Here is a 61,724-nt window from a genome sequence, read left to right as displayed (position 1 = left end):
ATCTTGCCGTGCGTGGTGCTGTGCGGATCTCAAAGTGGGCTAGCGCGCTCTGGTGCTTTTAGAATATTTGATGCACAAGCAGTTCATGCATTAGCGTTACCCTTCTCATTTAAATAAGGTTGCACATTAGCATTGCCTTGCTCTAGAATAAAGGAAAATTTTATGTTTCAGGTTAAAAGGAAACGGCCGCCGCCAAAGTTCCGAGCCCCTCCATGCAATGAAGTTACCAAAGCACCAGCAATACCTGATGACAATGCAGATAATAATAAATACTTGTGTTTGTTGCATGTACTGCTACCTCTCATGCTACATATTTAGTTTTGAATTGCTTTTTATTGTGACAGCTTTCATGATTGATCAATTTCTACACTGAAGGTGAATAAGCACTATATTGCGCAGACTTTTTCTACTTTGAGGTAACTGCATATTGATGCTGATAAAATGGAAAAATGCCTCAGCACTCGAATATCTGCGATTGGGAGACCTCCAGTATATGGCTTGGCTTGCCTCATAGCCCACAGTGTTGCATTAGAACTTGAAGATTCATTAAGCAATTAAATACCGCTGGAAAAGTCAGCGAATGGCGCTGCAAAGCTCTTGGAAGGCTGCTTCTTGCCCCCTGCAAGATGGCCGCCGCCGGCTTGACCCTCGGTGTAGGCGACTTCCACACCAGCAGTTTCCCTTTAGGTAGTGACTACAGTGACGGGGCCCGGCACTTTAACATCTGTACTACAGTGACGGGGCCCGGCACTTTAACATCTGTACTACAGTGACGGGGCCCGGTACTTGAACATATACACTACAGTGACGGGGCCCGGCGCTTTAACCTCTGCCCTGCAGTGACGGGGCCCGTCTCCTTAACCATAGACGGGACCGGCACTTTACGTCAACACTGTATAGCGACGTCAATGACCGCACTTCTTTCAAACATTCTATGCAAACAACTTCGAGCACTTCACGGCAGGCAGTGAACTTTATTAAGGTCCTGAAGAGCGACTCCGAAACCCTCTTATGAGGGAGGGGGCCGCCGCGAGCCGTTCCGACGTTGGGACGGGCAGGCCGTGCCTGACCGCCTCCTCCCACTCTTCTTCCGTGGTGAGATGACCGTGGTCCCGTAACGAGGGACACCGCCAGAGCATGTGTTCTAGAGTGCAGACGGGATTCCGCAATCCAGAAACCTGCCCCGCACGGACGCGGCGTTAGGTTGCCCCTGTGATCTACCACGGCCGCCGCGAACCGGTCGGACGAACCGTATTGGGCGACGTCGACGAACGCGACCGATCGTGGGTCGTCGGCGACGGGTCCGAGAAGTGCGGCCGCTCGGGCCCGGCGTGTGCCTACATTGCGTTGCGGGTGCACGTTGCGCGGGAACGGCGAGACCGTGACGGCCTCCCGCGACCACACGTCGAGCACGCACCGCCTTTCCCTGACTGGTTAAAGTCCAGCGCCTCCAGGATCCGTCTCCCCGCAGGCGAGAAAACGAGCCTGACAACCTGGACTAATTGTGTGACCCAACCTCATCGAAGGTGTTGTGGACCCCCAGCTGCATGAGCTTCTCGGTGCTGGCGCCTATGGGGATGCCGAGCACTTCACGGACCGCGGTATTTTATTCCAGTACTGTCCACAACACCACGTGAATTTCACGATGTCAGCAACTTCCGTGCAGTAACAGAATACATTGATTGCACACATACGGATCGAACGACCACAATGGGTACTTGTCCACGAATGTACAATCTTTTGCGTATGCACTGTAACACCTATGATGATTATAATAAAGAAAGAAAGTTCACTTTAATGGAAGGGGAACGGTAAAAACACATTAAAAAAGGCACGGCACATGTCCCTGCTTGTGTAGCACCAGACTATGAATATTCTACTGAATTAAGAAAAAGAAGCAGCGGGTAATTGCTCGCTTAGAAGACCGATAAACATGCAGTTCGATGAAATTTGAGAAATAATGATATTGAAGCTTCCAAGACTTTAGAAGAAAATAAAAAGAAAATTAAGACTGAATCATCGCGACGGAACATCACAAGTCGCTGTAGGCGTCGAAGACCCTAGCTATAACGAAATTATTTTTGAACAGCTCCGATAGTGTCCATGCAACAATGGTTTCTTGCGTACTGTCAAATGCTCATATGCTGCGGCATAAAGCTCACGGCACGGTGCGAAAACGTGCTCGGAGCGAAAGCGAAACATTGCGCGAGGACATGCATGCAAATGCGAAGTCGGTCACCGCGAACCCTGCGATCGCTGCATTGGGCGCTTCCGACAGATGGCGACTCCGTAAGTCGTCCTCGCCCCCAATACCGACATTGTTATAGTGACGGCCCCGTCGGTGTAGTGTTGTTGTTAAAGCGACGGGCCCCGTCACCGTAGTGTGGATGTTAAAGTACCGGGCCCCGTCACTGTAGTGCAGATGTTAAAGTGCCGGGCCCCGTCACTGTAGTCACTGCCTTCTCTTTAACCTCCTTGGTTTCGACATGTACGAGTTGTGCTGCACCGTCTGCGCATGCGCTGGCGTGCGTCCGCAAGCGTGCGTATTGTCTGGGCGTTGTGTGTAGACCGGGTTCCTATCTTGCACTTCATTTTGGACATGCTGCGCTATCTTATGGCACTGCCGAGAAGTCTACGTGTGGCCTCTGAGACGAGAAGAAAGAGAGTGTGTGATCGTGAAGCGGAAGCATGGCGGCGCTGGTGCCAGTGAACGCTGACAATCGTTCCCTCGCTTGGCGGACACTCACTCGCACATACCCCATGCATACCCCGTGATCCAAGTTGGCGATAGGTTCATTGAAGAGTGACACGTACTCAGTGTATTCGTGGCGCAGCCTGTTAAGGCGTCGAGCTGCTGTCCTAGAGGAACCCCTGTGACGTGGGTTCCGTTCCACTCGACATTGGATAAATGTAAGGGATTCTTTTCATCTTTCCCAGTGACACATACCTGGTTACGTAAGTTGGCGTCAAAGAGGTTCATTGAAGACCAACACAGACCTAGTGTCGCATACCCTGTGCTCCCATTCGGCGTCAAAGTGTGTCCTTGAACAGGGGCGCTTACCCAGTTCCGCACCTACAGTGATCGACTCATATCGGCGTGAAAGAGCTTCGTTGAAGAGCGGCACATATATGTTCACGTTGCCAAATATTCGATGACCCAAGTTGGTGCGATGGTTGCTTTCAAAGCCTGTTCCCTCATCACAGTAGTCCGATGCCCTACGCATTCGACCACGGACTACCCTAACCCAGATTGGTGGGAGAACGGTTAGATTGAAACATACATAGATACGAACATAGCTCCGGAAAGTGCATGGAGCACCCTGAGAAGGCTAAGACAAAAAAAAAGCCCCAAAGCAGAAGAACGCCTCTTAACCACCTGCTGATACATGCTTAACATGTTCAGCGCCACGCTAAATGTTCTCTTTATACGAATACGTGACAGCACAGATGAACTAAATTGCCAGGGACACACGTGGGTTTTTGACTTTCTCTATTTGAAGATTCACACTTATATAAGTGAGAAGGTGGGACATTATTTATTCTTTTGCAAGAGACCTCATTCTATCCAGAAATGAAGTCCGCAAAATATGCCAAAATTGCCAAAGTGTATTTTTCTTCACGGGGTAGTTTCTTCAAGGCGCAGCTCTGAAACGGAAAAAGAAAGCCATTAAGTACATCAATACTGAAATGAAAACTCAATATGTGATACTAAGCAGAGGCATGAGCGATGGATAATGAGTATCAGTCACCGTGTATTTTATTTCAAACTTTTATTTTATTTCAAACTTGACCCGACGAGTATAAACCCTTGTTAAACTTATAGGTCGTTATCCACCTTGTAGGACAAGACCCGATCCTTATGAGCCCTCATCAGTTGTTATCAGCCTTATCGGACTCAATCAGACTTATCAATCTTTATCACTCGTTATGAATTTTATCGCAATTGATCCAATCCTTCTCAACCCTTATCTGTCCTTAACCTTATCAGACGTACATTATCAAGGGTTGGTAATATCGATGAAGGATTAATCGACTAAATGTATCTAGGGAAACGATTAATCTCCATCGATGTCCACATTTCATTTAATCGACTTAATCGATTAGATCTGTTCGATTAATTGTTTTCGAGAGTTCGATAGGAGTGGCACGAAAATTTTGAAATCGCACCGGAACGGGAGCGCACGAGCAGTGACTGTGTGGCTCTGGTAGAGCGACTGATGACGGTTTTTCCAGAGTGATACCGAGCCGAGCGCTTCTCCTACCTTCCCCCACACCCCACACGCCACCCGAAGCCGGAGGCTTTAAATGCGCTCGCAATTGAAGGCATACTATAGCAACGCATTCGTTGATCGTCATGCCACTTCCAGTCCACTAAAGACGTGGCAACAACATGCGCGCAGGTTTGGAGCCTGTATTTGACATAGCAATGGAGTTCTTGTCGATTCCAGCAAATCTCTAGCGTCGGAGCATCTATTCTCGCATGCTCGTTGTTGCTGGTAGTGTGGCCATTCAAAGAAGGTGTCGGTTTCATCCAAGCATCTCAGCTAATTGACATTCCTTCGCCTTGTAGAAAAGTGCATATGGTTTAAAATCCTAAACCAGTAATTTCCTTTTCCCCAGAGCATATTGTAATTTCTTGCATATTTCAGTTGGAATTCAACTTTCACTTTTGCCATTTTCCTTTTTTTTTCTTGTTTAACTGTACTGTGCAGGGTTTCACTAGTGCCATATATTTTATGTAATTCTGCACGAAGTTCCATTTTATAACATGTATTGTTTATCTCTTCAAAGTCCACCAGTGCCAACTATATTTAGTTTTTAACAAGTTAAAGATTATCAATTATCAAATGTTTACACACTTTTCATTCTAACTTGGTTCTACCTCTCGAACATTAAAATAGGGTCCCACAAAAGTAATGACTGTGTTTCAGCCTTTTTAGAAGTATCCAGCAAAAATTTTGATTAATCAGTTAATGGAGGAAAAACCCTGCATCGAAAGCGATTAATCGATTAAAAGCTAAAATTATTAATGAATAATCGTTAATTAATAAAAACAATATTCGACAATTTCTATCATGATCCGATCATATAAACTCTTATCGGTCCTTATCAACCTTATCGAGCTCGATCCGACCATTCGCAACCCTTATCGGTCCTTATCAACTTTATCACAATTGCTCCGGCCATTATAAGCCCTTATCGCTTTTTAGCACCTTATCCATCCGCGTCGAACCATTATAAACCGTGTTGAGTCCCATATAACCCCTCCTAACTCTTTATCGTCCCTATCAGAGGTGGTCCCGCCTGCGGTTTGTAACCGTGGGACCTCCTTCTGCATATTTACCTGTATTGTATACTCTTATTTTTAGAACTAATAAAGACTGGTTGATTGATCAACTCATTGACTGCTTATGTGTCGGTGTTGTACGTCACGAAGCGTGTGAGCCTCAGATATCGGTGGCATTTCGGTCGTTGAAGGATCACCCCAACGGAAGTTGCGCGACCACCGAAAGACATCGGGAATGTGGCATGCTTGGCATTAAATTTCCGCAAAGTCAGAATTTTTCTGATGTCTACATTGCTCAAGGTCGGCTCTAAATGTGGTCCTAGAGATGTCTTTTATTTCTCCATGACCAAATCTTTCAACGAAGCCTTCATAGAAACTGTTCTCCTTTGACATTTGTTTTGTACCACCTTTACAACACATTCATATGGTTCACATATATTCATGTTCTGCAAGAGTGGATGTTAAGCCCAGTGGGTAAGACACTCGGCTTCCGAGCGTGGGCTCGTAGGTTCAAAACTCGCCAACCTCAACGTTTTGATGCGAAAGCAACAAATCGCACATTGGGCGAAAAAGCCGGTGGCCGTAAGCAGCGAAACGCTACTTAATTCCCATTCGCTTCGACGCCGCTTCACGAGCGCGCCTCAACGCTGCAGAGCGGGCGAAAGGGTACACCTAAAACCCCTTATACTTCGTAAAGTAGCGACACTCTCTTCCTCTGCCTTCACTCCTCGTTTCTCCTCTCTTTCATGCTCCCTCCTCGACCGTGGCACCGCCTACATTGCTCGAGCGTAGCAACGGCGCCCATATGCGCTCCTCGCCACTCCGTTGACGCTTCTCGAGCAAAAATGGCGCTGATGCATGGCACGAGGGCCCACGTGATGCTAATAGGCCAATAGCGACGCGGCGTCGGTCTCGGCCAGAGCGCACGTGGAGGAGGCGGCTTCTCCAAAGTGTGGCACTACTTTACGAAGTTTAAGGGGCTTTAGGTACACCTGCTGTCACGCTGGTGTGCCAGTTCTGGCGTGAGGGGAGAGGGCATCGCCTCGAAGCCATGTCACGCTTGCTCTCAATCTCGGAAGCCGGCACGCGGATCCGTATCTTTATCCTCACTGCTGCGTATGCCTGCGGGCCTTGGTGGTCGCTGCTGCTTCCTCGTTCTCTCGTCACGCACGACATCGGTGGCATGCGGCGTTGGCACCGTAGGTTGCTGCTGCTGCTTGCTGGCTCGGGCAGCTCGTACCGCTATGGTACATTACTCGCAGCGCAAAATTCGAAGGACAGCTAAGTGGTGTTCAGTTGGACGTCTTAAGCCTGTTTCACATGATGCGATTTTCGTCGCACCGGAAGTGCGATTTCCGTCGTTTGCGATGAAAATCGCAGTCGCAGTGCCGACCCCCCGATTTTCGGCTGCGACCAACCGGTTGGTCGCACAGTCGCACCGATCGCTGCGATTTTCCGTCGAAATTGCGCGGAGAGCTGTCAACGGAGCTATTTCGCCGGTTTGTTTTGATGGCGTCTCGCACGAGCAGTGCAATCGCGGAGACGTGGATCGTCGAATTAGGTACGTGCGCGAATTAAGGGAGAATAAAAAACTTGTACAGATTGCATTCTCCTATTGCTATGCGTTTGTTGACACGCTACACAGCAAATGAAGTGCATTTTCACCTTTGCTTCGTGCGCCTTTGCGAGTTGTCAGTCCTAGGAGGTGTTCGATCCCCAGCAGACGACGAGGTCGTCACAATTTTCTTTTGTTGAGTAGCATGCAAAAATCGCGCTTACGGAGCAGCTTGAATTATTTCAACCTCGGCAAGGGCAAATGACAAGACAGCAAAGTACCCGAAGTTTCTACGTTGCGCTGAACGCGGTACCGTTCAGTTGCATTTTCTTGTCGGTTTTCAAGCATGAATTTCCCGATTCATCTTGAAAGCTTATCTTGCCTCTTATTAAATTTGACAGAGCAAAAGTGTAGGCTATCGTAATGAATTTGCTACGGTAGTATTAAATCCGTGGCTTGAATAAAATATTACATGCACGCTAAGTTGCACCTCTTCTCTGGAGATTTTTTTTTTTTCTTGCACAGAAACCAATAAACATAGGCTATGTTGCGGACTTTGTATCCTTACTGCATCTGTATGAACACTTGCTCTGCAAGGTAATCAACTGTACAGCTAGCAGATTAATTAAATTGCTTGCTATAGAGGCAAAGACAACGTACCCTCCAGCACAATTATGTAGAACTCGTGCAACAATGCGAAAAGCAGGCAAACGGCCTGTTCTTGTGGGGATAAAACAGTATAAAACGACACGCTGAAGAAAAGTAAATCAAAACTGTGCAGTGAAGTCAGCCAGTACAAGCAGTTCTTGCACATTCACAGCGGATCAAGTGTGCAGAAACATGCCTTCCATGTTTCTAGTAAGTTTCTAATAAGTTTGTGATCACATATATTAGTGTGTAAATCCATATAACGATATCCGCTGCGATTATTATTTTTATAAGTAATGAAATACCATGCTACTTGCAAGAACATATATCACCCAAGGATTTCAGAACAAATTTCTGCATTTCAACTATACACAATATGTGGCTTATTCAATAAAAGACCATAAACTGGGCTTTTTTGCCATGACAAATTTATTCCAAACTTTACTTACATACAGGCAAGAAAAAAAATTATAGACAGAAATATTGTTCTTCAATTTGTTCACCTGCCACTGTGGCTATAGCATTCTGCTGCCAACACAAGGCGAGGGGTTGATTTGCCAGCCATGGAAGTCGCATTTCGATGGGAGTTGTAGGTGAGAAAAAAAGCTCTTGCACTTAGATTTAGTTCATCACCTTTTATTGAACCCTTACACTTCAAAATACTATTACATAGGGGGGCATGCTTATGCAAAATCTAACACCAATAGAAAGCAAAGGGCAGAATTGTAAACCAACCATCTTTCGTGATAATTCGAGTGTGTAAATATTCATTGCATCGATATGTATTGTTCAACAGCACTGCACAAATAAGCATGAGCAGGTGTAGCAAGTACTCTGTCAGGAAGCTGGTTCTACAGATGTATAAAAGGCATGAATGCTCATACTACGTCGCACACATAGCACAAAGAAAACCTTTTTCGAGAGTTGTCCCTTCTGGCAGATATGAGTGGGACATAAGCAGCAGAAACTTTATTGCAGGACATTGTGTAATACTGCTTATGAAAGAGTGAAGAGAGTGAAAAGGCTTTTAACAGCAGTACCTCATGCTGCTCTAATAAGAGGAACGATAAGCAAAAACATTTCTGGTAGAGCACTTAAACAGCAACTTTCTGAAAGACAGAAAATTTCAGGTGAGAGTTGTAGGTACATTTGGCGCACACACACCAACAACACGGGCATACTACAAGAAACACTACAGCCTATGGTGTATTACAGTCCATGGGAAAGCTATCTTATACAGAAATCAAGAATGATGCAACAAGCCCTCGACAACACTGCAGACTTTCTTGGCCAGTCTGGCCTCTCGCTTTCTGATAAGTCAGCTCATATGGACATCGGAAAAAAAAGAAAGACTAGAATCAAGAACTACCCAAGATTGCACATTGTGATCCACATAGCTGGACAAATATGCCCGCAAGTCAACATCCACAAATCCTCAGCTAGTGTAAGCCCGTGACGGCAGAGCCAGCACGTGGGTGAAACAATTATGCAATGCCTGGACGCAACTTCCACACCTGGTGAACAGAATAATCTCGAAATAATGGGGGTGGACTAGTGCATACTATAGAAAATCGCAGATGCTGTGCTTGTGTCCAAGGTATGGCACGGTATGAATTACCAGCAGCACACAAAAAAGACAACTCATCGAATACAGGCATCGGGTAGTAATAACAGGTCTTTCCAACTGTACCATGCTTGATGACCTCTATGAAAAAGAGCTGACGAACAAGCTCCTAGACGGAGTAGAGTTGCAGCCTGCAGCACAAATTCTTTGTCTCAAGAGCTCAGAACCTCGTCCCAAGATACTATGCCAGCTAGCATACGAGATGCAAAGATGACTACCCCTCCCTTCAGAAACACAACCTCGGGAGTACCTGAACTTGAAACACAACAGGCCCATACCGTGGAATATGGGGGCAAACAATTAGGGCAGGAGACTATATGCAAATGCCAAACACACAGAGGAGGTTGCTAATCATGAAAATGCAAGCAAACATAAGGCACATATAGTACACTCATCTGGCAATACCAGTGTAACAGTAGTATGACACTACATAAAACTAAACGCCATATAAGTGAGTACCGTTCCAGGTCATCCTACACCTAGAAAAGCTGAACTGAAGGCAATCAAAGCAGCACTTGTAGTGCAGATTACACCCTGCATGGATTCACCAGAAACTGTCTGGGCCTGCACATCACACAAGATTGTCGGGAAAATCAGGAGATTGACACGCGACTTGCAAGCACATAGCCAGAAATTAAATTACAGAATACATAGCCATGCAGATATTTCAGGAAACAAGCGGGCTTATAAGCCTGACATAATAACTGAGAACTAGATGAGTTTGTGTATATTCATTATTAACTAAAGTGCTACAGATAGACAACAGACAAGAAAGAAGTACTCGGTGTGTTCACTTCGTTCCTGTCCATCGAATTTCTGTTGCAGTATAGTTAATGAATTCATAAGGCTGCACAGGAGAAGAATGATACCTCTGCCCAAGGGCCCGATCTCACATCCAAATCCACGCGTGTGCACACACACACAGAGTGGATAGCATGAAGCAGTATCAACAGGATGACACTAGATATGGATGAGGACGAACTTTCAACTGAGGTTCATTTGTAAAAATGTGGCGAGTTATATAAATTAGCACAAAAAAAAGGACGATGAGCAAAACGAGAACAAGGTGAAAGCAGGAGCCAACGTTTCGACAAGTGGACTTGTCTTCTTCAAGGTCCACGTGTGAAAACGTTGGCTCCTACTTTCACCTTGTTCTCATGTTGCTCATCGTCTTGAATTTCCATCTCCTGCCTTCCCCGAGTTTTCCCCAGAAAAAGAAAGACATCTTTGAAGGATAGATAAAAATTGGTGCTTGATAGAGGCAAACATAAATAAAGATGCTACAGAAAGAAAATATAGAAAAATTCCAAGTGCAAGAAAAAAAAAATCATTACAATTGCCAATCCTGCATGCCAGCACCTTTCAAGAAACTTTGTTGTTATTCCAATAGACGGACTGACAGCTTGTTTATGCAAGCACATACTTCCAGTTCCATGCCACTGGGAAAAAAATGAGTTTCCTGGAAGGTAGCCACATGCACACTTGATGATCACAATGTTTTTTTTTCCCTGGACTTGTATATCTATATGTATTATCTCCCTTTCCTGCTTTTATGTTTGGTTTCATCAAGCACTAGTCTTTATCAGGTTTTATTGCTGTACTACTTTGTGGTAACCTTTATAGATCACTGCATTTTCACAATAAACCTTTTAATCAGAAGTTAGCATACCCTGTTCTTACTGCTTCACACTGTACATTCTTGCTACATTGGCCAAATAAAAGATTTTATAAGGTATCATGAGGGCCATTAAAGTGACTTGTTGCAGTCTAAAAAAAAAAAAACGAATAGCCTGGCTGCAGATGGCACCAGAGAACACATAGGACAAACAAGAAAACCGAGATGATCTAACAACCAAAAGTTTAATGTACACACCGAGTAAATGCTCGCTGACAAGCAATAGACTGAACATGCACAAAAAGGAGAATCAAAAATTCATGTGTGTTTCCCGAGAGGAAATGCATCCATTTCTAACGGAGGCCGTACTGAGAAGATTAACCCAGCATTTTTAGATCTACAGCTTCCGTAATTTCTCTAGGCAGCTGATCTGCACAGAATGCTAGCTTCTTCCTCTACAATGCACGCTCAGATGTGGAGAGTGCATTGTAGAGGAAGAAGCTAGCATTCTGTGGAGATCGGCTGCCTAGAGAAATTATGGATGTTGTAGATGCAAACACACTGGGAGAATCTTGTGTCAGCATGGCCACTGTTACACTTTCAGAGATGGATGCGTTTCCTGTTGGAATCTGTATGGACACACATCAGATCTTGCTTCTGCTTTTTGTGTAAATTCGGTTTATTGCTTGTCGAACAGCATTTACTCGGCATGTTCAATAAACTTTCATATATTAATACACCTCATGATTGCCTTGGTTTCTAGCAGAAAGGTGTTCATTCTTTTTACAGTGAAGCTGTATATGCCTAGGCGAAACACTCATGGTCCGATCCCAAAAACCCTAGTGTAGGGGTATGAGCCATTGTTTAAGGGGGTGTGAGCCATTGCATTCGTCTTGCATGATGGACGGCGACATTTCTTTTTGGGTAGACAGAAATGCTTATGCATTTCAAACATACATTTATCTGCGTATTATTGCAGGGAAGGGACACAGAGGGGGACGGGGTTAAGACAAGATCATGATGTCATTATTATCTCACAGCAAAGGTGTGGTGGGCCATTGGCTAGACCGATAGTGACGTCGTTTCTCTCTAGCAGCAGAGCACGCGTGCAGCAGTCTCTCTCCGACTTCCCAATAGGTTCGAAAATGTGTCCCTGTATTTAATTAAATGAAATGTGCAGCCCCGGTGTGTCACTTCGTAACTGCAGTGCATAACTGAGTCATAAACATTATGATTAATGCATTAAAAAACACAAGTGTGTAACATAATTCAGAAAGACTTTGATGGACCCGCTGGAATACCACAATGAACCACTCATTGCACTTTCCATGATAGTGATCTTGCAAAGTGCAATGTGTGGCATTCCAAATAAACAATGTGATAAACCCAAGCCAAACATGTGCATAACCTCATTAAGAAACACAGACATAACCAATAATATAGAAAGACTTGAATAAACCATTGAAATTAACCCAGTGATAAACACCGGGGCTGCACATTTCAGCTTTGCTGGTTTACTGTCTGTACAGGGTGCACGGGCAGTAACTTTTTCTGTTATTGTTTGTTAAGTATTGTATAATGTTGTGCCAGTAAAACACGGACTAGTTGGTGCAATGTATTGGCACTGCTTTTTTTGATGTTTTTTTTATGTTGTGCCCTTCTTCCTTCTGTAGCTACTTTTCTATTCCCCCTCGCATAATACTCCAACCTTGCAGCCTGCGAGGTATATAAATAAATATGTATATAAGCACATGTCATTCATTTATCTGCATATACCTCGCATCATTTCTTGCTCAACAAACGTCACTGCATTGATGTCTCGCAGCGTGCATCTACATTAACTGCCATTTGCGTTTCGGTATGGTTTGTGAACAGTGTAATGCATAAAAATTACATTACATTAAGGTTGTGACCTATGCGGTGCATAAGCAAACCTTGCAAAAGATGACATGTTGGATTGTTGAAAATAAGACAAATTGTATATATCGCAGTTACTTTAACAGTATTTAATTGACCACTTGACAAAAACTTCACTTCGCATAGATTCCAACACGTACACTGAATCTGCAGTTTTCTTCTTTGCTTATTAATGCAGTCGTTACTGCATGGCCACATTGTAGATTTGAAAACAAAGTGAAATAAATTTGTTTGTTGCAATATAACAATATGTGTAGATCACTGCGATTGTAACACAAAAACTTGATACATACATGCACACTATAGGATGCAGATAAATGCTCAGGACAAACTCCAGAATGTTTGCATCCGGATACTTATGAAAGTGAACAGTTTCACTCCATGGCTGTCAATGAGAGGGAGAGAGAAAACTTAATTGTGTTCGCAGAACAAAAATGCATTGATAAGCTTAGACATATAGTCATTGCTTAACACTTTCGAAATGAATAATTATAGCTTGCTATCGACATTGAAGCAGCCTTTCGACAGCAAGAAAAGGAATAAGTTTCTCCAGCTCTGAACATTGAATTGCAGGAAATGCAAGCAGGCATAAAATTCTGCCAATACAATCTGTTTAGGAATACCAAATTGGAATAAACACTGAGGCTTGCATTTGTTCTTTCTCTGGCTGAGCAATCTAGTTTTAAATGACTCCCGTAAACACGTCGTAACAATGTTGATCTAATACAGGTTAAATGCATGACTAGCTTAAGAAATCCGGATGATTGCTATAAATTACAGTGAAGAAGCTATAATATCTAATAACATTAATAACATAATAATAATATTTATTTCCACAAAACAGGCTAACCTTGAGAGGCGTGCGAGGCTGAGCAGAAAGCTGAAAAATTCTACGGCAAGTCCGCCTGCCGTGGGCCTACGATCCTGCGTTATGAATAGCGCGTATTGATATGGTCTTCTTGTTAGAAGTTCCTAGTATACTACCAGCGCGAGACACGGGACAACAAAGTGGACGAGAAGCGTGTCTTTTAGAATGCTATGTTACAACGTACAGGTTTTTACAAAAGTGACGGTAACTGCTCGAAACATTTGATGCGTCGGCTTTTGCGCCTTTAGAAATATTTAGAGAGGGCTCCCATATATACATTCGCAGCGCGAGCGCGGCGATGGACGAACCAGGCTAGCGCTAAGGTTGAATTTCACAACACAATTTTCATTCCACGTCGTAATCACACAGATCGTTTGAGGCTTCGTTCAGGGGCACACGCGGGCGTTCGGGTTGGTGCTTCTTGTTGCGTTTGGCGTAAGAATATGGCTAGGAGCAGGCACCACATATGCGCAATGACGGGCAATATACACGCATCATTTCTCCAGAAGCTGACGCCGAGCACGGGTAGCGCGAGGATCTTGTTGGGCTGACACGACAACTTCGTGGCAGCCGAATTCCGAATACTGCATATACGGTGAGGGTAGCTATATGAACTTGTCGATAGGTCATCTTGTATATTGTTGTAGCGCAGGCAGAACGAAACGGTCATAGAAGGTAGATAAAATAACACACAGCGCTGAACCATAGAATAAAGAATCGCTGAACCACCTGCGAACAGCTGTTTACCATTGTTTACGTGCGCGATGTCGCACTGAACTACAGAAACCGCCGTCGCGCACTCCGAAACAAATGTTAACTTCAACACGTTTTTAAATTACAAAACAAGCATATTATTTGCTCCTAATAAAGAAAAGTCAACAATATTATAAGTTAAACGTTTTATTCATTACAATAAAATAATTGTGCAACGTGTGCCATGAAACCTGGCAGTAAGCAACCCTGGGAATCGCACCAGTCGCATTGTTAAAATCGCAATCATGTGAAATGGGCCCTCTAAAAATCGCTCTGCGACGCGTGCGACAGCACCGATTTTCGTCGTTCCAGTCGCAGCATGTGAAACAGGCATTATGCCTTCGCATTCACAACTAATAAGTGCTTAGGTTACTCGGAGATGGCGACAGATTAGCACGCGTCGTTTAGGAGGTCTGTCGGCGGCGGCTACTATGAATCGCGACCACGCGTCACCCACGCATTGGTTACAGTGTACTGTATGCTGGTTTTGGCGATCTCCCGATTAGCGAGGCCGTCGCGCTACACATTGCTCCGTGTAAAACGTGGCGCACGAGACAGATTGTCCGCGCCAGCCCATATATCTCGAAACGAAGACAACTATAGAGCTGCGCTCAAATTTTGCATCAAGAGGTATCGTAATCGTCGGCGAATTTCTTTTTTTCGAAGCTTACTCGTTATTTTGTAAGTTTATGTCCGTTTCTTTAAATTTTTGTAAAGTGTAAAGAGTGCAATTAGGAAAGGTCGTAGAGCATTGTGAGGAAATGCATAGTTGTTATTATTTCAAGCAATTTGGTAATGTACTGTTCACACTATTCCTTTTCCCCATCATCTCCTTCCTCTACTAGAGTCTCCTAGTTCAGTCTAGCTACTTTAGTTCTGGCCTTAGCCATTTGAAATCCGCTGCTCTTCACTTCGCACGGCGCACACATGGAAATGCAGCAACATAGCCCTGTGCCGTGCCCTTGTTCCCGATGGTTGCCAGTCGCGAATCTGCAAGTGTTTCCTGACGGATGCATTTCCTTATTGCAGAGGCACACTGTTTAATTCTACGTCAAGCGGGAAACAAGAGACAATGCACTCGGTACAGCAGCATAAACAACCGCCTCGCTCAGTTGCCTATTGGCGGCGAGGAGTTACGGAGTCGCCATCTATCGGAAGCGCCTCGCTGGCGTAGTATGAGGGATCACGTGGCGCGCTCCTCATAGGTTTTGTTGTCAGCGCTCACTGAAAACACCACGCGCGAGCTCTCCCGGACATTTCTGTAAGTACTTTATAGACGAGAGAAGTTTCTTACTGTCTAAATAATAATCTTGGGCAAACTGAAAGCACACAATCGTTTACAGACGCTATCTCTTCACCGAATACGTACAGTGAACGCCACTGCGCGCGGTCGCCGCGTTGGAGTCTCCCGAACCGGCTTCTTGCGTGAAAGGTAGGTAAACGCTGAGAGCAAACTATCTGAAATATGTTCTTATAGTGTTTGTATAACTAAATGGAGCGTAATAGAATGAAGCCTCAATGCAGCGATCGCGCAGATTCGCAGCGACCGACTGCGCGTCTGCATGCTTGTCCGCGCACTGTTTCGCTTTCCCCGCGCGCGCGTTTTCGCACCGTGCCATGAGCTTTAGGCCGCAGAATATGAGCATTTGACAGTATACAAGCAACCATTGTTGCGTGGGCGCTATCAGAGCTGTTCAAAAATAATTTCATTGTAGAGACTTCGACGCCTACGGGGACTGTGATGTGCCGTCGCGACGATTCAATCTTTTTTTTTCTTCTAAATTCTTTGACCTTTCAATATTATTTCTCGATTTGCGTCGCACTGTATGTTTATCGGTGTTCTCAGCGTGCAATTTCCCTCTGCTCCTTTTTTGTAATCCGGTGCATTAATTCATAACACAAACATGACCATATGCCATGATCTTTAAAAATGTGCTTCTTACCGCTGCCTTTTCACTCCACTGAACTTGCCAGTATCTATAGCATCGACAAGTTCATAGACCAAACCGTCATGACATTAGTCGGGCAGCGGACTCGGGCGAGCGTCTCAGTGCGCGTTTTCAGAACATCGTAGACCGGGCGCCGTAGCAGAAATCTTCCTCGCGTCTGTGCTTGCTGCATATACCCGAGTTGTAGCCGATGACTGTTTGCCCGTTTTATGTTTCGCGAGCCAAGCTTCACACAGCTTCTTGTCCTGCGGCTACGTGTGAATAAGGCTGACACCGTGCTCCGTTGCGTGCGTCCGGCATTGCGGCACCGAGCAGTAGCCTACCATGTTGTGCGCCTTCAAAGGCAGCCACTACCTATTGTAGTCATTTCAAGGGTTGTAAAGGAGACACTAGAAGCGGGAAAATCTCGCCACTAAATGAGGACCGCAGCGTACGAGGGAATTTAAACTATCGTTTTCAGCTCGCTTCGGCGCGCCCGAAGCAGCCGACGCGGTCGCTATGTCCACGTGATCCCTCCTAGCACGTCACGCCGACGGTGGCGCCAGCTTTTCCAGTGGTGAAGCTCGAGGCCAATATAGCCCAAACCCCATGAGAGTGATTTTGTGCGCGACGGCGACGAGTGACTGCTTCGAGCGATTTTACTTCTTATTGTATTAATCAGATAATAATACGTAAACACAGAGATACCATAGAGCACATAGGCAAAATTACTTGTACTTACTAATTGAAATAAATAAATGATCAATTAATGGAATTGAAAATAGAAGAAAGAACAACTGGCCGCAGGGGGGACACAAGTCCACCTCTTGGCTTTACGCGAGCGATGCTCTTACTAGTTGAGCTACCGCAGCGCCGTTTTCCCGTCCAGATTATGGGGTATTTACGTTTTACTACTAGAACTACCCTTGGGAGTCTGAGCCAGCGCCACCACTCACAAACCCTGGCGGCGGATGTGGAACGCTGTTTCTGCCGCAGGCGTTACGAGTTAGTGATCTTTTTTGGGTGAAGACAATTGTTCAATAAACCCACACATGCTATCTGAAGGCATCAACGTTGCCGGGTTCGGGACCCTCGTTATGTAATGAACGAGAAGAGAAGGAACCGTGGGGCCGTATTTTTATTATCATGTCATAAGAAGCCAACAAATAAAGGCACCAAGGACAACATGGAGGAAATGACTTGTACTTACTAATTGAATTAAAGAAATGATAAATTAGTGCAAATGAAAATTGATGACGAAACAACTAGCGCACTATACTACGTGCCACAATGGTCCGGTCGCAAAAGACGGCGACACGACCTGCACGCTGACGGTGCGCGACCAGTGGAATCCGCGGAACTAGGCTTCCACCTGATTGAGCGGTCTCGGCTAAAAATATAATTTGTGGCCACCAGGCACCAGCGTCTGTATGGTTTTCCTTCACCCACAAGTTGGTGACTCCGGACTTCGCGTCATCGCTCTCAGCTCCGGGTGCCTCGGCCGCTTCGCTGGCCCTACCGCCGCAATGAGCTCGAGCCCCACTGTCTTCGCAGTCCGCCTTATATCCAGTCAGCCATGGCCTCGGATTCTCCCGATCAGGTACTGCCGTCAGCGCCAACTATTACCACCGCTTCATTCCTCGCGGTGCCAATATACTGCAGCCTCTACACGACTTTCTCTAGGGTCTCAAGACACCGAATACTCCTGTGGCCCGGAACGACACCGCTGACCGCCCGTTTAGAGGCATCAAGGAAGCCATTGCCGGCCCGGCGCTCCTCGTCCACCTCAAATGCGACGCCCCAACGACTGTCATGGTTGACGCATCGGACACCGCTATCAGTGCAGTCTTGCAGCAGCAGCTCGTTGCTGGTGCTTGGCAGCCCATCACTTTCTTTTCCAAGAAGCTTGCGCCCCCTTTGCGCGGCTACAGCACGTTCGGCTGGGAGCTGCTCGCCATCTATTTGACTGTGACGCACTTTCGATATCCTTCTCGAGGGACGCTCCTTCCGTTTCCTTTCCGACCCTAAACCGCTGACTTCCGCCATAGCGTCCAGCAGCAGCTCTTACGCTCCCCGCGAAATCAGACAGCTCGCTGTACGTTTCTGAATTCACCAGCCACATTCGTCACGTCAGCGGAAAATCCAACGCCGTTGCCGACGCACATTCTCGCGCCGCCATCCATGCAGCGGGCCATGACCAACCGATCATCGACTTCACGGCCATGGCTACCGCCCTGAGTGTCAACGGCGAGCTCCAGCTGCTTCACACGAGCGGTACCTCTCTGGTGTTTGAAGATATCTTGCTTCCTCATTGCGACGTGTCCCTCGTTTGTGATACGTCGACGGGACGTCCTCGTCCTTACGTGCTTCGCCCACACCGCCGGGCCGTCTTTTATGCCCTCCATTCTTTGGCTCATTCTGGCATTCGCACAACACAGCGACTCATCACTTCGCGGTATATACGTGTGGCCCAGTGTCAACGTAGACGTTCGTCGCTGGTCACGCGCATGCCTCAGCTGCCTACAACCTAAACTGCATAGCCACATTGCGATTCTTGGCACATTCCCGTCGCCGGACGCCCGCTTCAGCCATCTGCACGTCTAGGTTGTTGGCTCCCTCCTTGCGGGAACCATCGCTACTTGGTAACCTGCATTAAGAGGTTCACCAGATGGCCTGGATCGATGCCCCTCCTGGACATAACGGAGGAGTCGATAGCTCGAGCACCTATTACCCCCCGATATCGAATGACAACATAGAACGTTTTCACCGCCAACGGAAGGCTTCACTCATGACTTCGGCTTTTCCTTCATCATGGATCGAGCGCCTTCCTTTCGTTATGCTTGGCACCCGCACCACTCTTCCCAGTGACTTCCACCAGCGCCACCGAGCTTACCCCGAAAACCTCAACTACTTCCTCTAATTGAGTGGAACTGTAGAGGCTTCAAGGGTAGGGCCGAACGGGCCAATTTCCGCCTCTATCTTGAAACCTTCGAACACCTGTGCGCCGTCGTTGCCCTACAGTCGCCCAGCAACGCCTTGCACCTCGCAGGTTATAACACGTTTTCAGCGGGACACATTCACCTGACTTCTTGAACATAAAACCTGAACTGCACAAGATGTCGACCTAGACCTCTCAATACCCTACTCGGGCACCATGGTCACGGTTCTTCCCCTGCTCAAAAGCGACCACCCGGTGCACTTCCTTAACATTTACTACCAACCTAAACGCAAACACATCAATTTCGCTGACATCTTCAGCAGGTCGATGAGTATTCACGATGAGTATTTTACTGTTATTGAGTATGTTACTGTTATTTTGCTTTGTTCTATTCCTGTACATAATGCAAATAAACATTCCGTTCTCATAGTCCACCTCTACGTTGGCCAAATCCCGCACTCAGCGGCAAGATGAAATAACGGATATGTGCTCTCATGCTTGCACATAAGCACGCGCTCACGAGTGGGCTTGCACACATTATTTCGTCTGCCTTGATTCTAATTGTTGCGGACCACGTTGGTTACTTAATGCGCACACTATAGCTACGGTACACGAGATTTTTTCGTCAGTCCAGGAGTTCAGCGGCCTCAGATGTCCTGGATGAGAATGCGACCGCCGCGGCTTGAAATCAAGCCCGCATCCGTGGCCTGCGGCAGCACGTCATCAACACCGAGCTACCATGACGGATTATAAGTTTCGTATTCAACGTCTATAATGACTAAAGGCGCTCACAATCGGACTGAGGTGTATTCAGTGCGATGGGTCATGGTTGACGCCATGCTTCAATATAAAAGTCGCGTGGCCCATAACCTATACATGTTCAACAGTCCCATGTGATCACAGGGGAGCCCATATATGAAAAGCCCGAACTACAATCATTGCCAGCTGTATAAAATACTGCACCATGTGTTTTACAAATACTTTGCCCGTGCTCGAGAGTGGCTGACGCTGGTTACTTCAGTGGCGTGCATTGTAGAACAAACATTCTGCTACGGTGCTGCTTTCGGCGCATTGCTTGACGGCATATGGGCATCTTGCGCTGGAGTTTGACGTATAGTAGCGGTGCCTGGTGGCGGCGCGCGAAACGTTATCTGAGTAGTACCGGCTTGGGTAGTATTGAGCCCCGGCTGTGGCGAAGCACGTTTCTAGCCCGAGTTTTACGTCGATTCGCACTTTCTTCTGCCCTGTTGCGAGTGCGAAAAGGCTCGTCACTTCTCACAGACCACGCCGACCACGCTGCGAGCTAGCCACAGGCTATAGTTTAACGAAAACAGACTCTCCGTGAGACGTAAGGCTGGAAGCTGAAGGAATCGGCGACGCCCATCCGGAGAGACCTAGCTCAGCCTCGAAAAAGCGTCACCGTCGTTACTTCTGCGTCGTGGGCTGCCATGAACAAGAAGGCCTGAATCCCAACATCAGATTCTACCGTTTTCCTTCAAGGCCTCACGTAGCGGAGCGTCGGGCGCACTGGATAGCTGCAGTTCGTCGCGCTGGGTAAGCGAAACTTCGCGCCATGCTGACTGCTTCGCCTGTCTTGAAGCTTCCTTGATTATCTGCGTTCTAAAATTCGGTCTTTTGCACCTACAGTCCCGACGGCAGACCGACATAGCAGCAGGCATGGATGGTGATTCTCGATTCGAGACCCGGCCACAGCGACAATTAACAATTCGACTGGTGCGAACTGGTGAAATGACCAGGTGTGTGCAAGTGACCAAAAATGGTCGGGCTGATTCGGTGAAAATTCACTACCCCACTACGAGCAGCACATGTTAGAGAGTTAAATGTGCTCATCTTTGACCTCAAGCCAGCACGTTGAGGCAGCGCAGCAAGGTAATATTGATTGCAGGACATCGGTGTTCGAGCGCTGTCATTAAAAGCTACATCAAGCGAGCAGCGCACGAGCTCGCGCTGCAGTGCGATTCGCACGTACGTTACTGCGAGCTCATATGCATTGCACCAATTATTTATGAGTTGCTAAAGGGACAGATGGCCGCTACTACAGTGCAGGCATAACTACTTGTCTAGCGGCATGCAGTCAACAAAGATTGCAGGAGGCCCGCCGTCTCCCGGCATGTCGAAAGACCGCTGCCGTCGCGGCGCTGTCAGGATTGGGGGCTCAATCCTATCGCTCGTAACCCGTTGTCAAGATTGGAGTCCGGCATGAATTAGAAGGTAGCTGGCCCATGCCGTCGTCCAACTTATCCACGCTGAGGATGTTGATGAAGGGAAGGACTCCTTCTCATCGAGAACGAGGAATAGGGGTTTATTTACAGTATTTACATCAGTCTAGCATGACTGCGAAAGAAAGTACATCATTCTAACACGACTGCTTGAGAGAGTGTGTCCAGCATCCGCACAACAGCGATTTTTAAACAATCGGTTCTCCCCTGATACAAGGTGACGCGAACGTTCGTTAGGCATCGTAAACTAGCCGCCTCTCCGCGGGACGGTTTACACACACACACGCACACACACACAGGTTCACGGTCCGAAACCGACAACACACGAATTTCGTAGAACTCGGAGCGGACCCTCGCAGCGCGCCCAGGTAGTCCTGCGTCTTGGTCGGCGCGTGGGAAGGGGGCCCCGACGAGGTTCCCGCGGCAACTGCCCCGCTCGCGGCAGATCAGGTTCGCGTTGGTGGGTTCGGTAACAATAGTTGGCCCGCCGAACGCATTCAGTCACAATGGCGATTTAGTGACGCCGTGGCTAGAGGTTTGCGGTGGCACTCTAGGAAACGTTGACGCCCGTTGTCGTAACTGGCTGGCAACACTTGCACCTCAGCTGGGCCGTTCTTAACAGCGCGTACCGTCGTGTGCTCGAGCAGTTCCGTACACACGATGTCTGCTTATCGCGGCTGGGAATTCATTTATCGCAAGCATTTCCTCGCGTTTGTGCTCCTGAATCTAGCAGCGTGCAAACCTTACCTGAAGTTCAACTTCGTACGTGCCTCGCTTCACTTGCGATTGACACCGCGCTAAAACTTTGCGGCTTATTTCTTGAACGGCGTACACGTATTCGGCGTTGCATAATTTATTGACTTTACGCAGCGTGCCACCCCTGAAAAAAATATTCGGCGCCCGATATTCACTGCAAGCCGTGTTACAACAAAACCGAAAGTGGCGGGTCCATATTGTAAACGTGCTTTCCGAAGCAGACGACCAAGCTTGGTACTATCCAGTTCAGGACAGAGGGCGCTTTTTAGCGCCATTCTCGCAGCGCCCCCTGGGCAATGCAAGAACCCCATGACTTGAATAAGTGGAATAAGAGCACTTATGTGCTGTTGGTACTGCAGTGGTTGAGGACTCAAAAGACTTTAAAGACCTTAAACAGTATCGCAGCAGGCATGCGCACTGCGAAGAGACAAACACGCTGCGTAGATCACGAGTTGACGATTGTGGATCCACAAAGTATTGCACTGATGTATGCCGCAACATGGCAGAAAATAGGAGGATTTATCAGTTTTTAAGAGGATCTATACTCTCTCCACCAGCAATTACATGCGTAAGACGCAATTGCCTCCTAGAGACTGGGCTTATGACGCAGGCGTTCACTGGACATTCGCTACCGATATGGAATGGAGGAATGTCGTTTCTGCGCTTTGGCGGAGGCAATGAGAGAGAGAGAGAGAGAGAGAGATTCACTGCTGAGCATTGGGTATCGTCGTAGTCTCACCAAATTTCTTCACAACACTTCCATCCGCTTCTACCTCCGCTCTCTTTAAAAATGCTTGCAGTATAGCAGGGCCATATACGACTTCTGACGTATGACCGAAATTTCCAACGTATCTAAAGGGCCCCTTCAAAAACACGCTGATTTACGTGCTTCAAACACATGCTCGTTCATTCTCTCTATGCACATCATTATCTCTCGCCGTTCTTTTCCGTCCTCTGTGCGGCTTCAATAGCGCAGATCAACATGCATGCTTCCTCGGCGGGACATCACACTGTCTTTATATATCTCAGCATAAAACGCATAAGGTCTCATGTGGGGTAACTGAATAAGCAAGTTATGGGCCCTATGCTTTGACCAAGCAAGTAATTAAGGACATCCAGCGGAGAGCAAGGCCTCAGCCTTAATTGATAGGTGAAGTACGTGCTTGCAGTTCGAAGCGCTCTTTTCGTACACAATAATTCCATCCATCAAGCCTTCGTAGGTAGAGAATTCCATTGCTCACATTCATAGCATCCAACACGCTGGTCACATTCAGCCGTATTTCTTCCATCAGTACCTTAGCGGAGAAAAGAAAAAAATTCAATGCATTAAGAGGTTTAAATATAACTCTGCTTATTAATATAATACCATCGTGTACCTCGTAAGCCCAACTTATCGTTTTCATCTTTCTGCAGTTTGACGAGGTAACGAGATTATCGGCACAGATATGTTAAGAACTCCATGTTTTTTTGTTGCTTAGGTGTATAAGCCGATACAAATTCGGGAAGTGTGCTGCATGGGTGAACTGATTTTTTTTCATTACTCCCACAGATCACTTTCAGTGCACTTTCTAGCTCCGCGTTACAAATATCACCGTACACTCAATGAGATTTTTTCGCACGTCATTAAGGAGTTGACATTATAGGTGCTTTGCAACGTAATATGAACCTTTTCTACGTCTGAGAATCGGAGCATCATGATATTGTCGCGGTAGCTACGTGTGAGCACCACGACTATGACGACACTCGTCAATGTGACGAATATGACCACGGAGCAGGGTCTTCAGGCTACACTAGCTATCCGGCTTTTTGGCTTGTCCGCGATACTTTAAATATATGCTCATTTATCTTTCTCTGTCTGTGACAATATTTTTCGCCTGAACAAAATTAATGTGTTGATGGTTCCTGAAAGAGTAATTTGACAAACTCTCCACATAAAGTTGGGCCATACTCAAAGCACGCGATGATATTTAGGGCATCCTCGCGTACGTACCGGATTGATGACGTGCGCAATGTGCAACATTCTCTCTATACACAGCATCAAGGCCCTTTGAAATTCAGTTGCAGTCTGAAAAGCATCGTATAGTGTCAGAAGGTGTGCTTCGAGGCGAGTGTAAACTAAAGCAGGGCTCCCGACTTACATTGTCGCTGTACGTGGTGAAGGCGTAGCACATCCGGACGATGATGCATAGACGCCGATGTTCCTGCATTAACGATGCTAGAGATGCGGTTTAACTAATGTTCTAGAGTATTTGCAGAGGGCAGTACACCTTAAAACAGACAGCGATTCCTTGGCAGGGTTTACGTCTGTGTGCCACTTAAAGCAGCGAAAGTACCGGTTCGAGTTCCAAGACGGCGCAAAACGATGAAAATAGCGTTTCAGCTCCGGTTTGTGTTTATTTCCGATTTGGTTCGACACACTGGCTGTACAAATTGAGCACTTTGCACCAGCCTACCATCCCGAAGCCAATGGTCTACTTGAAAGGTCAAAGTTGAAGCCAGACAATCCAAGCTCGGTTGTCTCCGTGTTGTAAAGATAAGGCAGATCCCACGCTCTGTGGGAATCGATGTAAGCCAAGCTTTTCGTGATGGATGCTTTGATTGACGATAATTAGCGGTGATGTTGACGGCTAAAGCTTAATTTCTTCAACGTTTAGGCTAACACGAGAGTGGTGAGTTCATGTTAAACGTTGCCTTGCGTGTACCACTGCCGTTTGTCTGCGTAGTACACAGAAGACACAGGGAGAGGTGTTAGTTTGAGGCGTTGTTGTTCGCCATATATTATAACCTCTCAGACGGTTGAGCATTGCCATTTCCTCACACGGCACATCGCATTGTGGCAGAAGTATTAAACTGGAATTGGATTATGGGGCTGTACGTGCCAAAACCACACTCAGATTATGAGGCAAGCCGTAGTGACGGACTCCGAATTAATTTTGATACTGTTATATTCGTTAACGTGTCCCAAAATCAAAGATCACGTGCATAATTTCTATTTCGACCTCGTCGAAATGCGGCTGCCACGATTGGGATCAAATCCGTGACCTCTAGCAATACCATAGCTGTAAAGCCAACGTGGCAGGCACAGAAGTGTTGATTTGATGGTCGACCGCTTCCGTAGTGTCTCCGGGACTCTGCGCTGTGCTTTAATCAATTCGGCTCTGCTTCTGCACGCCCTGCGTAAGTTTCCTGCTTCACATATTTGCATGGCGTTTATTTTTCAGAAATAGCCGCAACCTACTGTACCGTACCTTGAATTTAAGGTTATCCTGTTTCTCCGCAACCGCTGTCGTATGATCCGCTGTCCTTGCCTTCTCACGTCACCTGCCCCCCTCTCCTATATGGGAACTGCCTCTTCTCCCCTCTCTCGTTCTCCTCTTCTCCTCTCTACAGTTCTATCTGCGTCCCCTGTGGCCTCGCACGTTAGCAGAAAGGGAAGCACTGCAGTTTCTGCAATGCTTCTGAGGGAAGTCACGGATAATTACAGCTGTCAAGCGGCTAATATGGCAACGGCCAGGGAGCTCCAGAGGGCATTGTGCACACTCGACGCGGTGGGATGAAAACGAGTTTCTCCCGTCGCCTTTCCTCTCTTATTTGTCATGTGTATACACGCTCTGCATCACCCCCGGAGGAGGTGTGTGCGAGAGCAGCCCACAGCAGCAGCAGCAGTGGGAAAGTCGAAGAGGCAAAGAAAGCTTCGCTTCAAAAACAGTGAACAGCACGAGGCATGGGACCAGCATCTACAAACACCCCGCGTACGCCGTCGACACCTTGTTTCAGAATGCTGTTGGGATGAAGCCATACAAATGTGTGTCTTAACATTAAAGTCCCTCTATTATAAAGGGGCTTTGCTAAACATGGACACCCCGTAAATGCTGGCTGCTACGTGGCACGAGAAATGCTTCTGAGCAACATCCTATAGCCGCGGCCCACGAAAGAGCTTCCTGCACCGGCGTCATCGTCCAGCGCCGACGGAGGAAGTCGGGAGACGTGGCATGGGTAAAGTGGGAAACCCCAACGAGTTACCAGAAACTACGTGCCAAATATGAAGGCTTCCTGGGACTGGCTAAAGAATTTCTTCTTCTTCTTCTTCTTATTATTATTATTGCTGTTGTTGATCGTAAATATCCGTGCAATCATCATCATCAATCACCATTTAAAAGTCGACCGCCCCTCCCTCCCAAAAAACCTGGATTCGCGCCTGCTTGTTTCGCTTGAGTTGAACGAACGCACTGTGCCGAGTATGACAGATCTGAATAAGGAAAGCCTATAAAGAAAAGAAAGAATATATATATACACATATATATATATATATATATATATATATATATATATATATATATATATATATATATATATATATATATATATATATATATATATATATATATATAACTCGAGAACTAGTTGGTACGTCACTGCGCTCGAAATACTTACCTTGATGACCAGGGGACTGATGTTCACCAACATGATTTGATTCTTGCACGCCAGCATCAAATCAGTCGCTGCCCGCATGGCACGAGCGAAGTCTCTCGGATCTGAGTGGGAAGCCGAGGCCACGCAAGAAGAATGATTTTGCGCTTGCCTCACAACTTCATTACATTTACCCTTAGTCTTTGCCAAACGGCACAGAGATAGCGCCGGCCTATACACTTCAAACCACAAAGACAAACCTGTAGGCCTACATGCGTAAAAAACATTCGGTGAAGGCTGTAAAAGTGAAAGATAATGCTTAGCGTGTTCTTTCTCGTTTCATTGCATGCTTACCGAATTCCGGAGTTTTACGTGCCAAAAGCGCAGTCTGTTTATGTGCCGCTTGCTTAGTAATGGAGTTGGAACAGAACAGAGTGGTGGGCGAGTTGGCAATGCATGACTCGAGGCAAAGCGCAGAACAGCGCTCAGCAGGACTTCTCGTTATTACTGTTGTGTATTATACTGCATTTCATTGTGTATTATGTGGATTTACTTCATTGTGCGTGTGCATTGTGTATTAGGTTTGATTTTCAATGATTTTCACTCCGTGAAAAGAACTACATATTTCACTGTATTTCACTGTATTTCACTGTGTTTGCCTTGATGTATGGTATCTGGGTCGGCATATATGATGTGTAATCATCTGTAAATTGGATTTACTGCCTACGCTGTCAGGGTGGCACAGCCTACTTAAGCTCTTTCCGGGCTTTTTGCTGTGACTCCTGAGCCAATTTTTACCAAATTGTCGCAAATAAAAGCGAAAAGAAAGAAAGTAGCCCCGTGACTTCGTCTACTCTGTCGTCCTGCGCCGCTCTTTTGCGCTTTACCTCAAGTTAGTAATGGAAACGTGGTTCGCTTGCGGGACGGTCCCAAACGGGTGGCCATTCTCAATTCCTTCGTCCAGTGCTTGCTGCTTTCTCCTTTCCCAACGAAATACCAGACTAGCCTGCGTGGTAAAGTGCCGCTTGCAAATGGGTACCTTTAGCTACGACTATCCCTGTGCCTTCGCTACCACCTCTAGCGTTTGTCTTACCGCTCCGCGTTAAACCGGCCTTACTGGAGCGTGTTCTTGGAGTCAAAGGAGCTTGAACCGTGCCAACTTGCGTCGCTAATGAATCAAGCAATTCGACTGCCGCCGGACTTCAAGTAACGTTCCATGGGCTTTAGTGGCCTCGTATAGCTGCCTTACTGATTAGCTTGCTTAGACAAAAATATCGGCTGCATGGCATCACCCGTCATCAAGCGAGAAAGAAGAAAAAATTATGGGGTTTTGTGTGCCAAAACCACGATATGATTATGAGGCACACCGTAGTGGGGGACTACGGACTAACTTGCACCACCTGCGGATCTTTAACGTGCATGCAAGGCACGGTGCACGGGCGTTTTTGCACTTCACCTCCATCGAAATGCGGCCGCCGCGGCCGGTAATTGATGCCGCGCCCTCGGGCTGAGCATCGCAACGCCAAAGCCACCACGGCGGGTGACTTCCATTCGCCTATCGCCACAGCCTGTGTTTCTAGAAGGCTGGCGATCCGCATGATCAACCTCCCTGTTTTTTGTCTTCGCGGCGTTTAGAGAGGGTAACGTCAGCATCATCGGCCGAGCTGTACGTGATTGAAACAGGCCTTGGAATACATACGCCTATTACGGCAACGTCAACAACAAGTCACAATTCTCGTACGCTCAAAATCAGTGTAGCAAAACCTTTGAACAAAAAAACTTAACGCCAAGCAGTCACATTCTTGTCTATGACAGAACACGCCTAAACGACTTGACATCGTATGGTGAACATGTGGTAGCACTTGGATGTGGCTTCCAGGGCAATGGAAGCCACATCCAGGACTACCACATGTTCCAGGACTCGTATTGCAGGTGAGGAAAAACACGGATGAGGTACGTAGCTCGTGAGGGCGACAACCACTTTGGTACTCGTATTGCAGTTAAGGAAAACGCGGATGAGGTAGCTCAGTTCACTTTAGATTTATATAATTGTTCTTTGTTACTAAATGTGAGGCTTAAATCGTGGTTCTGTGTGCTGACTGAACGGAACAGAAGCTGGTCTCACCTTCAAACAACTAAAAGTTTTCTACAACATTGGTTCTGAACTGCAATTAAAGCTACCACTATATCTACTGCGGCATCTAAAAAACCTCCATCACCGGCGTCTTCTTCGTATGAGCAACTAAACGTTGCTCATACGAACAGCCTTATTTTTCTCAATGGCCTGACTGCAGGTCTATGTTGGGACAACTGCGGCGCCGTGGAGTCTCTCAGCACATCTTGCTTGGGAGCCCAACTGAGACGAGCGACAAAGATATCAGGTGAACTCGGAAAAGTTTAAGCAGAGCTCCTTGATTTGGGCAGAAATGCCGAGTCCCTCACCCCTTGCTTATCGACAGAGCCCAAAGCCCATAACCTATTGTTTTTATATATTGATTCCATATGTTTGATTCCAAAAATATATTTTTTTTTGTTGTAATAACTGTCAAGAATTACCTCGATTATCGGCCTATATCGCCTGGGACACTTACCCTGCTGCCGATAATAAAAGACCTTTACATTTTCTGTATGTTTAATATTTTTCTGCCTACCTCCTTCTAGGTAATTTTTTTCCCTCCTCCCGTTCCCTGCAGAGTAGCATGTAGATGAATATGCGCGGACTAACCACTCTGTTATAAATAAACAGTTTTCTGTCTTCCCTGGAAGTTTATAAATGGAAATTAACTACCATTCATACAGTATGTCGCATATGTGGTGAGAGAAAGCATGTAAATAAGTAAGGACAACTCGTTTCCAGCAGAACATACGCGGACAGAAAGGAACGATGACACACGCTTTACTAGCAACTGAATGCTTATTATTGATTTGAAACCTTGAAGAAAACTTTTAAGGCCTTGAAGAAAAACTTCGTCTCTGTAGAAAATCGACGTCTAACTGAGGCAAGAAAGAATGTAATGCATATTCTAAGCCATGCGAACGTGGGCCACCTATGAACATGTCAAGAACTCGAGGGGTACTACCCTTTCTGCGTTTTTTATAGCGAAGACCCACAAAGAAAACATTCCCTTTAGGGTCATCGTGTCGGAGTGGAACAGGTGGCAGGCACAAGTTTCAACGTATCTGGCAATGCAGTTGTCACGGTTTGACGTCGATGACTCATACAGGATCGAAAACTCGGAAGCTTCTATACACTACCTTTATTCTCACGGTTCGAGGGCCTTGGGAATATTTTCTGTCGATATTCTAGACATGTATTACTCCCCCCCCCCCCCTTCTTTAGGTACGAGGGCAAATGAGAAAGTCTTTACCCCTATTTTTTAGCCAATAAATTGCGGCTGTAAATGCCAAGTCAACATACCCGTTCCAAGCGGTGGACCTTTATTGGACTAGCTCGGCCTTATCTGTCGGTAGCTCAGCGGCACGGCGCTGCTCTCAATTGTTGAAGATGGTGGTTGTGCTTCACACATCCACGGCGTACGAGCAACGAGGTGTGATTCGTTTTCTATGGAGCAAGGGGGTGAACGCCCACCGAAATCCACAGGAAAATGCAGCCCAAGTATGGGGAAATGTGTCTCGCTTTGCGAATGGTGAGGTGGTGGTGTTGTGAATTCGCAAAGGGCCCGGAATACTTGCGCTGCTATGAGCATTCGGGGAGGCTGCGTGCGTCGCTAGCTGACATTTCCCACGTGGATACAATGGTGAAAGCGGATCGGCGTGTGCCTCTCAAGGACACTTTCCGGGAGCTTGGAACTTCGTATGGGAGTGTTTACGATGTCGTTCACGGGTCCTTAGGGTTCGTATTCGTGGGTGCCTAGGCAGTTAGATGACATGATGAAAGGCAAGGGAATGATTGCTTCACTGGATCATCTGCAACGGTGTGCCGAGGAGGGTAAAAGTTTCGTGGACCACATTGTTACTGATGATGAATGGTGGATACTGCATTTTGCACCGTAATCAAAGCAGCAGGGCATGGTGGGGAAGTATCCGGGTTCACCTGTGGCAAAAAAATGCCGTTCAGTACCATCTGTTGCGAAAATGATGTTAACGGTATTCTGGGATCGCTTAGGACTGCTTCTGCTGGATTTCATGCCACAAGGTGCAACCATCAATGCCCACAGTTATTGTTCCACACTCTCACGTCTTCTCGCTGCCATCAGGCGAGAACGCCGAGAGATTCTCATGTACACAACGCGGTTATCCTCCACGACAGTGCGAGGCCACATGTGGCAATAAGAACCGCCCACAAGCTCCGGTCATTTCACTTGCAGAGTCTGGAACACCAACCATACAGTCCGGACCTTGCCCCTAGTGATTTCCACGTTGTTGCTCCGCTGAAGAAGTTCCTGGCAGTACAGCGATTCACGTGCAACGATGAAGCCAAGACAGCAGTATAACGGTGGTTCCACAGTCAGCCGGACGAATTCCATTAAAGGGGCATCTCAAGTTTAATGCTGCGATGGGACAAATGCCTGAACCGGTGTGGGAACTATGTGGAAAAATAGTGTAAGGTACGGAGAATAATACGTATATTTTATTTGTAATTACCTCTATGTACTTTATTTTGGCTAATAAAAAATAGGGGCAGAGACTTTCTGATACACCCTCATATCTTGGCGGTGCTACGGGCAACAATCGAGGGAAAAGGCGTTGTACTATTCTAGAATAAGGCTGACGTTTCCTTGGACACCTTCCTCGAGCTTCTATACTGCTATCTTAATGCAACTGTCATTTATTTTGGGGACCAACGTTACATTCAGAGAAGCGGAGTGTGCATGGGCTCACGAGTCGCACCGTACTTGTGTGACCTTTCCCTCGCAGCACTAGGCAGAATAATTGAGGATGACTTAAAAGACAACCACGTTCTAGCAATATTTTGTTACGTGGATGATTTTCTCGTGTTGTACAATAGAGCAGATGAGCCAGAACTAACCAAATGTAGGGGAGATGTCCTTGCCACTTTCCATGTAGCATGTCCGGATTTAAACTTCACCTTTGAAATTATAGAAAGGAAATGAATTAGGCTTCTTCATTTGGCCACCACCTTCAAAAAGCAGCAAAGATGCTGGAAGTACGAAACCCACTCTTGCAGTGTGTTCCTGCCGTGCGTTTTCGACCATCCCAATAACGTAAAACGAGCCACCGTGACCACGGTGCTACAGGTCGCCCTAAAGAAGTCGCGTCATCACGTAATGGAAGAGAGCTTCATGCACCAGGTAATCAGGCTGAACAATGCTGGTTATCCCGAAGGCCTGCTTACAGGGGTCGCTGAAGGGTTGCTAAAGAAGACGAGACTCCTCAACAGCAAGGTTCAACAAGAATAAAACATTCCACAGAAAAGGAAGAAGGTCGCCGTTGTGCATTATGTACGCGGCCTAACCCACAAGCTAAAGAAGATAGCCGGAAAGAAAGGGGTCACGGTTGTAAGTTCAGCACCAAACAAGGCGCATTCATTGTGTGCACGAGTCAGTGACCAGAAAAGTAAGAAATGCACAATGCGCCACAAGAAGAAACACCCTACCTGCAAGACAGGGGTGATATGTGATATACATTTATTATGTGGCGGACGATATATAGGAGGAACAGGCAGGTGTATCAATGACAGGACAAGCGAACATGCAGCGTCTCTGGAAAGAAGCTCCGCTGAGCATCTCGCTTTTCATCATCGCCAGCACCATTGCACCGTTCAATTTCACGACATCAAGGTTCTAGGAAAAAGCCAGGACAAGCTGACGCAGGAAATTTTAGAAGCCATGGCCACTGACAGAATCGGGCAATCATGCAGCAAACCATTGGTACCACTAACAGAAAAAGAAAAGGGCTACTTGCACAAAGACGATATTTCATGCTGAGAGACGGAAAATTGGCCTGACAACAGAAAACAAGCAATAAAGGAGAATTGATTGTTTTGTGTTATAAAAGTGTTGGAAATCAGTAATAAACATTCAGTCCAGCGTGTGTCTTCGTCCCTTTCTGCCCGCGTCAGTACGTTCCGCTGGAAACCAATTATGCTATGTGCAACCGGCGAGCTCAGGCAAACACTATTCTGGAATAAATAAGGAGCGTTGCTTAGTTTTGAGCTACGAGTGGTGAGCTTGTCTTTCGTACCGTGTTGTCGAACTACAAACATATTCAACAAACTGCAGCAGATACAGTTTCTCGCACTTTAGTACATCGAGCTCGGCGCGCTTACGTGTTTAAGCTGTGTGCTTACTCTTTGTATTACACATATATGTATACTTACTGAGTCGTTTACCGCACCACCTCAGCCGTTCTTGCTCGTGGCTGGCACGGACCATCAATGAGATCACAATGACAAATAACGTCAACAGTGAGGTGATGGCGGCACGCCCACGCACTGGAACGTCAGCGGAGCCCATACTGCACTGTGGTCAACACTGTCACAACAGGTCACCGTCGCTAAGGCGTAGTGATCGGGCGCTCCCAACGCGAGTCCTGCTAAACAGACGCCTATAGGTGCTTCGACGCACTATCTACGTGAATGATAGGAACAGGGATTTGAGCGCCTGTGTCAAGAGACCTCCTCCGCGAGTAGAGCTCTGACGGGAGGCCGAAGTTTGTTTAAACATTGGAGGACAAGTATATTAATTGCGAACGCCGTGGGCTGTTTTTAGTCTCTTGGTATGAAATTACGGTGCGAATGGTATTGTTGAATTTGCGCAGACGTTAAGAACAGCTGAGTTCCAGCCAGCTACAATATAAAACATACAGGACTGGAAGTCGGGATAGTTGGTGTTGATTCATTACTAACTGCAGTGCGACAAGAAGGCAATGACAAGAGATGAAGTGAGCAAAGTTAGTGCTGACTGTGAACTGAATTCTACTTGAAAGAACGAGGAAAAAAGGACAAACTAATACGCATAAGCGTAGACTTACACGTTTGAAGATACCAACCGTTGGCTCAAACGACATGGGGTATGAAAACATTCCTGGAATGTTCTCCTTCCCCTCTGTTTCTTTTCACACCGGCGGAATTCGACAACGACAACGCAAGAGTAAATATGAACGCGAATATGATGGTTATTGCGCGCTCACGTTGCCGCAAACACTTTGATTTAGCATTGCTTCGGAACAAGTCTACATCTTCGTAACTCAACGTGAGAGACGCCTGGATAACGCAGTTTTCTTTGTTCCTAATATGGAAGGCCTCAAGAATTAGGCTTTGATCCTTGTGTTTGTGCCTGTAAATTATGGTTCTGTCTTTGGACGTAGGGACGAACACGCGCGAACTGCAGTACTAAGTTAAATGCGCCCGCATTGGTCTTGATTCTCTGTCTGTCTTTGATGCTTACTTAACATCACACTAGCACACTGCCCAGTTTGTCCAACATACTCAATTCCGCACGACAAGGGAACAATGTACATGTTGGGTGGCTTGATTCCCTTCTCGCCTGCCGCTCCGGGCAGTGTGCCGACAACCTCGTCGTCTGCTACAGCGGTCGCCATGTTCAATATCATTCCGCAGTACCGTGCGCCCAGCGCGGTGACGCGAGACGGCCTTTCTGTATATACCGACGTTCGAGCAAGGAATGACCCCGCTGTGGCGTCCCCAGTAGGTTTATTTCATGGCCTGTTGCAATTGAAGGTGTTTGCTTCTCTTTGTTTCTTTTATTTTTTATTTTTGCAGCTCGGACACAGCTCAAACAACATTGTTTCTGGAACATCTGGAACGTTACAAGCGATCAACTGTCAATCAAAACTGCTACGTGAATGCGGTCTTTTCGCGACAGCCGCCACGGGCTGCATTTGTGACCAAGTTAAACTGCAGTCGTGCTCATTTCATACACACGAGCACTAAGCTTTGGTGGTGATATGTGGCTGTCGATGATATGCTTAGAACAAGCCACAGTTTTAATAATTATTAAATTCTTTTTTTTTCGGCATAGCGGCGAAATAACTATTCAAACTAGTTTCGATAAACTAGTAACCAAGCTGCCGCGACCGCCGGTTATGTCGATGCGGAAGACTGTGCAAAGGGCGGTTAAACACAACCTTGACATGACAGGAACAGGGTTTGCTACTGAGGATTACGCACACTTATTAAGCACACTCTTCTTCCTCGCAGAAGGTCACTGCAGAAACCTCGTAAAATATGCGAAACCGGCTGTTTCAAAGCCGGCGAGCTGGGCGGAAGGCTCACGTGACTCCCATGTTGATGCCACTTCAGGTGGTTCTCCTTTCGGCCTGTCCTCTTCTGCTGCGTCGTCCGCGCGACAGAGGCGAAGCTACGACTGAAATTTGATTGACGATTGCCGCGCAGCGATATGCATTATAAAGCAAATAATTTCAGGAATTCAATAACACTACACGAGCTTCCCAAAACACCTGAAATCTTTCGATTTCAAAAGCATTTCAGTTTCCTTTAACGCAGTCAAACGATACGTTGGTGTATGCGGATGAATGGATCAGCTTAAATGTCTTGCATCATCGGGAGCTCAGACACTGCTGTGAGGCTCTTAAGGCTCACTGCGATAGAGTTTCTAAATTTCTCAATAGAGAATCCGGTAAATCCCCTCTTACCGAGGCACTCGTCCAGTATCCGCTGTATTTATCTCTCGCTGATACGGGTCATGCTGTACTGCTGGCTATGCTGAATTTTCGGTTTATACCGTTTAGGCTGCAAATCCAAACCACTATGGAGTGAGTGGCTAAGGATGCCCGACTCGCCAACATTATCGCCATGAACGACAGCACGTGTCAAACGTTCCGGCTAGACCTGCTGCGTTCTGTTCTTTTTTGCCATGACGACTGCTATTCGCCGTCTTCACCCTCGTCGGCGTCTCGTGCTCGCGATGTTTTCAGTGATGCCTGATGATTCGGAGTACGAGACGGCATCGCAGCTGTTTCAGTAGTACCTCCAGGATGCGTTTCTCAAAACGCCGGTGTTGTTTGTGTGCCTGAGAGAGAGAGAGAGAGAGAGAGAGAGAGAGAGAGAGAGAGAGAGAGAGAGAGAGATAAACATGAATTTCGCTCCAGGTCCAGAGTCTAGATAGTGGTGAACTCTTCTAGGTCAAGAGTCTTTCTTATGTGCTGTACCAGAAGGGTACCAGCATGTTCGTAGTCAAATTTGAGGGGGAGTGATCCATTCGCTCCAGGAAAGGGATCCACTGTAGTGTGTGCTGAATGTGGGAGAAAGCCCACAGCTGATGATAAGTACTAGAATAGCCCTGGCAGTGAGAGCAGCGGAACTTTCCAGGAAGGCGTACGTGTAATGTGAGCCTTGGGAAGAGAGGATGTTTGTGCACTCCGGATAAGCGTGCCATCTGCTCTGTTAAAGACCTAGGATGGGAAAGGTAACAACGTTGCCCTTCTTGAAGACTTCTAGATGAGTGAGTCGCACTTCGCGGTCGGACTTCCGTATAGTCCTCGTGCTAAAATGCCCGCTGGCCAATGGGTAGAAGATCCCGGATTGACTTCTCCTCGGAATACCTCGCGAGTTCTATTCTTCCCTCCAATTCCCCTGGTGGCAAGGTAGCCATTCGACTGAGGCACTAATGTTGGGATCTCTGTGCAAGTGTGTTTGTAGTTCATGGGGGACCTGGCAGGGCAGTGCATTGGCTTAGAACGCTGTGCATGCATCCTTGCTGTCGAATAGACGTATGATGTTGGTGGTTGGATGGATAACAAGCGCAAACGCTTCTGCGATAGCGGCGATCTCTGTTCTGTCTGGAGCATGGATGAAGGCCCTGGCGTTGTTGGTATGACGCTGCGTGACTGAAAAAGTAGCGTACTCGTTGAAAAACTTGCATCGGTTTAATAAATGGTTGCGACTTTGGAAAGAGGCAAGTGCTGCAAGAGCACGCTTTTGTGCTCCCGACAGGCATGATGGGATTGTTGGGGCATATGCTTATCCGCTTGGTGTGGATGCGTGGAAGGCCATTCTAGGCTTGGGGGGCTGGAATAATGGGAGGTAAGATGTCGGGAACTTGGGAATTTGGTCGAAGTCTATGTATATGTATTTGTGTCTGGTCATTAAGGTCTATTTTATCCTCTAATGTATTCAATAGACCTGTCTCCTTGGGGCTCTTATCGGACACATATTGAGGCAGTGCAAGTGCAATGCTAGTGGCTTCTTGAATTGCGCGTTCAATTGTATTTCATTGCTTGGAAGTTTTCTTTGTAGTACGGCAAGGTGTACATGGATCGAGAAATAACAAGAGCTTCTATTATTTCCTTGATTTCATATTTCTTGAGTTCACGCCTGCGTCGCATGATTCTTGTCAGTATTTCAGTGATCTGGTGGGTCTGTCTAATTACTTGGCCAACCCGTTCATTTTCCATTCCACCTTCTAGCATTCTGAAGCCAATAATGGGGATGGAGTGCATGCGGGATACTCGTTTGTCATCTATCTTGAGGGATGTGTGGTTGCGAGATTTTTCTTGTGGCTCAAGGACCTATTCGGATTTTGTCGATCAGAAACACAAATATATTCTTTTAAGATACTTTTGAACAGTGTTGAGACCTGTTTGTATAGTTTATTCTATTTCTGCTCGAGAAACTTGGGTGCCCGACATGGTGATGCCATCTGCGTAAAGACCAACTTTCAGGTTCTGAACTTCTTCGAGTAGAGTTAAAAGGTGCCGCAGTGCAATATCAAGAAGTGTAGGGGAAGACGTGGCTCGCTGTGTCACCCTTCGTGTGCTTGCGTCTTCAGGGTTCTCTGTAGAGTTCGGAACCAACCTTGGCGTTTGGTAAAGGGCTTCTCGGTTGGTTGCGTTCGACGCTGGCATCGAATATGGCCTTCCGCTTGTGGCGGCCTGTCGTGGACGGAACTGTGGACGGTGGTATACTCTCAGCTGCTTCGAAACTTCTGCCTTGCGCAGGCGCGCGTACGTTTTTTCTGGCATTGAGCTGCGTATAGTAGGAAGCGTCCGCTTCGCGCTCATATTGCCGGCTGCACGATGTCCACTGCCCCGCACGCAAGACCTCGGAGCACGGCCGTATAGGCCTAGTGGTCGTCCTTGATCAAAAGTGTTGCCATATCAGCTTGAAGTCAAAACAAATGCAAAAACTTGCCATACTTGGTTTCCGTTGAGTTCTATCACCTTTCACGGTCGCTTAAAGGCAGCTGCCCGGCTGTTTCTGGGTCGGTGTCGAAGATTTGGAATGCGCCCAAAACTTTCCACTATCCTTGCCGCCAGCCGATACCCCGGGAAGAAGTGACAGAGGCACTTAGGTCTTCTTACGTACATTGAATTCGAAAGCAGCATGACTCTTCCGCGCGATGCTTTTCACTTGATCATGTGCTCGAATTGGGCAGAGTCAATTTTGGAAGTGTGCCAGCTCGGTTTTGAACTTGGGTCGACTCGTTTTTCCAATTGGGCAAAGCCAGTTTTGGGCGTGGATCAAGTCAATATTGGAAGTGCGCCAAGTCAATTTTGAGAGTGGGCCAGGTCGCTTTTCAACGTTAGTCATTTTAGTTTTCGAATTCGGCAAAGTCAACTTTGGGGGTGGGCCACCCAAATTTTGGGGGTTGGCCAAGTCAAACTGGGAAGTGGGCCAAGTTGGTTTCGAACGTCGGTCAACTCAATTTGCGAATGGGGCAAAGTCAATTTGTTTTTGTGTGCAGGCCACCCAAATTTTAGGGATAGGCCAAGTCAATTTTGGGAGCGGGCCAGGTCGGTTTTGAATGTACGTTGGTCAACTAAACTTTCCAATTTGGCGAAATCATTTCTTCCTTATGTAGGCCACGGCGTCCGTCAGACGCCGTGGCTATTCAGCGTGGTATCTCGCATTGCGAGCTGCATCAAGTCCAGCGCCAGGAACGTGACATCATAACTTGGTCACGTGGATTCGGCCGTTTTTGGTACTATCGGATCTTAACAGGAAGCGTTAGCTCGAGGCCTCGTATCCAAATACATGGCAAAGGAAAAATCGTTCTGCTCGGCAACCACAACACCAAATTTGATTATGTTTATTGCATTTAAAAGAAAACGACCCGCCGTGGTTGCTCAGTGGCTATGGTGTTGGGCTGCTGAGCACGACGTCGCGGGATCGAATCCCGGCCATGGTGGCCGCATTTCGATGGGGGCGAAATGCGAAAACACTCGTGTACTTAGATTTAGGTGCACGTTAATGAACCCCAGGCGGTCAAAATTTCCGGAGTCTTCCACTACGGCGTGCCTCATAATCAGAAAGTGGTTTTGGCACGTAAAACCTATAATTATTATTAAAAGAAAAGGTTAAAATATAGTGATGGTTTCTCACGAATATCTTATTTAGATTGTCAATCTTTTAACAAAAATTGACAAATACCATAAATGTTAAGGAAAACGAAATTATCAAGTTTACAACTCTGTAACTCAGCAGTGAGAGACGATATCATAATTCTGCAAATTGCACCTAATAGTACATATAGAGTGGACAAATTTACTGTAATATAAATAGCATTGAAACAGACCACTAATTTGTGAGCACAACTTTTTCAAAACCCTAGTAACAAGGTAACAAATTCACATAAGATATAAAGTGCATAAGTTTTGTCCCCTTTGCATGGTCTAATGAATGCAGTTGACCCAACTGCGATATCTTTTCTAGGTGCAGAGCTACGAAATTGTAAACTTCGTGCTTATCTGCTTTGCAAGTTTGCGAATTTTCGAAAAGTTTCTTTTGGAAAATTCAGGCCCTATATGTGAATTCCACTTCCAACAGTAACTAGAAATTAGATTTCGCTCTCAAATGCAACAAATTTCATTACAATCGGTCCATTGGTTACCTCAGAAAAGCGTTTCCGTGTTTTACGTGTATTTGAATAGGCGACATTGGAGTTGGGCCCGAGCTAAAGCTTCCTCTTAAGAGGAAGCTTTAGCTCGGGTGCTCCTATTTAAATACATGTAAAAGGAGAATTAGTTTTTCTCGGCAACCATTGTACCAAATTTGACGGGGTTTGACGCATTTAAAAGAAAAACTTAAAATCTAGTGACTGTTGGTTTCGAATTTTCGATTTAGGTTGTCAATTTTTTATTAAAAATTGGCAAAAATCGCAAATTTTCAGAAAACGAAACTATCAAGTTTACAACTCCGTAACTCAGCAAGAAAAAACGATATCGCAATTCTGTGAATTGTATCTGATAGCACATCTAAAGCGGACAAATTTGACATCTTACACATGAATCTCAAAAAAATTTTATTAATATGTAATTACAACTTTTGCAGAACCCTCGTAAACAACGTAACAAATTCACGTAAGATGCAAAATGACATGTAAAATTTGTCCGCTTTGAATGATCTAACGGATGCCGTTTACAGAACCGCGATATCTGTTTTTGATGCAGAGCTATGAATTTGTAAACTTTGTACTTCTATTTTTTTCAAACTTCTGAATTTTTGAAAATCTTTTGAATGAAATTCAAGCCCTAAATCAAAATTCCGCTTCCAACAGTCACTAGAATTTAACTTTCTCTCTCAATTGCAACAAATTTCATTGAAATCGGTCCAGGGGTTATCTCAGAAAAACGTTTTTGCGTTTTTACATGTATTTGAATAGGCCGCGTCGGAGTTGGGCCCGAGCTAAAGCTTCCTCTTAACGCCGGACGCTCGCCGGATTTTTCCGCATCACGGGGCATGCGATGCTTTCGCAATAAAAACTGCTACAAAGCGGAGGAACGCTGTTTAGCCAACTGTGGATGCATTTGCAATATATATACTCGGCGTGCCGAAATATTGTCCTACTATAGGAATGCGTGACAGCAGAAATAAACTAAAATATACGGCGACACAGGTGGGTTGTTGACATTTTGTATTTGAAGAAGTTCCGCGATATAAATGAGCAAAGGAGGCGTTATTTGTTCATTTGCAACGTGCCCCTCATTTTATCCAGAAACGAAGTCGGCAAAATATGCCAAAATTGCCAAAGCGTATTTTTCTTCACGCGGTATGTGCTTCAAAGCGCAGGTCTGAAACGAGAAAAAAAAAACCATGAAGTTAGAAAGCCAATATACGCAACTAAGCCGAGCTAGAGTTAGAAGCGATGCATACTGAGTATCAGTCATCGTGTTTCAAGTATAGGAAAACTGTAGGACATCAGTGGCATAGTCAGGAATTTTTTTTTTTTGGGGGGGGGGGCAGGGAGGGGAGGGTTATTGCAAATGGTTTTAGGCCAGGTAACCCTGGTACACAATCATATCTCATGCTTAATCTATAGTTAGGTGTACTTCGCGGATGCAATTCAAAGGGCTTCCGTTGCGCACAGTAAATTCGCCCAGAAAGCCATCATAGGTAAAGAATGCCGTTCCTCACATTCGCAGAATGTAGCAGGTTGGTCACATTCAACCGTATTTCTTCCATCAGTACCTTAAAGGGGGAATAAAGAATAAGCATTAAAAGTTTTAAACACCTAAAATGAGACAAAAGTTTATTTACTACACAAATGACTGATGCACATAAGTGGTGGGGATGGCAGCATAAAAGCTGCGTAACGGCACCTTGACTGGGTCTGCCTCTTGGTGAAACACAAGCAGTAACGTAGTAACACACTAGGTCAGAAGAGCAAGCTAGGCGAGTGTATAGCTTAACGCCTTCATGAACGAACAGCCGGAAACGGACGACGGACAGGGATTCATACAACACAAGCGCTGACTCACAGCTGAATGTTTTATTGCACTGACAATACCATACACATACACATAGTCACGTGATGCGTGCCTGATATGCAAGGTGCATCGGGAAGTTAGGCCACTCAAAAAATTCTGCTTCTTTGTGATGCAAGGTGATAAACATTTGACTTACGAGGCTGAATCTTTATACATATGACAGGCTTCGACTATCGCGAGGTTTGTTTCGTTTTTACAGCGAAGCTGTTAAAGGCTACTAGAAAAAAAAATCCCGAAGATAGTGCAATGCCCGGCCGACTCGCAGCTGAGGTGCAGTTCGCCATTAAGTAGCCCACATACACAGCTTCGCTGGTCATCCTTCTTCAGAGTGGAAGGGCACTGAGCTTTTTTTTTCGGAGCAGAACTTTGGATAGATTCAGCAGAAGGTCACCTTGACATTTGGCCTCACATTGCAAACGCTGCCAATTCGATCTCCTGCTTGATCTGCCATACTTCTGTTTGGAAATAAACAAATAAACCGCGAGATAGTCGAAGCATATCGTGTGTCTAAAGATTCCGTGTCGTCAAGCTTCCATCGCCTTGCATCAAAAAGAAACAAAATTCATGAGTGGCATGATTTCCTGATGCAAATTGTATGTCTAGCACGCACTATACGTTACTGTGTGTGTATATATAATTTTATCAGTGTAGTAAGACATTCAGTTGTGAGTCAGTGCTCGCTTTGTGTGAATCCTTGTTCGTCCTCCGTTTCGCGCTCTTCATTTACGGAGATAGCAACGCAGTAATTACACATACTCGTGGCAAGAAAAGAAATACACACAGCAAGTGCAGAAATGTCAGAAGTTAGGATGGTAAAGAAACCTATTTCCTTTATGCAACGCAGAGATAAAATACTAATATTCACAGAAACGTTTACAGTAATGTAGTTTAAATACGTGACGTAGTTATTTACCAGTTTGTATCTGTTGAGTGTTGAAGGAAGACAGTAGCAGAGTGTTTGAAGGTCGTAAGTTGTACGTAGGTGTGGAACTGCCCAGTGTTCAATGTATCGGTGCAAGCGAAAAGCGGGATTCTGTTGCAAATTAGCAATGTAGCTGTTATGAGTACTACCTTTAGTCGTCTGACACTTAAACGAAAATATTGACGCTTGTAAAGATGGTCTACTCGTAAAATTGTAAGCTTTACGAATACAACACGCGTATGTGCATTGAAAGAGAGGTTTGAAATAGCACGTAAGGCGTTTGTTGGAGTGAAACTAACTTACGTAACGATCTTTCAGTCCATAGTACTATCTGACGAAGCAAGGTGACTATAGATCACGTGAGGAAATAGAGTGCGTTATAACTTGCACGTTTTCGTGGTATGTCTGTGTGTAATCAATTTTATAACGCTGCATATTCGCTGCACATTGTCGCCAACATCCTAAGCATAACTAAGCGTTTACATCTTTCTGCTTTGATCTATACTTTCCTCGTTGAGTTGCCGTATATCGAGGTAATGAGATTATCATCGCAGAAATGGTAAGAGCTCCTTGCTTTTTGCTCCTTACGCGTTGAAAGAAACACGTTGAAAGACATGCAGGAGGTGCGCTGAGTGAATGACTTTTTTTTCGCTCCCGCAGGTTCTCGTTGTGTATTTTATGCCTCCGCGTTACAAATATGACTGTGTAATTCTGTCAGACCTCTTTGTGCGGGTCATTAGGGAGATCCCATTAGGGTGCTTGGCAACGTAATATGGGCTTTTTGTACGCCTGCGGTGGGAGCATAATTATTTTGTTACATTGGCGTCAGCACCACTTCAACAACAGTGCTCACCAATGAGACAAAACCAACAACCCAAAGTTTTTAGACTGATCTATCCGCCAACTTGTCTACTGCGTGGCACATTAAGGAGTACTAGCATGACTTTTCTAACTATTCATTTATTTAGCGTTGAGTGAAATTCCTCGGTTTCCAGTCCCCAGAAAAAAGACAGTGACAACTCTCAGAAAACAGCAAATGATTTATTGTACTAGCTTTACAGCCAGTTTCATTTCCTAGGATGATACTGTGTTGTGAAGTCATGACAGTATGTGGTAACGTGGGAGCAGGACACTGTAACGTTTCTACAGCCGCTTCGGCTAGCTTGGTTGCCCCGTGTGCGGCTACTCGTTGTGAGGGCCAGTGTAACAGCGTAGCAGATCAGCGAGTGAACCGGAGCGAGTGTCAAAACGTCGCTGTGTCCTGTTCCCAGGTAACCACGTACAGCATCCTGACGTCACAGCACTGTAGAAACGAAACCAAAGCTGGCTATAGAAGAGCTATTACATTATGTTATTTGAGGCTTCACAATGTGTCTTCTCTTCTCTGGCTTAGAGAGGACGTGACCTTTAGTTAAAGCAAAAATAGATGACACGAAAAAAAATGTCGTGAAAACTCTTTTAAATGCATGTTCAATTACTTTTCTGTACCTATTAAAATATTTTATACCAGAAAAAACTCACACACGGATGTTTCTTAAATGAGTACTCTGGGAAATTATCGGCGCAAAGTCCGGCTAAGCGCAAAGTGCGCGATAATACCTAGTGTGCCCTCGAGTACGTACCGGATTGATGATCTGCGCAGTGTGCAACAATCTCTCCAAACAAAACAAGAAGGCCCTTTGGAATTCGGTTGCAGCCTGAAATGAATCGTACAGTGTCAAGATATGTGCTCTGAGCCAAGATATAACTAAAGCAGTGCTGTCTACATACACCGCCGCTGTAGGTGGTGAAAGCGTAGCACATCCGGAGCATGACACAAATCCGCCGATGTTCCTGCATGAGACAGACAGACATACACAAATATATATATATATATATATATATATATATATATATATATATATATATATATATATATATATATATATATATATATATATATATATATATATATATCCCGTTTAAGTAAAAGTAATAAAACGCCACCTGTCTCGTGTTTTTGATCGTAAATTTGCTTTGTACGCATGCAGTTATAAAACGCATTTCCTTCGAGATTAGCTTCGGTTACCCAGAGAGAGCCGTCGCTGGGGTGTGGATCCGGACACCACCTTACTTACAAAGGGCGCTATACTTGAAACGAGACATCGATTTGTTTGCAGGACTTCATTTCTTTTATTCAAGAATTACCCCGCATTGGCTGTAGGCCTTTCAGCAGGGCGAATAATGATGGATGTAAACAAGTAAACATTTTCAGACCACTATTTCACCTCAGGCAGGTCGTTCCATTCCGCGATAGTCTTCGGAAAAAAAGGCGTCAACGAACAGACGCATCCGGGGCCGGTATTTTTCTATACTTAGGATATGGGGATCTGCTTAGGAAACGTGAAATTGTTGCTTAATGTATGTTTCTTTATTAATTCCAGCTTTATTGTTGAATATTTGGAAAAACAGCTTTAGCCTTAACTGTCTTGGTCGCCAAGGTAGTGGTTCACAACACGCATATCTGTGTGACACTAAAAACAGCGGAAATACATTCTGTAAGAGTTGAGGAGGACATTTAAATGAAAAACTGGAGGTTTATTTACATTATTTACAGTGAGATGACCAAGAAATTAGCAGTCATAGAGTCATTACGTGCCAGCAGCAACTCGGACGCTGCGGCCCGTGGCAAGAAACTCGAAAGAGATGAATCAAGGAATGCTCCAGGAATGCTCCCGGTCTCTGGATTTTAAACCCTTCGGTGTCTCGAAGACACGTCACGTTCGGCCCATGGGCGAGCCCGCTCCGGTGACGCAATTTTCGGCCAATCGGCGAGCCCCCTCACGTGTCGTCATTTTCGGCCAATGGTAGGCGCCCGTGCGATTGTGTCACACCCGGCGGAGAGGGTCGCTCCTTGGTCCCCAATTGTCCGAGTGCTTGCTTCTATCTGCGGTCTTGCCTTCCCGGTCTGCAACTGCCCTCACAAAGGCGGATGGAGGGATAGCTGCCAGGTGTTCACGGTGCATTACAGCCGTCTTGCTTCGGGACCCACGTTTCCTGGAACAGTGCCAGGCTCTCGCTACACTTTCGGGACCTGCGTTACCTGGAATTGTGCCAGGCTCCCGCTACACTTTCGGGGAAGAGTCAAGCTGTGAATAGCTCCAGATGCGGCGTGCGAAGTGGGGGACGCCAACTTGTTTGCACGTGTCGCGCCTCAGGCTGCGCTCCTTAATTAGCTGGTGCGCGATTCGATGAGATTAAGAAGTTTGCAGGCACGGCATGGCCACTATTAGTACATGACCGGGGTTGTTGGAGAAGTATGGGAGAGGCCTTTGCCCTGCAGTGGGCGTAACCGGGCTGATGATGATGATGATGATGGTGATTCGATGTGGTCTGGTGAACTCGAAGGAGGCTCAGGAAAAGGTCCCGTATCTAACAATTTCTACCGGCTACAGGCGCATTTCTACCGCCACCGTCGCCGTGAAGTTCCGTATGAGTGAAAGCGTGTGAGGGTTAGCCGGCGAACGCGGTTCAATCTCGTGTGCGCAAGCGAGGAACGCTGCCCGTGTGCGTGCCATCTTCTGTGGCGCGCAAAGTAGAGGGGTCAAACGAGGGAGGAGGGGCGTTCTTCTCCAGTGGTTGCTACGTTGCCTCGATGTCCTCCTCGCCTGCCGCTTTCTACAGAGTGGAGACAACCGCGGCGCTTACTATGGCCCTGGCCACGCGAAACGCGGGCACCCTAGTAGACGCTTTGACCAAAAGGACTTCTTCTTGGACAACTTGGTGCCTAGATTTCCTAGGTATACTTGATTGTGGCGCGAAATACATTTCGTGAAAAGGGACAGAAAAAAGAAGACAGTGAAGCTGCCTTCCTAGTAGCGCACCTGTTATAAGCTGTGGCAGGCTCCTTGGCTGGAGTGCCACATAATCTCCTACATCACATGGTGGGTTCATCTTTGTGTCGAGACTTTCTCTTCTGAATGTTTTGAAGAAGACAGCTTCACTGTCTTCCTTTGAAGCGAAAAGCGTCACTACGCTAGTCAACACCGCGCTTCGCGTGAGCCGGCGTATGTAGGAATTGGTTCCGTAAGCGTGTTCGGAGTCGGCGCAGGTGGCCACTGCCGCGCGCTATGCATCATCGTTTGACGTTCGCCGCAAGCGCGTGTATATCGCGGAGGCCGACTATATAACCGCTTGCCAGAGAATAGGCGTGCGCATTCAACATGGAAGGAGAAGAGAGTGACACTACCGATACAGAGAGCTGTGTTTAAGGCTGTACAGAAATCGCAAGACAATGTGCCCAACAATGATGAATAAAGAAGTTTAATAATCCTGCATAACTTATGGTATGTATCATTGATAAGCAATTTGCATAACTACACAAGGCACACGTATACCATGACCATAAGCTAACCAAAGCATATCCGTAAGTGAAACCGTAAGCATAACCATAGGCTAAATCATAAAGCATAACCATACGTTAAACCGTAAGCATAACCCTAGGCTAAATCATAAAACTTAGCCATAAGCTAAACCATAAGCATCACCGAACCTTTTCGCTTCGAGATATCCAGGCTTAACCTTAGCTAAGCCCCAGCTGATTTTCTTTCTGTCCCTTTTCATGAAATGTATTTCGCGCCACAATCAAATATACCGAGGAGACGCTTTTGCGGACCCCGTGGGGGCGCGTTGCCGGCGCTCGTGTGTCTTGAGAGCGGTCTGCTACGTGGCCAAAGTGCGCGCGCGCGCAGGTCTCATCTTCAAAGCGATCTGCGATGTTTTCAAAGTGCGCGTAGTGCCGGTAGATTCGTATGCGCCGTACCTTCGACATTTCGTTCCCGCTGAAGCGAGACATGCATGAAGGACAATTCGCTCGCTGCCGCCGCGATTACTCACTCCAGAATTTTCACAACGAGTTTCGGCGCTGATCGAGCGAGATGTTTTCATGTTTACCTGTGCGTGCGTGACACCGTGCTGGTTAATTTAGTTAGAACACATTGACGGGCTAGTTGGTTTGCATCGATGACAGGACGGTTTGCATCCAACAAGGACGTAGAAACAAGCAGACACACAAAGACAGCACTGTCTCTGTGTGTCTGTTTCTTTCTACGTCCTCGTTGAGTCACGCTTACACATTCTATCATTGTTAATTTATTCAGTAAGCGAATGTTTACGATGAACGAATGCGACAGCGCCACCATGTGTCGTGCTACAATCGTTGGAGAACTTAAAGGTGGTGGGGAGGTGCGTGAAGTATTCGGGCAATAGTGCGCGTACTTAAAGCCATGAATCAAATGATCCGACGGAGAAAAGACTACACGAGAAATGAAATGGCAGTCGTTTGCAGAATAAGCTAGCTGTACAGAAATGATAACTGCACTGAAATCTTGACTACGCTACGTGATCAGAAAAGCGCATGAGTCAATAAGTCCTAGAGAGGAAACAATACAAGACCAATGTTCCCAAAACTACTATTAGATTGGTTACATCACGAGCTGCCACTCGGGCACCAGCCATTTATTAAATGTTAACCGATAGCGGGCACGACCACGGCAACGGCGGAAAATCCCGCATAACACGTATACGTAAGATATCCTTAATTATGCGCCGAATTTTCTTTTTTTTCGCGGGACATATGGACTAAATACTGTGCTTATGAATGCAAGAGGACTCACACTCATACTATAGGCAGGCACCATGTAGCAATACTTTCTTCGGCAGTCTAATAGGTTGCGAGTCGAAAGAACCATCGATAAGCCGAGCCCCGAAGCCCGTCAAGGCTGCCGTGATTGATCGCTTAACTTTCCACTACTGTACTGCTGCCATTCCGGAAACTCTTAGTGAAGGCTAATGCCGACGTCCCTTTCACTTTTTTTGCACGCGGTTTCAAAACGCCCGCGAGACACTCACCCTGAGGACTAGTGGACTGAGGTTCAACGAAACGATTTCGTCCTTGCACGCCAGCAATAGATCAGTCGCCGCACGCATTCCACGAGCGAAGTCCCTCGGGTCTGTGCGGGAAGAAGAGAGCACGCAACGAGTAATTACTTTGCTCTTCCATTATTACACTTCATTATTTTCGCCCCCGTATTTCGTTACCACCTTGGCCTCCGAGATCGCTCGCGCAGCGCGAACTCGGAGGCCTTTGTCGACAGCATAAAGTTTCGTACAAAAACCACTAGAGGGGAATGTGGCGTGCATTTCTACAAGTTTCCAGCTGCGAGCATGGCGCTCCAGTGGCGCTGGGCAGTACGTGGATTTGCCTAGTCTTCTGCTCCTAGCTGGCTTCGAGCGACTATTTGATTTTGCAGAATGATCAGCTTCAACAGAAAATTGCTCTGCGAACGCCAAATATGCAACGATTAAGCGTGTAACATGGCATTATTGCCTTCTTGCGTTTGGAAAAATATGATTGCCGGGAAATCTCGTCTAATAAAGGCAGATATAGCGTTTTAACTAAAGCCTAAAAAAAAAGCGTCTGAAGCCAAATGCACGGAGACAGATCCAGTTACTACGCACTATCCTCGTGCCTGTTAGACCATCATAACGCCAGAGTTCCCTCTCGTAATTTGAGCAAGAAACTCTATGGCTGACAGCAGACCGATAGTGTAAGCCTGTGCACCACAAGCAGTGACGTCAAACAAGTGGGTAGACAGCACTCACTAATGATTGCGGACGGCGAAATAAAGCGATAGAAAGTGCTTACCACCTTCATTCTTGCTTCACGCAGCATTGCAAACGTCGGCTCACCTGTGCGACGCTTCCAAAGTGCAGCCATCGCTAAGCTGCCTCTTCAGACGCCGTTTTCTCCTTTCTCAATAGAATGGCAGCGTAGCCTGCGCGGAAATGTTGCGCTTAAAGAGTCATGCCATTACCTGCGGTCATCCCTGCGCCTTCGCTGCGACGTCGAGCATTTCATTTCGCCACTCCTTTCGAAACCATCCATATACTTCACGCGTGGCATTGTCGTGGGAGTCGGTCATTTTTCGTCATGTGAACTAATATATCAAAGAAAAAATCACTGCTCTATGCCACGGCGCGTTTCGTCGTCGAGTGTATAAATCCTACATACATTTCTCGCGCATCCTGCCTCGTTTGAACCATGCAGTTCAGTGTCGCGGTAGCAAGAAGGCCGGCATTATCTGATCGCCGGAAGACTCCACGAATGTGTACAGAACTAGAAACAGTCAGCCCGCCGCGTTGTCTTAGCCACTATTCCGTTATGATACTGAACGCAAGGTCACCGATTCGATTTCGGATTACCGCAGCTTCTCTGCGACGGGGACTGCTTGAAAAGAAAAACGCTGGCGTACCATAATTTGGGCACACATTAGAGCATAGTTATATAGTGCGTAGTTTTATAGTTGCGTAGTGTGTGTGCATAGCATTACAGTGTATAGTTATAGTGTACTGCATAGCCTTGTAGTGTTTTCTAACATTAAAACTCATCAGCTGAAGCTAGTAAGAATGGTTCGCTATCTTTCAGGGCATGGGCTCTGCTCATGTTGAAGAACGATACTAAACGAAGTTTGTATATTTCCCCCCTTATGTATGAACAACACGTAAAAAGGAAACATGGACAAACGATTAGTACACCATTGTCATTGTTTCCTGTTTTCGTGTTGTACATAGCGCAAGAACAAAAAACATGAACAGCTGGCAACGCTGAAACCACGCAAGTTGAGCGGCCATAGAAGTCTGACAGCGCGCGTTTCCTAGGGCGGTTGCTTTTTTTGTTGTTGTTGTTTACCTGCGACGCTCTCTCTAGAATAATTACTTCATGTGTTACAACTACAATTTGTAGGCGCAAGTCTATGTCAAATCACGCATTATTTCTCTACCTCTATGTTTCCAGTATGTGGCGTGCTGTGTATGGGTCGCGTGAGCAAATTATGGGCTGTGGCCGCTGGTCGCCGGGACATACCACTCCGCTCGTTTGACTTTAAATAGGTTTAGGTCTGCGACACTTTCACGTCAGTATTAGGTCATATTTTGTGACATAAGATTATGAGAGTTAATTTTACAGCAAATTAGATGACGCGTGTTCCCTATATCTTTCTTTCATACGTAACGCACTATATTTTTGGTCGCGGATGCCAGCAGTGAGAAAAGTCTAGTTAGCCTTCGTATCATTGCCCATTATGTATAAAACCGAGTACAATATGTTTCGTCACCATTTTGAAATATAACAAATGTTTACGATGTAAATAAAAAAAAAAGAAAATTAGACGCGTCACTGTCAGCACTACAGCCTCAAGAATATGTGACGGGAGCTTGTGGCCAAGTTTGCTGCAGAACCTGACTTTAGGATATTGTTAGACTTTATCGAGAAATCGCCCGTATATTGGAGTCTTGTCCGCCGGGATGTCGTGACGCGAGAGAAAATAGATGTAGAAGTGTGTCAGGGTGCCGCTGAATAAACGTGGAAAGCACTCGCTCACTTTACGGCAGAAGAACTAAAGGACGAAACAAAGAGCAGTTCAAACAAAGGTTCAAATAAATACTTGAAGCTTGACTTCTGTCTAAATATTTACTCGCCCTTTTCCAATAGACGTGTGCAGTGAAAAACGAGTTCTTCAGGAGGTATAAAAACTGCACAATCTTGACCTCAATAACATTCTGAAGGCAGCGATTGCTACATAGCAGTGCCCGAATTAAGAAGCGCGGATGACAATATTAAGCCAGTACACAGGAACCTTGTCTTGTCTTGTCTTGTGGCCTTGAGAGTGGCGCGTACCCACTATGGGGGATTAGCCAAGAAGCAGGCGGTTTTACGTATGGTTAGAACCTCCTAAAATGCGCGGGAACGCAGAAATCGTTTTTCTAGGTGCTCAATGCACCAGATTTGATGCTGTTTGTTGCATTTAAAAAATAATATAATTCGTGGGCTGTATGGAGCATAGTATTGATTTGGGCTATGACTTTTTTTTTTTTGCCTACATGGCCGTATGTCGAAAACAAGAAATGAACTGAACTGTGCAGTTTGCAACTTAGCGAGTACAAAATAAAGAAAGCAATGTCACAAATTTGGAAACTGCGTGAATTAGAACACTTAATGCGGACAAATCTGAATCATTCTATGCAACTCTGAAATATATATCGATAATTTATGAAGACAACTTTTGATAAGCTGCTAAAGAAAGTGAAGTGTGAAGTCTGCAGCTTTGTAATTACGAAATGAAGAAAACAATGTCATAAATCCGGAAAATACAGGACAAATTTTTATTTTTATATGTAAGTCCGAAATATATATGTGCAATTTCTGAAGAGAAGTACAGAGAAACTGCCCTAACCTGTGCAGCGATTTCACGTTTGCTTTTAATATACCCTATTCCTTCCTTTCAGCTGCGGTAACAGGTGCAACTGAGAGAGGTCTGATAAGCCGATTTATGCGCGAGTTACGGGACATAAATGTCGCTCTTCGACATTCGGCAGCTTTGTCAATTTTCGCCAGTTTCGTAATATTCTTTGTCTTGACATCAAAACTCTGTTTCTCAGAGTTGGTCGGGTTTGCTTTCTAGCTGAAATGCTCAAATCGTTATTCAACTTGGTTCGGAGGTTGCTCTTATGCGATTATTTCTGCCCTTCACATCTAGTTGAATAGGAAAGTCGCAGTTGGCTCCAAACTTCCTCGTTATTGTCGCCAAAGCAGTGATAGCTGGTCCGACGATAATAGAGATAACAACAACGATGAAGACCACGTATAGTGACGATGGTACTACGACTGACATGTCACGGAGCCAAGATTAAATCTAGGATTGGGGCAAATGGAGTTTCCCTCTGTTGCGACTCGTTTTTTCACGAAAACTCGGTGACGATGAACGCTATGGCAACTGCGACACTATAGCTGCAAGAATAACCGTAACAAGGTGAAAAGGGTCATGCTTCATAATGCTCACGTTCCCGTCCTGCAGTGACTGTCCCCAACTAACAAGAAAAGGCGTAAGTTTCTGCAGCGCGAAAAACAGAACTGCAGAAAGAAAGGTAAAAAAAAAAGATCAGGAATAAGGATTGCAATAGGACGAACACGAGAGTTGTGCTAATGCTGTGAATGCTTTGTGAAACGCTCGTGCTTCAGCGCTCGCGCTTGTCTTTTTGCAATCCTTTTTCCTTCGTCTTATTTTTACCTTTCTTTCCGCACTTCAGTGCTTCGCTCTGCATTTACACAATAGACCTAAACCAACTCGCCCACATCGCTAGTCTCACAAGAAAAGTTCTGAAGCGGCACGTAAGAATGGCCTGCGCGCCTACTTCGGTCTTGCGAACGGAGTCGCCTTGCAATGTTAGCGATAGCTGAAGCCCACTGTTCACATTTCGACTGGTTACTATTGCAGGAAATGAAGCGCGCATACACGCAAGACGCGTGGTTCAAGTCAAGAATCATATATTGTCATATCAGAACGCAAAGGAATTCAGGATTCAAACACGCTGTTAGCAAAATTCGACCGACTATCCCCAAACAGGGGTCACAGATGATGGTGCTAGTTTGGAGATGCTATCTCATCTCCACGGTCGGAACTACACCCCTGGAATATACTCCAAGAACTACACGCATTAGACTGCTATTGCACAAACAGCACTGATCTACGCGAGCGTGAAGTACCGTACTACGACGCACATATTTACTGACTGCTCTTCTACACAGCATGGCTCTTCCGGTGGTCTTTTCGATCCTCCCATAGTGGCCAGCTGTTTTCATGACGTTTTGAGAGGGTAACGTCACCAACAGCAGCCAAGCTATTTGCCACGAAACAGGTAGTTAAATACATACTATGACAAACATCGACAACAAGTAACAATTTTCGCGTGCTCAAAAGCAGCATAGCAAAGCCGTTGCCCGAAAAACACAAGATCAGGCAGTCACGTTTTTCCCATGACATAGCGCACCTGCACCACTTGACATCTTACGCTGGACATGTGGCAGCACTTGGCTGTTTCTTCCAGGACACGGCAGTATTACAGATAAGGAAAAAGCGTATGAGGTAGCTCAGCTCGCTTTAGATTCATATAAGTGTTCTTTTTTTAATTAAATGTGAGGCTTAAACCACGGTGCAGTGTGCTCAATGAACGAAGCAAAATCTGGTCTCGCCTTCAAGCAACTGTAAGGTTTGTGCAACATTGGCTCGGAACTCCAGTCAAGGCTACCACTATGTCTACTACGCCATCTAGAGACCCGCTATCACCTGCTTCGATTAAACGTTGAGTACACAAACAGTCTTCTTTTTCGCAATGGCGCGACTACAAGTCTATGCTAGCACAACTGCGGTGCCAGGAAGTACCTCAGCAAATCTTGCTTGAGTGCCGAACCTGCAGAGATGAGCCATAAGTATATCGGATGACCATGAAGAAGTTAGACCAAGGCCTTTTGACATGAAGTGGATGCTGGGCACCTGGCCTTGTCCATCAAAACAGCTCAAAACGCAGAACATCTTATTTTTCTATATTCATTCGAAATGTTTGTTCCCATACTGTGCTTGAGCCGCTAATTTCATATAATAAAGCATCTTGTTTTTATTCTAGTAATCTTCTACAGCTACCAAAATAACTTGCCTTCATCACCCAGGACATTTACTGTGTTGCCGATAATATCATAAGGACCTTTTTCTCTATTTTTATTTCTATTATTTTTTCCACCTTCTTTAGGTCCTTTCTTCCGATCAGTCGTGTTCCCTGCAGAGGAGCGTGCAGATCAATATACGCCGGCTAACCACTCTGCTTTTAAATAAAGAGCTATCTGTCTTCCCCGGAAGCCTACAAACGGAAAACAATATTCACTCATACAGTATGTCTCACATTCGGCAAAAGCAAGCGAGGAAATAAGGAGTTTCGCTTAGGTTTGAACTGGGAGTGGTGAGCTTGTCTTGACCACGAGTGCCTCCTTTTCTACCGTGTCCTTTAGGTACACATCACTTAAACAAGCTCTAAAAATAGTGTCACACACTTCCGACGCATCGACGTCGGTGCGCTTGTGCAAATATATGAACTGCATACTTACTGAGTCTTTTACCACACCACCGCAGCCGTTCATCCTCGTGGCTGGTGCAGGCCATCATTGAGGTAGTAATTACAAGTAGGGTTAACGGTAAGGTGGCGGCGGCACGCCGACCAACTGAAACATCAGTGGTGCCCATGTCTTCGCGAAGATTAATGTTGCAAAGCCGAGCAACACTGTCGCAAGTGGTTATCGCGGCGCAGTTAGGAGGCACTCGGAACGCAAGTTCTGCCGAATAAAGCGACGCTGAGCATCAAGTCACCGTATACATGATTGATGGGAGCGCAGATCTGAGCACCTGTGTCAAGAAGCATCTGCCGCTGTCGGAGTAGAGAATGACGACCTTATTTCGTTCAAACATCGGAAGACAACTATATTTGTTGCGGACGCCCTAAGATTTTCTTTTTCCACCGGTCGTCGAATTCGCACAGATAATAAGAAGAGCTGAGCCAGTGAATACGTGATGCAAATTCTCGGCGTCAAGGAGCATAGTGAGTTCCGCATTGAGGGGAGGCAGAGGCTAAGGGGTGCAGTTGGCGCTACTTTAATGTTTTTTTTCCAGGGTTTATATTCTGGTACGGTGGGCGCCGTCAACTCGGATGCTGGGCGCACCGAACGGGGTTGGGCCACTTCACATAGCTGACATCTTCTCGCGGCTGCCTGTTTTACGCCAATTTTGGGTGTTTTTGGATTTGGGTTCTTGTCAGGGTAGCTAATCATTAGGCTTAAGGCTCTACGACGCTGCCTGTCCCACATGGAGGGACGCAACCTGGTTGACTGTGGCGTTGAGGTGTCGCACTTTGCTTCCCTCAATCTAGTTAGCCTTGCACGAATTGAAATTATTCGTCCGACTCAAGAAAGCGAGCTTTGTTCACGTGAACTTAGCATCTGAGTAGTGGCCTGATCTTTTGCTAGCCGAATTGAACAACGCACTACGTGGGCGATGCACATTCAGAATTCCTCAACGTTGCACTACTTTAGCGTTTGTTGAGTGCATTGAGTACGCAGCGTGAGCGCAATCTTCCCTGGTTTGCTGTCACCTGCACATCGTCTGTGCTGCTGCCCCGGACTACGATCGAGCCACCCCAGCCAATGGAGATTCCTGTGGCCAGTTCGGTGCAGTGACTTCAGCAGCCGCCTTTGTTCGGCTCACAATTCTCGGCGGCTGGGAAAAGAGCTGGTAATTATCACCAATGGCTACTGCGGCTCACGCCGGCAGGGCACCGTCGGCGCGAGCAACGCTTGCTCGTGCCCACTATTACGTCGTCGTTTCCGGAACCCTGGCTTGGAGTCGTGCCATCGAGTTTGCAGAGCTGCTGATGGGACCAACCAACGGACGCCAGTGGCGTACCCAAGAGAGATTGTCGGCGCGCATGCTATGGACAGTGCGTGGGCATTTTTTTTTGGTACTGCCACTGGCGCATGTACTACCTCTGGTCCGCGAAGCACGCGTTGATATTAAACCCTGTTACATGAGTCTTCGGCATCGTAATGTGTTTCATTATTTGCAGTTGCAACATGCGAGTAAGAAATTTGTCACTGCTTTGAACATCTGCGTGAAAAGAAATTCAGAATTGTGGGGTCTCACACTTGCTCTTGCGACAAAGGAAGGACAACCCATTAGTGGAAGCAATCACAAAGGAATATATTGCACCTTTCATACAATAATGCCTGCTAGTTGAATTTCTATCCTGAGAAGATCGATGAAGTCCGACTCACCGCGAGCGAATATGTTCGCCCCCATGCTTGGCACCAAGGTCACATCGTCCGCGTGTACGGTCACGCGAACGGTGGTCCGTTGGAACGATTGTGTTTGTCATTCCGGTGCCGTGCTCCTAAGCCTTTCCCAGGACGATCTCGCGAAGCATGCGTCGATGCATGCGCAGAGAGCCCACGTCGCTCGCCGACCCGAAGACAAAGAGGAAGAGCCTACTCCCCGTCGCGTGTGAGTAGCATCGCTGTTAGATGGCATCAGCAGCGCAACACTAGCGCCACCTCTCGTAATATGCTGCAACCACATCGACCACCGCCATACACCTCTTAGCTACGCGGAGAAGTCGGATTAGAGGAGACGCGAGCCACAGGGGCAAAACAATATCAGGGTATGCGTGAAAGTCATGTGTCCCCGCATCCTCCCAACCTTAAATCATTACCTACTCCGAAGACTCATGTAACAGGGTTTAATATCAACGCGTGCTTCGCGGACCAGAGGTAGTACATGCGCCAGTGGCAGTACCAAAAAAATGCCCACGCACTGTCCATAGCATGCGCGCCGACAATCTCTCTTGGGTACGCCACTGGCGTCCGTTGGCTGGTCCCATCAGCAGCTCTGCAAACTCGATGGCACGACTCCAAGCCAGGGTTCCGGAAACGACGACGTAATAGTGGGCACGAGCAAGCGTTGCTCGCGCCGACGGTGCCCTGCCGGCGTGAGCCGCAGTAGCCATTGGTGATAATTACCAGCTCTTTTCCCAGCCGCCGAGAATTGTGAGCCGAACAAAGGCGGCTGCTGAAGTCACTGCACCGAACTGGCCACAGGAATCTCCATTGGCTGGGGTGGCTCGATCGTAGTCCGGGGCAGCAGCACAGACGATGTGCAGGTGACAGCAAACCAGGGAAGATTGCGCTCACGCTGCGTACTCAATGCACTCAACAAACGCTAAAGTAGTGCAACGTTGAGGAATTCTGAATGTGCATCGCCCACGTAGTGCGTTGTTCAATTCGGCTAGCAAAAGATCAGGCCACTACTCAGATGCTAAGTTCACGTGAACAAAGCTCGCTTTCTTGAGTCGGACGAATAATTTCAATTCGTGCAAGGCTAACTAGATTGAGGGAAGCAAAGTGCGACACCTCAACGCCACAGTCAACCAGGTTGCGTCCCTCCATGTGGGACAGGCAGCGTCGTAGAGCCTTAAGCCTAATGATTCTAACTTTCCTTGAGAATTATTTGCACGGTCGAATTCAAGTAGTAGTTCTCGGAAATATTAAAAGCAAACCTGGACAGTTGAGCGCTGGAGTTCCCCAAGGGTCGATTTTAGCTCCCCTTTTATTCAACTTGTACGTTAATGATCTCAGTCAAGCAATTTTTCGCTGTCGGGTGTTTCAATACGCAGATGACACGCTTTTAGTATCTCGTCATACTAATTACCATCAAGCCGTGGCTGAATTACAAACTGACACTACAAATGTTATCAGTTGGTACCGTAAAAACTTAATTTCTATTAACCAGAATAAAACTAAATTAGTATGTTTTCACGATCCGCTGAAATCTATTCCTGTCATCACTCCACTGTTTCTTCATTCTCCTCTGTGTAACAATTGCTCTTGCTCTCCTATTCCATACCTCTCAAGTGTCAATTATCTCGGTGTTCATTTCGATTCTAACATGTCCTGGAACACTCACTTGGCTAACGTTTGTGAAAGGCTGCGCAAAATAGCCTGCCTACTGCATTCTATTAAAGCACTATGCCCAATTTACGTAAGGAAAACAATAGCACATACATTAGCGTACAGTGTGCTGAGATATGGAATCTGTTCTTTTTATTTGCCTACTGCATTCTATTAAAGCACCATGCCCAATTTACGTAAGGAAAACAATAGCACATGCATTAGCGTACAGTGTGCTGAGATATGGAATCTGTTCTTTTTATTTCTGTTCAGTGTTTTGGCGCAATAAAGTTGATTCTTTACTAAAATCCATAATTCGGGCGGTGATGTATGGTGTGCACATTACTAACAATTCCAGTCTTTTTTCATGCTCGCACATGCCCTCGTTCAGGCTGTTATTCAAAGAAACGGTAATCCTTTTGTATATATGGAACAATGAGTTCTGCCTCCCGTATGTCCCCGCCAGAGCATTACGTACACGCGACCGCTTTACCTTACCAAGAGTACGGACAAGATATGGCAAACGTGTCCGTGCCTTCTATGTACCTGATGTGTCAAATGACCTGCCAGATAAAGTTTTATCTTCCAGCACACGGAAAGGAGTTAAATGTTATATTTTTGATTTGTATGTGTAATTTGGTTTCTTTCTTTCTTTCTTTCTTTCTTTCTTTCTTTCTTTCTTTCTTTCTTTCTTTCTTTCTTTCTTTCTTTCTTTCTTTAGTTTTATTTTGAGTCTTGTACATAATTGATTTACTGTGCCGCTCCCTGGCTTGCTCCATTCTGCCGAGCGCTGCCCCACAAGCCCATTGTTGGCTTGGGCAGGCTCGTATTTCTATGTCATTTTCGAAATAAATAAATAATTTATATATGCAGAAGTATAAGGTTACTTACTTTCGCGGCTACGAAGACGATGGTCGCATTCATTCGTAATGTCGTTGTTTGGTCCTTAATGAGAAAATCGAAAGAACAAGCTTACGCTTTAATTAAATAAACACTTGCTGAGAAATAATGGTCGCTACCAGTAAAAGAGGTACCAGTGGATTCCTGTTATTCTTCAGCTGAAGCTGTAGAGACGAAATGATTTTAGTAATGAAAGATGCGGTAGGTGAACATGGTGATTAGTGCAATACCAAGGCTATCCTTATTTCTGAGGTAGTCTGGTACTGCACTGGACGACATATGTTTTCTGCTATTTTACTGACTTCTTTCCTCTGGCCATAGCAATGAACGAAAATAAACAATACTGCGTGATGTCGATAGAAACTTCATAACTCTCTCTAGGACGAAGTGCGGTGTAATATAGAAACAGAAGTAGCGCTGTTTACACGTGTAATGGCATCCTGCCCATGGATTTTCTGTGACGGCGAGAATACCGTGATTCACAATGCGTCGAAGTATGTTGAATATCGCCAGTCCTGTGATTATGAAGTCCCTCAATTATAGCTTGTGTTGAGTCTGCCTTCGTTAGAAGCATGAATTGGAGTAGTTCATCTATAGATTTCGGCTGCTAGCTGACAATAAGAGGCCTAGGCGAGGAACATTCAGTTCCTTCACCTGAAATGTTGTGGCTGGTTCTACAGAGGTTATGTGGAACGCCTCAGCATGTGCATATAGGCGCACCGCTAACGCTGGAAGACCAACCGCCGTCGCTTTAGTCATTCAATTGTTAGACATGTGCTGGGTATGGGAAGTGAAACTTTTTTGTGTCCTCCACTTAGGGCAGGCTTTACTGCGGTCGCTGCTTACGTCATCGGGGTGCAAAGCCAGCCATCCTCTCTAACTTGGAAGCAGACCTTGTACAACTGCAAGTTGGCCTCACAGACTTAAATGCCAAGGAAGAACTATGCTAACAACAGTTTCCTTTTTCTGTTATAGGTACCGTCGCCTGTCCGAATCTATGGAAACTCCTCCTGTTTGCTACTACTTCAACTCTGCGGGAATGCGGCGAGCGAATATCTAGTGAAAGCAGCTCGATCTCAAGAATCGAATATAAATTGGTTGCTCCTAAAATACTTAACAAGGGACATGTTTTCCTGCTAACGCTGCCTCGCTACAGCACTAAAGCTGCCTGCAGCCTGAGTCAACTTGAGTTATATGCGCTTCTGGTAGACTGAATCATTTAGGGAAATATTTAGAAGGGAGATATTCCGCTTCATCCTACAGTTTCATAAACACAGCGGTCTCTTCAGCGAATGGCGACGTTTAGCCAGCTACGCTAAACGTCAACGACCGCCGGATTAAACGAGGCCCTGACATCATGTTTTTGAAACCGGAAGTGCAGCCATGTTGATATGCCATCTCTCTTTGCATCTCCAATCAGCTCGCCCGAGGAGATGCGGCGAGCAACCGGAAGTGTGCGCTGGTGACGCGTGTCCGATGAAAACCAACAAAACTTCTGTAAGAGTTTTCGCGAAGCAGATACGCCCCTGTGTTAGTTTCTTTGTGATACGTTGAAATAGACGTCGAAAACCTGCGCTGTGATTACATGAGTGCCTCTGTTGCTGCCTGACACTCGCAGACCCAAAACACAACGTTCAAGCCTACGCACCAAACGCCAAACTTGTCTCACAAACAGATTCTGCTTCGGGAAAGGCCCGGGTGGAAAAATCTTATCTCAATTTTCGGAGGTGGAGAGCAGCAGCGAGAGCTTCATGAGCGCGGTTGCTATGGCAATGATAACCTTTGGGACACCAGTCTCAGTGCTTATTTGCGAAAAATAGCGCGTGACTTCCGCCACGCACTCTCCTATACCTACGGCTTCTGCTACGCTTTCCTTTCTACATGGTGGAATGGGCACTGGGTGAACATGGCGGAGTGATTGTATTAAGATAGCGTTGATCCGTCTGGGTAGTGCTGGACGAGCTCACGCTGGATTTCTGTGCTATGTTTAAGCCCATGTTTTCAATGTAGTTACGTTAAGGTCCCAATATTTTGAAAGAAATGGTACTATGCGCATGTATAGAAAAGCGAGTCGTCTTACTGCATGCAATGAGACACCGATGCTGAATCCAATTACAAACTCGCGTACTTACCGGGAATAAGGTTTCTACAATGTGCAACGTGTTCTCTATGCAATATATGAGTGTTCACCGAAATGTCATTATACTCTGAGAATATTTCCAGTACGAACGGATATAAATCAAGGCAACTCTTATTGTCTAATCACTCGAAATCTTCAGTGTCGCAAATAGCTGGCATAAGCGTAGCACGTCCGGATGGTGATGCAAAACCGGTGATGTTCCTGCGGATGTGCTGGCGTTGGTCCAGCTTAATTAATGTGAGCTGTACTTACGGTGATGTAATATCTATTTCAAAGTGCACTATAACATAGTCACAACCGATACGTTTTTAAGATTTAATGCTTGTTTATCGGGATTGCACAAAGAAACATTTACTTATTGCTTATTAGTTGAAAGCGTTGCAGAATGAGTGTTCATTTACAGCCGTAGTGCCCGAGCAATTGCAAATTTGACGATTTGCAGCCCCGGACCTTACTGTCAAAGCCATCATCTCGCACGGAACAGTACGTAGCGGCGGCAAGCCACGAATGCGAATGCGCAATTTAAGGCACGTGTGCAGAGCAAGCGCGTTTTAGTAAACCTATTGGTGCCATAGCAAACATTACGTGGCGGCAGTGGGCTAATGGGCGGACTGTGTAAAAAGCTTTGTCAGCCACGGAATAAGTTACCTTAACGCTTAGCAAAATTTTCATAAAGTGATGGCTGGTCATTGTAATGCATAACAATATCGTTGCTTCATAGCTGTATTGCTACCCGCCGCGGTTGCTCAGTGGCTATGGTGTTAGGCTGCTGAGCACGAGGTCGCGGGATCGAATCCCGGCCACGGCGGCGGCATTTCGATGGGGGCGAAATGCGAAAACACCTGTGTACTTAGATTTAGGTGCACGTTAAAGAACCCCAGGTGGTCGAAATTTCCGGAGTCCTCCACTACGGCGTGCCTCATAATCAGAAAGTGGTTTTGGCACGTAAAACCCCATAATTTTTTTTTAGCTGTATTGCTCTCTTGAGAAAGTTCTGTAAAGGCGTCATCGGCGCATATAGCGAATGTAGTATTTTCAGATCTAACTGCGATCGCCCTTTTTCTCAGTTTGTTCACGTCCAGTTGCATTCAGCAACCTTTCATTGGTCGCCAACGTCACATCATCTTGTTTCTATTGTGCGTCAGTTGCTCTGGTGTGTTTATTTGTAAGCACTAAGATTGCAGGAAGGACGGTG

General features: G+C 46.1%; 2 protein-coding genes across 2 annotated transcripts; both read right to left on the bottom strand.

Annotated features, from left to right (window-relative positions):
• Positions 1-19,780: 19,780 nt before the first annotated feature.
• Positions 19,781-32,976, bottom strand: LOC135915150 (uncharacterized). The gene is made up of 6 exons (XM_070524640.1): positions 32,841-32,976; positions 26,564-26,664; positions 24,268-24,330; positions 24,120-24,194; positions 23,371-23,424; positions 19,781-19,840 (listed from the first exon to the last, which is right to left on the bottom strand). The coding sequence occupies exons 1-6, from the start codon at positions 32,974-32,976 to the stop codon at positions 19,781-19,783; spliced, it is 489 nt and encodes a 162-aa protein (XP_070380741.1).
• A 7,429-nt stretch (positions 32,977-40,405) lies between these two features.
• Positions 40,406-48,115, bottom strand: LOC139048460 (uncharacterized). The gene is made up of 5 exons (XM_070522849.1): positions 48,021-48,115; positions 43,902-43,964; positions 43,754-43,828; positions 40,857-40,910; positions 40,406-40,513 (listed from the first exon to the last, which is right to left on the bottom strand). Exons 1-5 carry the CDS (start codon positions 48,096-48,098, stop codon positions 40,430-40,432), a joined length of 354 nt encoding a protein of 117 aa, XP_070378950.1. The 5' UTR covers positions 48,099-48,115; the 3' UTR covers positions 40,406-40,429.
• Between the last annotated feature and the right edge of the window lie 13,609 nt (positions 48,116-61,724).

This window comes from Dermacentor albipictus, chromosome 8 (genome assembly GCF_038994185.2).
Source record: "Dermacentor albipictus isolate Rhodes 1998 colony chromosome 8, USDA_Dalb.pri_finalv2, whole genome shotgun sequence".
Taxonomy (NCBI): domain Eukaryota; kingdom Metazoa; phylum Arthropoda; class Arachnida; order Ixodida; family Ixodidae; genus Dermacentor; species Dermacentor albipictus.
The sequence above is the reverse complement of the archived record's forward strand: the minus strand, read 5'-3'. Positions and strand labels throughout refer to the sequence as shown.

What these genes read in the sequence shown, in the direction of transcription:
- LOC135915150 (XM_070524640.1), bottom strand. Translation starts at nt 32,976, where the DNA reads ATGGGCTCCGCTGACGTTCCAGTGCGTGGGCGTGCCGCCATCACCTCA. An exon ending in GTGGTGCGGTAAACGACTCA is followed by an intron (nt 26,665 to 32,840) that starts GTAAGTATACAT and finishes CTTCCCACTCAG; the next exon opens with ATCCGAGAGACTTCGCTCGT. An exon ending in TTGCGCACGTCATCAATCCG is followed by an intron (nt 23,425 to 24,119) that starts GTACGTACGCGA and finishes TTCTCCGCTAAG; the next exon opens with GTACTGATGGAAGAAATACG.
- LOC139048460 (XM_070522849.1), bottom strand. Translation starts at nt 48,098, where the DNA reads ATGCGTGCGGCGACTGATCTATTGCTGGCGTGCAAGGACGAAATCGTT. An exon ending in CTGCGCAGATCATCAATCCG is followed by an intron (nt 40,911 to 43,753) that starts GTACGTACTCGA and finishes TCCCCCTTTAAG; the next exon opens with GTACTGATGGAAGAAATACG. An exon ending in ACCTGCTACATTCTGCGAAT is followed by an intron (nt 40,514 to 40,856) that starts GTGAGGAACGGC and finishes TTCTCGTTTCAG; the next exon opens with ACCTGCGCTTTGAAGCACAT.